The 72,089-nt window shown below is 38.5% G+C and overlaps 2 long non-coding RNA genes across 3 annotated transcripts; both read left to right on the top strand.

Moving 5' to 3' along the window:
- The first annotated feature begins 23,654 nt into the window (after positions 1–23,654).
- On the top strand, positions 23,655–25,755 carry LOC146141061 (uncharacterized). Of its 2 annotated transcripts, none has more exons than XR_014501344.1 (4): positions 23,655–23,819; positions 24,238–24,301; positions 24,685–24,749; positions 25,141–25,755. It is a non-coding gene; the product is annotated as an uncharacterized LOC146141061 (long non-coding RNA). The 2 variants fall into 2 exon arrangements; XR_014501345.1 differs by having other exon boundaries at positions 25,144–25,755.
- A 2,010-nt stretch (positions 25,756–27,765) lies between these two features.
- Positions 27,766–29,817, top strand: LOC146141062 (uncharacterized). Its single transcript, XR_014501374.1, has 4 exons — positions 27,766–27,873; positions 28,294–28,357; positions 29,010–29,071; positions 29,487–29,817. It is a non-coding gene; the product is annotated as an uncharacterized LOC146141062 (long non-coding RNA).
- The last annotated feature ends 42,272 nt before the right edge of the window (positions 29,818–72,089 follow it).

A 72,089-nucleotide genomic window follows, 5' to 3' on the forward strand; every position in this document is an offset into this window, starting at 1 on the left:
GATCCGTTGTCCAATAGTAATCAAGCCAGGTCAAACCTTGTCAAAGATTCAGCCATTGCTAGCGACGAGCGTCGATCTTCGAATATTTTTGAGCTTTTAAATTCCAGTTTCCTCCCTGAGCCACAAGCAGAGCAAGGTTCAAACAATTCAGCCGTTTTTAGAGTGGAAACGCCTCCTACACGCCCAGCTCCTGTCAATCAACAGCAAAAGAGTCCAACGCATGAGGAAACGGAAGGACAAGGCTCAAATGTGAGTATTTCCAGCGGTGAAACGCCTCCTCTACGCCCGTCGCCCACAAAACATCAGATGAACAACTCTATACAAGAGAAAACTGCAGAGCAAAGTAAAGACCAAGCTCCCTTGTCTTCCTCTGTCAATCAAACTCGGCCGCAATCGTGTTCTATCGAGAGCGAAGAAGAGAAGATGACGCGGATCCGCAAAGAGGTCGAGGCGCTGCTCAACGCCGGCAAACCGGATTTGCGGAAAGCGGCGGCGAAGCGATCGCGTGGCGACCACGAGCTGCTCACCCTGGACCGCTTCCGGCGAAAGCGGAAGTCGCGCGGAATCGACGTCGACTCGAGAAGCACTGTAAGCGACGTCACAATTCGGGACATATCGTCGCCAAACGCGAAACTTCAAGATTGTGTTGTGGATCGTATTCCTTCCTCCGTAACTAACAAAATTCAGATGAGTTCCCCAACCAAAAATAATGACGTCATATCCGAACACAATGACGTCGCAGTCGACAACGTCATTATCAAAGTGGAACGAGATGAAATTGACTACGACCTTTACCGTGAAAATAAAGCTAATCGCTATGACGTCATATCTGGACACGATGTTACCGAGCATAGTGACGCCAAAATCCAGCAAGATGATGTCAGAATAAACTACGATGACGTCAGTGCTGAGCAAAATGGAATGAGAAGTGAACACGAAGACTTTGAAGCTAGTTACAATGAAGTCGGAGTTGAACAAGATGACGTCATTTCTGAGCACGATGACGTAGTATCTGATCACGATGACGTCGAAACGGATTGCGATGACATTGGTGCTGATCAAGATGACGTCAGATCTCAGGAAGATGTTGTGATTAGACGCGATGACGAAATCGTCGCTTTAGCAAAACGGAGTCCCGAAAAGGTCGCACTCAATTGCGGAAAAGTGGCGAAACGGAGCAAAGACGCGGTAAACTCGAACTTACGGAAACGGAAAAGGGCGTCGATGAGGGCCGGTTCTTGCCGCGCGCCACGCCTCGACCTCGTCTACAGGAGCTACCTCGACTCGTTGCAGCCGTCGCCAATTGTTTCTCGACAATGCGCGCCTCGTGACGTAACAATCATTCCGTGTTCTGTTCGTATTTCCGACGTTTTTTCGTTGAATGTCGCTTAATTCGCCGAATCGAGAACAATTTATACACCATTATTTTTTCGCCACACGATCTTCATTCGCTTTTCTGTTTTTTTTTTTTTTTAGTCGAATTCGTATTAAAAATATTTTTTTCATAAAAAGTTTTTGTTCTCTGAAGGTCGTAGATAGCTTTGGAAAATCACTAAATCGAACGCATAGCGCATACCTGTTAACTGTACGATTATAGTACACAATAGGCACAGTAACCTTACTTTTATGTTTTCATTGCTTGGGGTCGAATTTGGCAAAGTCACATTTGTTAGATTCAGTGCAGTGTTCATTAAAGTAGACTTGGTTCAGATAGCCAGTTTATATCACGAAGAAATAGTTAAATTACAAAATACAATAGATGTGCGACTACAGGTGCTTGGATCATTACATATATATACATATTTGCCCAAAGTGTAAAAAGTGTCACAAACTAAAACCAGTTTAAAGTCCAAGCTAACAAATCGCTAGGAATGCCTTGTTTCTTTAACTTACTGAACAAATGAATGGTGTTGGGTGACGTATCTCGACTGTCTCTGGCGGAAACCATTTCTACTCGACGTAACAGATGAACGAATGATATTGCATTAGGCGTCTACTGCCCTGTATGGTTTCCTTTAAAACTTCAACATTTGCCGTTAAATAGGGCACGCTAAAATTCTACAGTGGTTAGCCTGTAAATGTGACTTTTTGGAAGCTAAAATGACTTAGCTCAGACGGAAGATATGACAAGGAAAACAAATTTGAAAGGTAACTTTTATGACAGTTTTCGTTACAGCAGTTAGCCCGCCCTTTGACGAGACCTATTCCACGAAATATTTTCTGTGCATGTGTTTTGCTGAAAGAAGGCAAAGTTTTACAAAAAGCGAAAAAAGCACGAGTTTCGCATTAATTGTTTGTAATTTGAATAAATCGTTGAAAAAAACATCATTAAAAACATAACGACAGGCTCCAGTTTAGGAAAATTAACGCTTGTGTAATATCATTGCAGTTGCAAGTAATTATGTTCCATCTTCGGCACACTAAGTAGAAATAATCACGCCGCTGATTATAGTATGTGATATAAAATTAAATTAACGCCTTATTAAACATAAGTAAGCAAAAAAAATGTAGATCCAGCTGGTACGCAGAACATTGAAAGGCCAATAGGTAAAGCGCGACCAGAAAAATAAGGCACCACTGCAGTACAAGATATACAGCGGCAAAGACCTTGCGAACTGCTTGAGTGGTCGTTTAAGCAAGCGTATTTTTTTTCTTGGCCTCTGTGGAGAAATGCATCGACGCGACTATTTGCCTCGTGGTGAACTTCCAAATGTTTACAGCAGTGCAATGTGACGTTCGTCTGCCGCCACTTAAGCCTATAGCTTCGTTTTCTGGCGTACCATAATTCGCAACGATGTGCTAATGAAGTTCTTGCACAAGGGTGTTGTTTAACTGTTGTAGTTGGACACCGCTGTTGTCATATAAGCGATGTACACGTTGTAAAGCAGTCAGGCCCCTTGCAGTTTGTGTACAGTTGTTGAACACCGGTATTTGGAAAGGTATTGAAATCAAAAATTTAGTCTGCGCTTTGATGCACGTGCATACAAAAAAAACTTATCAAGGCCATGGAAAAATAATCTTTAAATTTTGATATATAAGGTGTATTTTGTTTACTCTGAAATCCGTTTCTTCTCTGTTGTTTTTGACGTCAAATCTTTATAAGTAAATACTTGTAGTTTGTGTACAATGAAACAAGCACACACACAAATGAGGCGAGTCTGCAATGGCTTTCGCTGTACTGTAGTTTGTGAACATTGCTAGCTCTGTTTGAACAGACAACAACTGGCTTCATTCCTTTACTTACGTAAACGACTCAGTTTTGCTTACAAGCTGTATCACACCAGGAAGTAAACCGTGCTGTGCTGTGTACAGTTTTTCGAACAGCTAGACCAGTGATTTTCGCCGCGGCGCACCGGTTGAGAAACGCTGAGCTAGACAAACGATTGACGTTCCAACAGTTTTTGCCTAGGAATGTGCGTGTCTTGTAACGGGCGACTGAAAGGCGATAAGCAAGAACCCAGAAGTGGTGTTTCAAAGCCCCCGTCTTTTCGGGCCTTTAAGCCTGTTTGTTTTGCCGCGAGTGCGCGCAGCGAAAATAGGGCTCTAATTTCTGTTCATCCCTCTTTTGCCGACGGCGCCCGTTTGATTTTTAAGTAGGTCAGAAAGAAAAAGGGGCCCAGTACTAAATGCACGTGTACCCTTTGAGGCGTGCTGATTCAACAGGTTAGCGTTTAGACAGCGTGCTCTAGTTCAGCAGTGCGCCAAGCTTTGTGAGATTTTTGTTGTTTATGCACAGTTAATATAATTTACACTTGTTAGATGCTGACACTTGTTAGATGCGTTCATAGACAAGTATTTGTTTATGTTACATCTTTCAACAGTGAAGTTTTATCAATACGCAAAGATAAACAGTGTTGTTTAATTGAATGTTATTCAGGGAACCCCACATTTATATGACAAGTTAGATCTGGAACGCGTAGCGATGTGTGGTTATTGTGTGTCTTTATAGTGAAGTGATTCTCAAACTGCGTGTAACTCTAGTCCAGTGGTTCTCAACCTTTTATGCTTCGTGGCCCCCTTTGAAAGGCTCTCGACCCTCGTGGCCCCCTGCTTATAAAAATACCAAGCATTATGTTTAACGTATTTTACTTGTTTTACTTTTTCACGTTAATAACAAATACTGCAATTAATCAACAAATAAATGCACTTACTTTTAAAAATTGTACAAATAAGTCATTTTAATTTTAATTAACTTAGTTAGTCATTACAAATCATGTTCTTCGACGCCGCCAAGGTATTTTTTATATTCGGCTCTGTTTTGTACTGAACCAAGCGATGTCACTACATTCGTCGAGATAATTTTTCGATTTTCGTTTTATTTATGCGTTACTATTAGCCTACTTGACAAATAAGCTGTGCATGAACCGTTGAATGTTGGCCTAAAAATGACCTTGAATATTTGAATAACCCTGGGTACTTTATGCTTTTTACGATGGAATGTTTCTTTTGCAACTGAACGCCCGAAATTGCAAACCATTTTACCTGGCATTGCACATTAGTTGCTCGCCTAACAGCATTTTTCGGACGCTTAATGATTAGGCAAGTGTATCGGCAGGAAATAATTTGCATGGCTACGTTACAAAATTTAGGTTAACAGTCATAATGAAAAACACGAAATTAAGTTACCTGATAAATTTTGAAATAGTGAAACTTTGTTTTTCGCAATATCTAGATAGATAGTTATGCCCGTTTCCCCCCAATGACCCCTCCGTGGCCCCCCAGAGGGCCGAGGGCCACGGTTGATAAACCCTGCTCTAGTCACTAGTGTGACTCTTGATAAGTGTGCGGTAAATCCTTTGGTAATTTTGAAAAACGAGGTATTTTTATTACATATAGGCATACACGCAAGCATTTCAAATTAAAATATTAACTATAAGCATACAAAATGGACACGATTAAGTCTACCTTTAGTTTGTTGTGTCACTGTGTGTAAAGTTTTATTGTAAAGTTACTAAATTATTGTTCTGTTAAAAGTTTGCCGCGAAATAACTATTTTTTAATTTGCCGTAAGCTAAAACAAGTTTGACAACCACTGCTTTAGAGCAAGTTATGGATATAATAAACACCGACAATTATTCAAGGCCAGTTGGAAAAATATCCACGAGTCCTCAGTTAGCCTCAGTCTTTAGACATATTTCACTTTTTTTACGGATTAAAACGTTCATCGGACCTATGTTGCCGTTGGATATACAATGTTTAACGCTTGGTTGTAGTTTGAGCCCCGGGGCTATTGTATCATCGTAAAATAAAAGACGGCTTGCTAAATGAAGACATATTAAATACAGTTGGTTTAAAAGAAAAAAAATATAGTCCACACGATTATTTTGAACTTTTTTCAACTTGTATTGCAAAATTTTATGTTAATAGAATATCAAGCAGCTAAAATATGGTGCTGGTTACGCGATTTTGGATGTGTTAAGTCAATGTGCTAATTGGCAAAACAATAATTAAGTGGTTACAGCGAATTTTTAAAAAATAATAATTTAAAAAATAATTTACTCTTTTTCGCCCAATCCGCTGGTTATTATTGCATAGTTAAGTACCCGTTAATTATACGGTTGAACAGTGTTACACATGTTGTCTTCACGTACGAACTATAAAAAGTTGTCACAAGGTTTTGTTGCAAGTGCTGTAAACAAATAGCGCTTGTATCGCTAGAAACAAGTTCCTGCAAAATCGCAAAGCCTTCTCGTGTTACGCCGCTGTAAATTTATGTCGAGAACCACTAATCCTTTGCGCGGCTATTTGTTTAAACCAGTGTTTCTCTGGCGAGAACCCGAAGCTAAAGCGTGGACATAACAGCGAATCTTTGGCGACCTATCATCTTCACTTAACTTTTATAAGCGAACTAAACATATTAAATTTGTATAATTAATTTTCCAAATTATTAAATATGAGACATGTCTTGCTGTTTTGCCTTCGCAATTTTAGTATTGGAGAAATCATACTTAGAACCAATCTCAATACATCTAACTGTGTGAACTACTGCAGTCGGCGACCCAACCATATAAAACGATGATACAAATTTAGGTCGCGACTCATAGGTTAAGAAACACTGCTATAATGGTCTTCCACAGTATTGTGGTTTGCCTTTATATGCGCACGAGTCTTAACGTGTCGTGTTGATAACCTTTCCAGTATGCCCCAAGGCAACGTCGTTGGTTGTTATTGTGTTTGTAACTCGATTGTGAAGTAAGGAGGGAAAAACAGAAGTGGTTCTACAACTTTCTGCAGCCTGCGGCAGAACAGAAAAAATAATAACAACTTCGCGACACACTATCTAAAGTCCTAGAATAACAACGTGACAATCAGCTGAACTAGACTGCAAGGCATTGTATACAAGCCGTAGTCAGTACAGTTGCAATGCCATTTAAGTCTAGCACGTCCGACGGCCTATTAATAAAATTTGGTTATTTTCAATATTACAATAAACGTAGAGGAACTACAAGGCAATAAGGTTTAGAATCGCTGCAAAACAGGCTCAAGAAGTTAATGCCAGAACGAAGGGAAAACTGTTTTACAAAAATGTTGTTTCAACGTCAATTTCGTTTTGCTTCGTTGAAACTTGCTATTGCACTTTTTCGTGTTTTATAAGTTTTTTACCGAATTTGGACGGTTGTTTTAGTTGTTGTAATTACCTTTCAGTTAGTAATATTACTGCAATTCTTTGTCAAAACAACATTTTTTAGTTATCATGTATTGCATTTTTTGCGATATCTTTGCTAGTATCTTCTAGTCGGTAAATATTTTTCAATGTATAGTAGGTGAATGTTATCAGTATTTAAAGGATTCAAATCTCTAATACATGCTTGTTGTCATATTTGTAATAACGATAGCTTATTTTCCGAGATTACCAAAAATTTGACGTCACGCATGAGCCCCTCGAGTCAAACATGTTGAGAAATTCAAATCAAACATCAACGATTCTGTTATTATTTCAGGTCTTTGATTAGACAAACAGGCCAACGTACTGTGACCAGCAAGCATTCAAAACAAAAGTCGTTAAAATGGACCGCAGCGCATTACATCAGTGGCAGCAAACCAGCATCAACACCAACAATAACAATTGCGGCAGTGAAGCTCGTGCAGATCGCGGCGTTCAAAACGGCCAGACCATCGTCTTTTCTCAGAACGTCGGATTCTCACGGAGTTCAACTGGCTCGTATCAACATCCAAGATCACACAACTCCAGCAAAGCACACTACACCAGCGCTAGAACGTCAAAGAGCGCTCCACCACATTACAAGAAGCAGCAGGCGACCGCTGGTGCCTATCACTATCAAATACGGAACAACCAAGGTCAGACTTTCGCCGACCAAACCCAAGTAAACCAGCAGACAGGCTGCAACGTCAACCATCAGGTGATCCAGTACAACATCAACGTGGGCAACTTGCCCGAGAATCGTACGCACGTGAACCAAGTGGTATGCTTACAACAACAACAACAAGAACAGGAACAACAACATGGAAAGCAGAGTATTACGCCACTGCAGCTGCAGCAGAGTAGAATGCTGAAAGGACAGCATCCGTCTAGCGCCTACAACCCAAAGCTGGCGCCCGAAAACACTCATCAGTACTTCGGCGGATTGCGGCGAACATTGGTCGATCTGCAGCACGAATCTCTCAGCGCCCAGCAGTACTTTCGCAGCAACAGCGCGGAATTGTCTCTGGAAACCCAACCGAACAAGAACCAGTATATGAAACCCGGTGCGTACAAAAGCAGGACTCAGATCCATTCCGAGTCCGATAAATACCTTAACTTGCCATCCACGACTCCTGGACCGTTTGTGAATATCGCTAAAGGACAAACTACCGCCAAACATAAAGTGCAGCGTCAACGCTCGTCGCCACCAAATCAACAATACGGCCATTTCTACTATTCACCAGCGGTTACAACACAATACCAACAAACTCCCCACCAACACGCAGCAATACCAACACAGGATCAACAACTGCCACCTGCTTATTCAACGATATTAACACCGTTCGAACAGCAACCCCATCTGTATTCAACGGTACCAACTCAAAGCCAGCAACTTTCTCCTCAGCTTCCATTACAGTGCGCAAGGCAGCAGCCGTTCATAGAACTGCAACGCCAACAAAACAAACCTTGTTCTACTCTGCAGCAACCACAACAAACTGAAAGAGTCTCCCCCCAACAAAACCAACGATCATCCCCTTCAAATCAACGTGAGTCCCTTCAGACTCAGCAAGTATCTCCCCAAGCTCCCAATCCACCTCCACAATCATCCCCTCAACTTCAACAGCCATCACTTGGAGAGCAGCTGACACGTGTGGTGACCTCTGGTGAGTTTATATGTATTTGAAAAACACAATGTATGTATATTTGATATTTAATAATATTATATGATATTTACAGTTTATTTTAAACACATTTGACTAAAATAACATCCGAACTTGCCACTTAAAAGTTAATTTCAGTTACATTAATTTAAAAATGAATTGCCCCAATCCTTAAATCATTTTTTTAAATTTAAGTCCTAAAGATATTAAGCCGGAAATTCCAAACTTTGGTTAATAATGATAATAATTGAAACAGCGGCAGAGAACTTTCAGGTCAATTCAAATTAAACTTTTCCAAGAAAAGAAGTTCAGTGTTTTATACTAAAGTTCGCAATTTAACGTTTGCATAATTTACGAAACGTTATGTTACTCCGTGATATGCTTCGAATGCAAAACCCAATTAGGAAGAATCCCAAATATTTATACTTGTGTATTGAGGGATTACGACACGGAATTGCATTGTAACTTTATCGTATTTTTAAGACAGCAACATGCGCAGTACAACAACGGGCGGCGACCATCCTTACGATTTGACTCTTGATGATCTCCTTAATGAAGTGGAGGGCCTAAACAAGACCAGGATAAACCTGGAAGACAGGTCTTCATCTCAGCAGACAACCAGCAACTGGTTGTCGCCTTTCAATCAAAGAAAGTCGCAAAACAACGAGATCTGCGACGACATCCAGATCGTCAACTGCTTCTCGCTGCAAGGCAAGGTCGATTCGAACAGCGGCAAGAGATTAACGTCGCAGGAAGTCGCCGCAAAGACAGCAAGGAACCACAAGGTGCTGCAGTCACATTCGCCGGCTTTAGAACCCGGATACTCCGACGACGCGAATTCCCTCCTTTTATTCTCAACAAATTCTACAAAGGAGAAAGGTAGTGACGACCGCTTGCTGCCGCGAATCGTCGCCCGGTTCCTAGGCAAGGACGTCAGTGACGTGAGGTCACGCGATTACGTCATGTACGCGCTGTCAGACGACCCGCGCGTCGCCGAGGCCACCATAGCTGCGCATTCCCAAGAATCGACCGAGATGTTCGTGTGCCTAGAATTCCCGCCCAGAAGTCGTTGGAGCGGCGGCGCCCGTGAAGCTAAAAAGGCTTTCTGTCCTGTAAAGAACGTGGGCGACGTTTCTTGCATTGTCAACTTGTACTCATGCACCAGTGTACGGATGGTACTGGTTGTTGTTAGGATGAGTCAACGCGCCGAGAGAATGGTTCAGCATACTAGACCAATCCCTCAAGTGGATTTAACAACCTCTAGAAGCGATGATGGCAAAACCCTGATGCAGTCAGAAATTCCACAGCCCAGCTCTGTCCCACAGCCACCAGCAGAGCAATCGTTGAACGTCCAGGCGGTTTCAAACCCCAAAACGCCCCTTACACGCCCCTCTACTATCGATCCGTTGTCCAATAGTAATCAAGCCAGGCTAGACCTTGACGCGGATTCAACCATTGCTAGCGACGAACGTCTATCTTCGAATATTTTTGAGCTTCTAATGCCCAATTCTATTCCAGAGCCACCAGTAGAGCAAACTTTAAACACCCCAGCTATTTTTAGAGTGGAAACGCCCCCTACACGCCCAGCTCCTGTCAATGAACAGCAAAAGAGTCCAACGCCTAAAGAAACCGAAGAACAGGGTTCAAAGATGGAGGTTTCCAGCAGTGAAACACCTTCTGTACGCCCATCGCCCGTCGAACACCAGTTGAACCACTTTATACAAGCGAAGACATCAGATCAGCATTCCCAGCCGCCACCTGTCAATCAAACAATACAAGAAAGAGCAGCCGAGCAAAGTGAAGACAAATCTCAGTTGGCCTCGCCTGTCGATCAATCTGCGCCGCCATCTTGTTCTATCGAGAGCGAAGAAGAGAAGATGACGCGGATCCGCAAAGAGGTCGAGGCGCTGCTCAACGCCGGCAAACCGGATTTGCGGAAAGCGGCGGCGAAGCGATCGCGTGGCGACCCCGAGCTGCTCACCCTGGACCGCTTCCGGCGAAAGTGGAAGTCGCGCGGAATCGACCTCTACTCGAGAAGCGCCGTAAGTGACGTCACAATTCGGGAAAAATCGTCAACTGTGAAACATCGGGTTGATGAACGTATTCTCTCAGTAACTGATAAAGGCCACTCGAGTTCCCCAACCAAGAATGATGTCGTCATATCCCAACACACTGGCGTCACAGCCCAAAACGTCATCGTTAAAGTGGAACGAGATGAAATAGACTACGACCTTTACCGCGGCACTACAGCCAATCGTTATGACATCACATCGACACACTATGATACCGAACATGGTGACGCGATAGCCCTGCAAGATGACGACAGAATAGAGTTCTTTGACGTCAGGGATGGGCACAATGACATCAGAACTGAGCACGAAGACTTCGGAGCTAATTACAATGAAGTCCGAGTTGAGCAAAATGACGTCATTTCTGAGCACGATGACGTCATTTCTGATCGCGATGACTTCGAAACGGATTGTGATGACATTGGTGCTGAAAAAGATGACGTCAGATCTCAGCACGATGGTGTGATCAGGTGCGATGACGAAATGGTCTCTTTAGCAAAACAGACTCCCGGTAACGCCTCACTAAATTGCGGAAAAGCGGCAAAACGGAGCGAAAACGCGGTAAACGCGAACTTGCGGAAACGGAAAAGGGCGTCGATGCGGGCCGGTTCTTGCCGCGCGCCACGCCTCGACCTCGTCTACAGGAGCTACCTCGACTCGTTGCAGCCTTCGCCCATTGTTCCTCGACAATGCGCGCCTCATGACGTAACAATCATTCCGTGTTCTGTTCGTATTTCCGACATTTTTTCGTTGAACACTGTCGCTTAATTCGCCGAATCGCGAACAATTTAGACGCCATATTTTTTTCGCCACACGCTCTTCATTTGTTTTTCTGTTATTTTCCTTTTGCTCGAATTCCTATTAAAATCTTTTTTATTTAAATCTTTGTTTTCTGAAGGTCGTATATAGCTTTGGAAATCACCAAATGGACCAAATAGAAGATGACTAAAGTTAGGACTATTTCACTTCCTATAAAACAGACAATAAACTTTTAGGTTTAAATTGCTTAGGGATGGAAGTAGCCTGTCTAAATGACCTTTGATCGATTTACAGCCGTGATCATTAAAGAACACCAGATTGCATCTTGAAGAAATAGTAAAAATATAAAGACTATACAGATTGACCATAAAGCTCAACGTCTGTATGACCATAGGATCAATTAAGATGTATTTATGCGGATTAGGGTATTTTACAACTTCATGCACCATAACTTAAACATCGATTACGCTAGTAAAAATAAATAAAGTAAAACAAGCATAACAATTTGTGAATTAAGTCTTAAATCACTTATAAAATCGCCAATATATTTAGCTGTGATCAAGTGGCACATTACTTGATGCTACAAAGTATAGGGTTGGCTCTAGGCTATAGTCAGCTTTCAGAAACCGTTATTATTAAACGGTTAACCATATCCGCCATTCCAAGTGCAAACTATACGAATTGTTTGGTCTTTTTTTGGTTTGTAGCCATTTTTTTGGTTTTGTAGCGATTCGCTTTGAATCAAAATTACTGAAATCATAGCGTCATTAATAGACCGGCATATTGTTATGAAACATTATGCGACGAATCAATCTGTTAAATTTGAAAGGCATCATGCGAAGTTTATGGTGAAACAAAAGCCTATATTCTGCATTGCCTAGACGAAAATCCCTGAGGTCGTGAGTTCAAACCTTACCGAAGAGACTATAGTTGTTTATCTAACCTGGCCATTCTTGCAAAAATTCCCTAAGGCTTCCATTGTACTGTGACCCGTTGTCGTTGGTCAGTACGACCTCCGAAATGCTACGTCGCAAGTTCGTAACTTTTAGAGAACTCCGCTAACTCACCGTTTAAATATTTATGCTCACCAAACTAGCAAAACTTTTTTTTTGAACAATACAACGGTTAAAAGAAAACTAGTATAGCTTTTATTTTTTCGTTCTTTAATGTTGTTTATTTTACTGTTTAGGTCACTTAAAATTACTTAGAACTGCTTGAGTGACATTTTCAACAGGCGCAATTCTATCTCCGCCTTGGGTAAATGCTTCGGCGCGCAACGGCGACTATAATTGCCTTTTCGTGTTCTGCCCAATATTGCTACGAGTTCACTGGGAAGTTCACTAGTCATCCCTTACTTCGTTTCATTTCCTAAAGACCTGCTGAGTGCTCAGCACAAGTACAGCTTATCCAGCCAGGCGATTTACGTGTTAGCCGTCTTTTCCCTCCTGGAATTCTTGGCACATGGAGGGGCAAGTTATCAGGCTGACTGGGTTTGCCCCAGGATTGTTTACATACAACAGTGTTCCGCAACCTATTGCTCACTCCCAAAATTTGGGTCGCCGACTACAGTACTTCAAAATGTGAGATTGGTTCAGAGCAAGATTCTTCACAACTCTTTCACAAAATCGCGGATCGAATACGAATAAATGGCCCTTAAATACTAAATTTGAACTGATCAATGCTGTTGTCTTATTTGTTTTTAGTTCATGTTAAGCTCGCAAATATTAAGTGAAGATAATTAGGTCGCCAAAGCTTGACCGTTATAATTACGTTTAGTATTAAAGTGGCCGCGAACAAAAGGCTGAGAAACACGGGCTTACAATAAAAGGCGCCAGAAAGAGCAAAAACGAGAATCCAGAGGGTATCTTTTAAGCCCTTGCTTTTCTTATTTTCCGAAAGCCTAACATGTTTTGCCAAGAAATGTGGCTCTTATAGTTTTACTTTTTTCCACCTTGCCTCTTGTCCTGGTTCTAATTAAGTCCACAGAAAAAAGGCGACCATTGCAAAACTCCCGTGCGCTGTTTGGTTCGGCTTAATCGACAGGTTTGAATTTCGTACAGCGTTCCAGCATTTAAACCAGATTGAGCAAGAAAGGTTCTAATTCGTAATGCTGCTGCTTCAAGTTGTATGTGCTTGCACTTGTGCTGATGTGTTTCAGAAACATTTGTTTTGTTCAGCAGTTTTTTTACAAGTAAAGCTTTTATCTAAACTTGTCGAGTAAACGGAAACATGTAAGTGTTATTTTATTTTAAAAATTATTATAATTGAATGCTTATTAAACGCGGTAACCCAAGTCGACCATTTCATTTATTTTAGTAATATAAATGTGGTGTCTCACACTGTACGCCTAGACGTTGGATATTCAACGCATGGAAAATGGTGGACGGTGGGTCACAGGGAAACCGGAAAGCAAGACTGTTAATAAACAACAGACAACTTAAAGCTAGTTAAACTTACAGTCAATTTCTTTTTTCATATCCAACTTTAATTCAACTGGATTGAAAGGCATTCACGTTATCAGACCTGACTTTATCGTGGGCTGTTTAACTAACGCTTGAAAAATTTGACAACTTTGAGCCTCGAGGCGAAAGGATCAGCGGTAATAGGTGTCGGTCTTGTTATGAGGACATAATTACTGTTTTGTTAACAAATATGCTGCTTATGTTTTGTACCTATTACAATTTCATAACTACTATTTTATAACAACTAGAACTTTAAACGGTAACTTTGATCCTAAACATATATAACCGTTTTTTTTATAGTAAAATCATGAAAGTAAATTATGAAGCTAGTTAATCCGTGGCAGTCGTTTGGTCTGAAGCTGTTTTTAGGTGAAATATCAGTTTTTAGGTTAAGTATTTACAAAAAATTTTAACAAAGTAATAAAATGTAATTAAAAAAATTTACTCTATAACGCCGAGGTCCTGTAGTTAAAACCAGTTAGTAAACTGTTTGTAACGCGCGCCCTAACTTTTTCTTGTTTTCGTGCACGCTCGGTATGAAATTTTGGAGATGACGTCATACATAGACGATGAAAAACAAATTGACTGGTGAGACCCGTAATTTTTGGTATGACAAACATGAAAATTGAATAAGGCATTCATGGACCCCCTAAAAGGTTCGTAACCCAAAGGGTTTCATTTTTATTAACCCTCGATTTTTATCAACAATCTTTGTTGGTGGCGGTATTTGTCTATTTCAAAATTTAGAAACCAGGGTTGGCAAGCTTTTGCACACACGCACTTGATCAGATTAAAGTAGAAATGCAATAATGACGTAGAAATACAATGCAGTTCATATTTTTTACGAAACGTATCCGATCCGATACCAATTGACGTCATAGCTAAAATCAAACATGTAAAAGTGATGAAATTAAAATTTGTTGAAGCGCACTTTTCAGTTTATCGGACCAGGATCTTTCTTTAGCGAGAAAGTTAGTTACTTCCAATTGTTAACGTACTATATTTCAAATATATTTATCTTTCAAGATGGGAACCACTGTGTTGGATCGTGAATGAAGGTTGACATTTTTACGTTATTTTTATTAACGGTTGGCACTGATCCCGCCCTAGTATCGGACGAGTACCGATACTAGTGTTACGTGATTACTAACACATTAAACAACTAATTAATTAATTGCCATAGGCCAAATCAAGTTTGTGTTATCATCAAGTTATATTACAAAATGATAAATAGGGTTTTAGCTTAGTGCGTTCCAGCCTTCGTTTTCCAAGCATTTTCTTTAGTTGCATAATATCATATTTGATGATGTAATGTTTTCTATATTGTTGTGCCGGTAAATTAGTTTGTCGATTTAATTGCAAAAATCCTGAGTTTTCGTGCGTCCGCTCGCCTCGTTTCAAACTTGACATATAACCAATTGTTTCTTATCTATAAACAGTCCTTGCGGGCGGTGATAAACACAGTCTGCCAAACAAGCCATTTATTTCGCTGGTGCCTTACTCCCGCTGCAAATTGGCCTTAGAATGGCCGCCGTAATCTTAAAAGAGTGCCTAGCCATGTTTTTAAAGTGCCGACCAGTCTTATTGGCCAAATATGACGTAACTTTCGTGTTCCTCTCTTTCTACGTGCATGCCTTATCTTAGCGGTTTTTCGCGCAGTGTTTAGCCGACAATGGCTGCGATAGGCGGTGGCTGTCACACAATAACTTTGGAAACAAATATACGTTCGTTAATGCTATTTGACAGCCTTTTACTTCACATTGTTAACAATATACTTTTGATTGGTATTTTAGTTGTGGTTATGACAGGTAGCATATCTAGCCAGAAACCTTCGCCAACCAACAGAACTCACGTCGCTGCTCCCTTCCGGGCAGCTGTATGGGGTTAGGCGTCAGACCCTATGCAAGTCGCGGTGGGGGCAAAAACTAGTACTTCGCATCAAGTAGTGACTCTGATACGAAATAATCATACCTCAATATATTATGGTATGCCCGCAATAATCATACCTCAATATATTATGGTATGCCCGCAATAATCATACCTCAATATATTATGGTATGCCCGCAATAATCATACCTCAATATATTATGGTATGCCCGCAATAATCATACCTCAATATATTATGGTATGCCCGCAATAATCATACCTCAATATATTATGGTATGCCCGCAATAATCATACCTCAATATATTATGGTATGCCCGCAATAATCATACCTCAATATATTATGGTATGCCCGCAATAATCATACCTCAATATATTATGGTATGCCCGCAATAATCATACCTCAATATATTATGGTATGCCCGCAATAATCATACCTCAATATATTATGGTATGCCCGCAATAATCATACCTCAATATATTATGGTATGCCCGCAATAATCATACCTCAATATATTATGGTATGCCCGCAATAATCATACCTCAATATATTATGGTATGCCCGCAATAATCATACCTCAATATATTATGGTATGCCCGCATACATGCACGAAACGCTGTTAAACATCTTGCTTTCACCTTATAAAGCGACTGAAAATTGTGTTTGTAAATCAAGAGCTAACTGTCCGAAGCCATGCTTATTTGCAATACTTGTTGGTTATTTAACAAAAATAAAAAAATGTTGAGAATCTCTCGAGGCGTACACTTTAAATATGTGCGTGTTGTTGATTTATTTGGTGTTTAAGTTTTTCTGTTGAATTTACTGAAGTTTGTATGGTTGCTACAAGCCATATTTGTCAGTTAGTATTAACATTTAATTGTGATTAAATTGTATTAATAGCAACAGGTTTTATTATCATTGTTTAGTATTTGCTAGCTAAGGCAGCTTTTTAGTAAAACCTTCTTGTTGCATTAATGTCTCAACTGAGCTAGAAAGTTATATTAAGTTTTTGTTGGTTTGCATTAATTAATTTTTACTCAATTTTCTAAAGTCGTGAAACGTCGACGTTACTGTTATAATTACAGGTCGTCATTAGGCGAACACAAAACATTCGGATTCCGACACCGAATTCTATAATACACAGTCGTTAAGATGGACATTAACTCGGTAAATCAGTGGCAACATTCGGCCAACAACAGCAACAACAACAGTCACATCATCAGTGAAAGTCAAGCACATCGCGGCGCACAAAGCAACCCGGCCATCTTTTCGCAGAACGTGGGCTTTTCTAGGAGCTATACACGTCCCTTTCAACCTCCCGCCCATTTCAACAACTCTAGCAGAAACCACGATTTTTGCACGTGGAACAACGCAGAATACAACCGGCAGCAGGCCAATTGTAGTCGGCAGTGGCAGAACAACAATGGCCAAACCTTCGCCGACCAAACCCAACTAAACCAGCAGACAGGCTACAACGCCAACCAGCAGGTGATCCAGTACAACATCAACGTGGGCAACTTGTCCGACCCGCAAACCCACGTGAACCAGTTGGTATGCTTACAAAAACAGCAGCAGCAACAACAACAACATGAACCGCACAGTACTACCCCACTGCAGCTCCAGCACAAAATGATGAATGGCCAGCTTTATGAAGTCTACAATCAAAACCCGGTGTCTCTAAACACTCATCAGTTCGTCGGCGGTGTGCGGCACACTATAGCTGATGTACATCATGGAACCCTCAGCACCCAGCCGTATTTTCGCAGCAACAACGCGGATTTGTCGCTGAAAAACCACCCGAAAAGTAACCAACACATGAAACCGGTTAAGTATGGAAGCAATGTCTGTTATGAGGACAATAAACACATTAACTTGTCGTCCACGAAGCCCTCACCGGTTGTGAAAATCTGCGAACGACAATGTGCTTCTCATAGAGGGCAGCGTCATCGCTCGTTGCCATCAAATCAACAGCACAGTACTTTTCACTATCGAGCAGCGGTTCCAACACAATACCAACCATCACCCTATCAACACGCAGCAATACCAACGCAGAATCAACAACTGCCATCTGCTTATTCAACGATAGCAACTCCGTTCGAACAGCAACCCCGACAGTATTCAACGATACCAACTCAAAGTCAGCAACTTCCATTGCAGTCTCCATTAAAGCAGCAGTTGTTTAGAGAGCTTCAACAAAAACAAAATCAACCGCGCTATACTCTACAGCAATCACAACAAACTGAAGAAATCTCCCCCCAACAAAACCAACGATTCTCCCATACAAATCAACAGGAATCCTTTATAAACCAGCGAGTATCTCCCCAAGTTCCAAATCCACCTCCACAATCATCCCCTCGACTTCAACAGGCACGACTTGGTGAGCAGTTGACACTTGTGTTGTCTTCCGGTAATTTATCTTAAGTGCTTAAAACTAAAAATAAATAGATATTCGACATTAACTATTATTTGCTTGATTAATCTGATGATGGCATAAGAAATTGCCGAAACGTTTGAAAATAAAGCATGTCGCTTTTAACGTCTATTTGGGCCGTTATTTTCACCATTAAACTTATATCCTATTTATTTGTTAAATTAAAAGTCACTATTTAAAAAAATATGACTTAAATTAATGATATATTTTCTTCGATTAAAGGAAGGAATCCCGAAACTACATTTAAACTCTAACACAATTAAATGGATTTGCTAATACCCCTGCTCAGTTGGTAGAGCGACGGTCCCGACTTGACCGGAGGTCGTGAGTTCGAACCTCACTGCAGGCTACTTGTTTTCCTAGCCTGCCCTGCTTGCATCATTGATCGACAGATTTGACGAAGAGTCTGCAATGGCTTTCGGTATACTATTGTTAATACATTGTAAGCATAACTGAACAATATCACGATATACCCTAAACTTTAAACAAATATTAGCGAATTTAAATTAAGGTCGTTAGGTTAAGGCGGTTTCCAGGTTAAGGCGGTTTCCAAGTTTTTGTGTGTTTGGGGGGATGGACTTTTGTGTTCAGAGCTCGGTACTGTTGTTTTCTTAACTTCATGTGTTACTCTTTCAGACAGCGACGTGCACAGCACAACAACACGTGCTGACTTTCCTCGCGATTTGACTCTAGACAACCTAATAGAGGAAGTGGAAAACTTAAGCAAGCCACAAATAAATCCGAAGGACAAGTCTCAGCATCAGAAGAAGTCGCCGAACAACGAGAACTGCGACGACATCCAGAACGCCAGCTACATCGCGTTGCAAGGCAAGGTCGATTTGAACAGGTGCAATAGATTAACGTCGCATGAAGCCGCCGCAAAGACTGCAAGAAACAAAACGTTGCGACAGTCACATTCGCTGGATTTAGAGCCCCAAGACACGATCAACACAACTTTCATGCGATCATGCTCGACAAATACAACAAAGGAGCGAGGTTGCGACGACCTCGTGCTGCCGCCAACCGTCTGTCGGTTCCTGGGAAACGACGTCAGACACGTGAGGTCACGCGATTACGTCATGTACTTGTTGTCAAACGACCCGCGGGTCGCCGAGGCCGCCATAGCTGCGCATCTCCAAGAACGCTTCAAGATGTTCGTGTGCGTCGAATTTCCGCCTAGGAGTCCTTTAAGCGACGGTAGAGAAACTAAGAAGGCTTTCTGCCTTGTAAAGAACGCGGGCGACGTTTCTTTTATCGTCAACTTGTACTCATGCACCAGTGTACGGATGGTGCTGGTAGTTCGTAGGATGAACCAGTCCGCCAAAAGAACAGTTCAAAATAATAGACCAATCCCTGAATTGGTTTTAACCACAACAGCAAGGGACAAACGCGAATCACCGATTCCATCAGGTTATTTACTGCCCAGTTATTTCCCAGATCTACCAACTGAGCTAGCTATAAATGTCCAGGCGGTTCCAAACCAGGAAACGCCCCCAACACGCCCCTCGCCCACCAAAGAGCAGCTGAATAATTCCATAAATGAAATTAAAGCGGGGCAAACTGAACCACAAGCTCCGCAGAACTCGTCCATCGTCCACTTCCTGGGCAATGACTTCAGCGAAGTGAGGTCACGCGATTACGTCATGTACGCACTGTCAGACGACCCGCGCGTCGCTGAGGCCGCCATAGCTGCGCATCTCCACGAAAGCACCAAGATGTTCGTGTGCGTCGAATTCCCGCCCAGGAGTCCGTGGAGCGCCGGCGCCCGTGAAGTACCGAAGAGCTACTTCCTTGTAAAGAACGTTCGCGATGTCTTGCGTATCGTCAACTTCTACCCATGCACTAGTGTACGGACAGTGCTGGTCGTTTGTAGGATGAGCCAGAACACCGAGATAAAAGTACAACAGACCAGGTCATTCCCTGAACTGGATTTAACAGACGAGGGCAAATCACCGATTCTGTCAGATCTTGTAAGGCACATCCCGGCCTCTGGTCCACCGGCTGAGCAAGTTACAAGCGTATCCGGGGATGCGCCCCACACAAGCCCCTCTTCCAGCAATCAACAAACCAAGAGTTCAGCCCGGGAAAACACATCACAACGAGTAAGCCAAAGTTCAAAGGTCGTCGTTTACAGCGCAGAACCGCCCCCTACATGCCCAGGTCCTGTTAATCAACAGCAAAGCAGTCCAAACCCTGAGGAAATAAAACGACAAGATTCAAATGTGAATGTTTCAAGCGCAGAACAGCCCACTACTCGCCTCTCACCAACAAAATTGCCGCTAATTAACTCTATACAAGAAACTACAGTGGAGCAAAGTGAAGACCAAGTTCACTTGTCCTCATCTGTCAATCAAACTCGGCCGCCATCTTGTTCTATTGAAAGCGAAGAAGAGAAGATGACGCGGATCCGCAAAGAGGTCGAGGCGCTGCTCAACGCTGGCAAACCGGATTTGCGGAAAGCGGCGGCGAAGCGATCGCGTGGCGACCACGAGCCTCCCACCCTGGACCGCTTCTGGCGAAAGTGGAAATCGCGCGAAATCGACGTCGACTCGAGAAGCACCATAAGTGACGTCACAATCCGGGACGAAACTCCGCCAACCGCAAAACTACAAGATTGTGTTCAGAAACGCGTCCTTTCCGCTCCAGCAAAAGAAAAAGCCCAGTCGAGTTCCCCCAAAATAAATGATGACGTCACATCTGAACGCGATGACGTCAAGATCGAAAGCGTGATCATCAGGGTGGATCCCAATGATCTCGACTATGACCTTCACCGCTACCTCAATGACAATCCAGTTGACGTTAAATCTGGTCTTAATGACGTCATAGGCGGGCAAGATGACGCGGGAGCCGATCAAGATGACGTCACAGCAAGACGCGATGACGAAACTAAGCGGTTAAATCCCGAAATGGCCGCGCTCAATTACGGAAAATCAGCGAATCAAAGCAAAGACGCCGAAATTGTTAACTTACGGAAACGGAAAAGGGCGTCGATGAGAGCCGGTTCTTGCCGCGCGCCACGCCTCGACCTCGTCTACAGGAGCTACCTCGACTCGTTGCAGCCGTCGCCCATTGTTCCTCGACAATGCGTGCCTCGTGACGTAACAATCATTCCATGCTCCGTTCGCATTTCCGACATTTTTTCGTTAAATAATATCGCTTAATTCGCCGCATTGTGCGCAAAAGATTTGTTGAAAAAATGTGTTTGTCTGGAGGTTGTTAAAAATTTTATTTAGATAGTTTAATCAAAAAGCTTTTTATTCACACTATAATAACAAAAATGACTACTGTAGGAACAGACATCTGGACAAGACCATTCTGTGACTATTGAAAAAGACAACGATACATTCTTCAGAAATTTGATGTCTATAATAACAGCGCCTGTATTGATCTTTGCGGTATTAAGCCTCAGGCAGTGGATAATTAGTAAATACGGCGTTTAGTGTTACTGGTCTAACTATTATTAACCTGACTAGCCCATGATAGAGGTTATCACGCGGGCTTAAGCCGTAATAAAACGAGTTATCCTAAGTTCGTATAAGTACAAAAACAATCAAATTCTGCCCTGTATAAATAGTTTTATAATTTGCTAAGCTGGCCAATTAACTAATCTGGTAGCTTCCCTAAATGTACCAAAATACTAAAGATACAATAATATCAAATACAGTGACTTCGGTGCACAATCTACCCAGCAGAGACAGAAAGAAGATGAGTAGCCAGAGCAATTATATTAGTTCCCAAGTCGCTATCGCCATTATAACCCGTTCTCAAAAAGCCTATGGGCTGACCGTACTTTGCTTTTCACCTATACTTATCAAACACGCTTACTGTAACTTCACCGTGCGTGCGGCATGTCCCGCTAAGGTTCGTGCAGTTAAAACGTGGCTTTGGGCATGTTGAATCATTCATCGTTTACCAATAAGAGCTGCTGGGGGCTCTTAAGCTAGCTTAAAAAATGTCCTGTTATTTACATTCGAAAAATTGCAAAAAAGAGCTCCGCTTTTAGTAAGTCTGGTTGCGACAAAAACTTGATCGCGTACCTGCTGCATTTAAATAGTGTTTTCCACAGCGAGTCATAAGTGTTAAAAGCAAAAGCGACTGCCTTACAATCAAGGCTGCGGAGTAGGACTAGGAACGACACCGCAGCCTTGCTTACAATATGCTGTTTTTGGCGACTGTAATAGCCGGTCTAATGACGCAGGGCTACGGAGTCGGTAAAATATAACCTGTGAATAAACCTAAGTTTGACTCCCATCAAATGTGCGATGTTTTACGTCCCGCATAGGTCGTCAACAATATAGCAGGTGTATATACTATAATTATACAGCAATCCACTCATAGAGGTTGTACTTAAGTTTAACCCACAATACAGTGGCTGGAAAGTATGCCACAATACACAGTTGCACCTTACAGTTTACAGTTTGCCGAAATGGTATCATGCGCACGTCGGACTCGAGACTCGATTAGTCTTACTCAAGTCCGACTCCGCATCCCTAACAGCAATAAAAAGGAAATCAAAGCAATTGATATTGAAAGATATCAGCAAGCAAATACGATTCCACCTTTATAATTCACACTTTGCTTATCAGTTTCGAAATTCGGTACTGCGCATGCGCACGTCGTATTAGGGACTCGGGTGGTCTTATACTCTCGAGTCCCCAGTCCCAAATCTCGAGGCCTGACTCCGACTCCACAGCCCTTCCAGGAAGGAAAATGGAATCGAAGTGATATATTTTACACTTTAGCAGCAAGCGGATACGTTAAAATGAAATGTACAGAAATCAATCGTCCGTTTTAAAACCTTTAAACGGCGACGAATAGAAAGATGATTGAACACGCTTTAACGATGATAGACGTGGTACACGTAAAGATGCTTTATTGACAATGGGACGTAAACCTGCTGTTGAAAACACGTTTAAATTAACACCACGTCAAATTAATATTTGCTGTGGCACTTTGCTGTACTTTGCCTAATTTAAAACATTTAGCTTTTTGATTCAATACTGAATTCCTGGCAATTACATGTTAAAGATATATATAGCTGTATATTATTTAAATAGCCCAATGCGTCACAAGACTAACTTACAAGAAAGTTAGTCACATCACGGCATGGTATTTCCTTCTTTGCAAAAAGCTGCCAGACACGTTTAAGCGTCATTCAATATTCAAGTGTTTTAATAAACAGGAAATCAGCTAGTGAGAAGGGTGTAGGGACAAACTGCGATTTCAATTCAGTCTGCAGTTGTGTTTTTCCTGTGAACAGAATATTACTTAAATTAAGAATTTTCGAGAGATTGCCCAGTTCATAATTTGACACAAATGATTTGACTTGACTTGAGTTTTATAAATAAATAACTGGTGTCTAAAGAAAGGTTTCCTTAAAACAAAAGTGTTTTTAAAAAAATTTTGTTATAAAATTGACTTATTCGTCTCAACTTTGTACCAAAAACAATTTGCTTGCTGCACATTGCGTTTGGTTATTTTTAGTTAAGTAATTGTTCACAGTCGGACGAGTTTATCAGTTTTATTAGTTTAACGTTTTATTTCAATTCTTTTTATGTCAATGACTGGACTTTAAATAAACTTCTTTAATAATAAGTTGCCTGGGACTTGTTGTGTTTTGCACATGACTTGACTTGGACTAAATTCGTCTCAAAAGAAGTTGTATACAACGTTGGTCCTACCACATGCGTTATGCTAAAACGAGTTAAATACTATGATGACGTTGCTTGTATCTTTCAGTGATAAATCATAACTTCAAACAACCATCCGACTTTAAGCAAATTAAGCTCTTTCTGTTGACTTACAACGTTATAAGTAGGCCACAGCGAAATGAACAAGCTGTTTTTTGTTGCTGTTGTGTTTGCTGTACTCTTGATGCTGGTAGAAATAGCGATGTCTCAAAATCGCGGGTGGGTAAGTTGGGCATTTACATAAAGATTGTAATCGCATTGCTTTATTTTGACCCTATGAACGGACATAAGGCTTACGTGATCGCGCTTCTTATTGAAGAAAGTATAAAGATGCGAGAAAACAAGTATAAGGTTCACAAACACGGAATACACGCTAGAATTTTACTGGCGCTGCGATATCTTTATTTTGACTACCCAATGTTTTCTCGGAACTCTTGGTACAAAGTTGACTTGGCTATGTTGCCTTATACCTTTATGTGATAAATTACCTCACCGTTTTCAAAAGGTTGCAAATTACTATTAAAGTCAAAATGACATGACTTTGGCTAAAGCCATTTAAATTAACCCTGGCCCAAAGTACCGCACTTTAATCATTGCCCTCTCATAATGTAAACAAAATTGTCTTACAAACTTTCAGCGGCCAATACGGTAAATTCAATAGACTCGGCGAACCAGTAGACGATGACGACAAAGGTTTCATGGTAAGTTAAAGCTAATGCGAATACTATTGGAGGCTATTGCTCTGCTTAATAAACTAGGTCTTAAGAGGCACATTTATGTAGTTCCTTGAAAATAAATTATCAAAACGTATTTATTCAGATATGTCGATTTACTAGACCTTTTGAATTTGCCGTTAATTTTCAAGCTACATTACATTATTGGTGCATACTGTACACATTTAAGACATCATTTTCATAATTATAACTGACGGATAAAGTTTATTGTATAACAATATACACGTGTTTTCTATCCGAATTTGACTTGTCTTTTGTACCACCTAAGCTGTTTAATGTTTTCTGCTATCGGGAATTACAAAACTCAATCTTTCAAAGGTTAAAAATTAAAACATTGCCGATTTTTACAGGCAAATCTTGGATTCGGAAATGATTTTAATTTGGGAGATTAATAATCATCAAACCATCAAACTGTGTAAGTCAAACTTCTGTTTTATTCACCTATAATTTCAACATATATGAATTTTGCTTAAATTGAACTAACTCAACTCAATATTATGAGCTAAGTGATTAATCACGTGATGTGGCTTAAATGAAGTTTAGCATATTTGTAACACAAACTAAATAAAGTAGAAATGGAACGCCTAAAGTATTGTCAATTCTGCATGAATTTTGATAAGATAAGCAAAACTAATAGAAACAGTATTGAGTCATCTATATCTTTAGCATGTAACTAAATCAATCAAACAAAAAAACAAATGTATTTTATCGAAAAGCTCAATGCTTTTGTTTAGGCAAAGCACAAGTGCCACAACCCATTAAAAGTCATATTTGTCGTGGTGTTAATTTAAACGTGTTTTCAACAGCAGGTTTACGTCCCATTGTCAATAAAGCATCTCTACGTCTACCGCGTCGTCGCTAAAGCGTGTTCAACCATATTTTTCTACATCGCCGTTCAAAGGTTTTAAAACGGACGATTGATTTCTGTACATTTCATTTTAACGTATTCGCTTGCTGCTAAAGTGTAAAATATATCACTTCGATTCCATTTTCCTTCCTGGAAGGGCTGTGGAGTCGGAGTCAGGCCTCGAGATTTGGGACTGGGGACTCGAGAGTATAAGACCACCCGAGTCCCTAATACGACGTGCGCATGCGCAGTACCGAATTTCGAAACTGATGAGCAAAGTGTAAATTGTAAAGGTTGTATTGCCTATAGTGAAATATTTTCCAACCAGGAAATTTGGTGATGAGCATATTTGCATCGGACTCCAGACTCGGGTAGTTTTACGCAGTATTACTAAAGTCCCAAGTACCGACTCCCAATCCGCAGCCCTGACTGTAAGGTAGCAGTTTTTGCATTTTATCACTTATGACTTGCTGTGTAAAACATAATTATTTAAATGTGATTGTTTTACGATCATGTTTGTTTCGCAGCCCAACTTCCTAAAAGAGAAGCTATTCTCTATGTTTTGACTGTAAATAAAATCTCGACCTGGAAATATTTACGTTGAAATTTCGAGACAGTCTGAACGGTGATTATTATCTTCCTTGTTATTATCACCAGTTCACAAAACTGAAGTAATGGCCAAATTAATTTCTTTGTTATCCTTGACATTATACCGTTGTACACGTATTAGGGCGAAATACTTTATAATCAAAATACTAAAGGAAACAATGATAGTAAATACAGTGACTGTTACATTTAATAATTGGATTAAATAACTAAACACATTCGAGTCACAAAGACATGAAATTTGTCTAAATGACTTAAGTTAGGCCAAGTAAGTTCATTTACAAGACTTATATCAAGTCAAGTCTTAAGAAAACAGTGGCTTAAGTGCACCATAAGTCAAGCTTTTGGCATACCCATTATAGCACTATTACCAAGCCATATTACGTAACAGGAGGCAATCAATGTTAAAGCAAATATAATTTAGTTTTATCCCAAAACACTTAATCCAGTTTTTGCTATACATTTTTCCTAATACCGATATAAAATAGATTTTCGAAACTATTAAGTAGCCTATACTCCTGTGATTTTAGGGAACACCTTGAGGTCGGCGGTCCCATTAAAAATCATGATTTATGCTGCATAGCAGTCTATAGGCCTATAACACTGAAAGTTCGGCTTTCATAATATGACTGCCACATAAATAGTCGTTCACGTTTATCGTCTTGTGCGTGGTTCAGAAAACTTCAAATAGCCCAACGCGTCATTACAAGAAAGTGAGTAGCAGCACGGAATGGTCGTTATTTCTTAGAAAAAAGTTGCCAGACACGTTTAAACATCGTTCATCATACAAGTTTCAAACAGGAAATCAGCTTGAATGAGTGTTGCTAGTGGAGGAATAAGGGTTAACAGCGATTTCAATGCAGTTGACAAGAAATGGGGTAGAGAAATGTCAAAAGGCTTAGGTAGAGAAATGTAAAAAGATGCCTTACCCAGTGCAGTCATGACTTAGATCAGGGGTGTGCAACCTTTCACACTGCCGGGCCAAATATGTGTATTCGTATTAGACCACGGGCCACTTCCATATATTTCGACTACCTGTTAGTGACTATCACGAAAAGAAAACCATTTCGTTTTTAGTTTACTGCGAATCAACGGAAAAGATTTTAAAATCATTTTTTTTAATTTTAAAGTTGGCTTGCTTTCCCAACCACGATATCCAGGTTTACTTGAATTAAGTTTTGGCAACCCGGAGTCCATTTTTAAAGTGTACATTAGTCAGTTCTGGCCGATGAGGGGATTTGATAAGCCCGAGTTCAGAAAAACTTTTTCACACACGTACATTGAACCGAACAATGCCATCTTTAAAGCGACAAAATTTCTCAACTGTGGAAACTTATTGAGATAACTTATTCTTTATTGAGACCAATTTTTATTATACTATTGTTATATGGACCACAGGTAGCTATTCAAAAGCATTTCAAGAACAAAAAATTTGCAGCGCTTAGTGCAATCAGGTTGCACGCACCTGACTTAGATCAATGACTTGAAATAAGTTCATTTAAAGACACCAATTTCAATGACTTGAATCGATACAAATATTTGGACTAAAATGAATTGACTTGACCCAAGTCATTTTGACGACAACTATAGGTTTAAAATAAAATCTAATTATTTTTTTTGTATTTTTTTTTATGTTTTTTTTTTTTCTAATTATTTTTTTTGTAATATAATAGACTTGTTTGTCTCAAATGTTGTACGTAAAACAAAATTTAACTACGATTTGTCTGTTTTTTTAGCTCAGTTATTGCTTATATAGTCGGCCGCATTTATTACTTTTATTAGTTTACAAGAGGACTTCTTCAATAATGACTTGACTTGGACTAAATTAATTTCAAAATAACTTGTGTACAACACTGATCCTATCACATGCGGTATGGTAAAACTAGTTAAATACTATGATAGCGCTGCTTGTGTACTTCAGTGATAACTCATATTTTTAACCAAACATCCCATTTTAAGCTGGGTAAGCTCTTTTTATTGAGTTACAACGCAATAAGTACGTCGAAATGAACAAGCTGGTTATTGTTGCTGTTGTGTTTGCTGTAGTCTTGATGTTGGCAGAAATAGCAATGTCGCAAAAACGGGGGTAAGTTGAGTTTTTGCATCGCTATATTTTATCCTTTGTACGTACAGAAGGCTACGTGATATTAGCGCGCTTTCTAACTGAATAAAGTATAAAGATGCACGAAAATCAGTTTAAGGTCCACCAATATGGAATACACGGTAGCATTTTACTTGTGCTGCGATATCTCTATTTCGACTACCCTAGGTTTTCTTGATACTCTATAGCTACAATGTAGACTTGGCTATGTTGACTTATACCTTTACCGTATGTGCTATATCACCTCACTGTTTTCAAATAAGTTCAAATGATTATTAAAGGCAAAATGACATGAATTTAGCTAAAGCCATTTGAACTTAATCCCGGACCAAATGCACCGTTTGTTGATAATTGCCTTCTCATAATGCAACCTATGTTATTTTACAAACTTTGTTTAACCTTTAGCGGCCATTACGGGAAATTTGACAGATTCGGCAAACAAGGAGATGGTTATCACAAGGACTTCATGGTAAATTGATAAATGCAAATGCTATAAAATCCATCGCTGTATTTGTAGTTAAACCAGGAGGAACTGCCGGTTGGAAGTAATAACGTCGTCTTACGAGACACACTTATATAGCCGGAAAATGATTGTCAAAGCTAAATAAAGACGTTGAGATGCGGACTGGTATCATCATCATTAGTCGTATCATTACCGCTGTACCTGCTTTAACACGTGAATGTGCTAGTTAATGCTCTCCGAATGATTAGAAACTTTAAAAGAAAATAATTGCGGTTCACATTTTATAACGGAGGTTGAAAAGATTTCAGTCACAATAACTGATGATGATACAAGCTCGTATCGAAACGTCTTTTTCAGATGATGTCGATTTACTCGACCTTTTTGGATTTGGCATTAATTTTTAAGCTACATTACATTAATAGTTCATATTATACTTCTACAAATAAATTTTTATATGTTTATTAACTCACCGATTAAGTGTTAAGTTTATTGTATAACAATATAAACGTGTTTGCCATCCGAATTTTTCTCTTCCTTTGCACCACATAATCGGTTTAATGTTTTCTTTGACGAAAGTGGTATCGGAAATTCTAAATATCGCATCGACGACACTCAATTTTTCAAATGTTGAAAATTAAAAAATTGCCGATTTTTACAGGAAAATCTTGGATTCGGAAATAATTTTAATTTGGAAGATTAATCAGCAAACCATCAAACTTCGTGAGTTAAACATCTGTTTTAGTGACTTATGTTACAACATGCACTTTTGCATTTATTAAAGCTAACTAACTCAACTCAATATTATGGGTTGCGGAATTAAGTGATTATTAACGTAATATGGCTCAAATGGAGCAAATGGAGTTATTTGTAACACAAACTAAATAAAGTAGAAATGAAACACCTAAGAGTGTCAATTCTGCATACCTTGCATTAGGATAAGATAAGTAAAACTAATAGAAACAGTATTGAGCCATCTATATCTTTAGCATGTAACTAAATCAATCAAATAAAAAACAAGTTTCAGGATTTCAGTATTTAATCGAAAAGCTCAATGCTTTGGGTTAAGAAAAGCTCAAGTGCCACAATTTATTTAGTCATATTTGTCGTGGTGTTAATTTAAATGTGTTTTTAACAGGTTTACTTTCCATTGTCAATAAAGCATCTTTCCGTGTACCACGTCTATCATCGTTAAAGCGTGTTCAATCATCTTTCTATTCGTCGCCGTTTAAAGGTTTTGCAACGGAAGGTTCATTTCTGTAAATTTCAATACAGCTTACTCGCTTGCTGCTAAAGTTTAAAATCGATCACTCCAATTTCTATTTCCTTGCTGGCAGGGTTGCGAAGTGGGGACATGGAAAATGAGTAAGGCATCTTAAGAGTACCAGAGTTCCGAGTTCGACGCGCGCGTGCGCAGTACCAAATTTCAAAACTAACAAGCAGACTGTAAATTGTAAACAGACTGTAAATTGTAAGAGAAAATGCATTAAAACGCAATTAGTACACCGAAAGCCATTGCAGACCCACCGAATCTGTTGATATATTCGGTGAAGCCGCAGTGGCTTTCGGTGTACTAATTATACGTAAGCCGTAATCGTTGGTCAAAAAGCAGCTTCAGAAGGGCTAGACCTCAGTGGTTAATGTGTGTTCATGTGTCATTGAATCATGTATTGTTGGTATTAAATTCATATGACACCTCTATGAGTGGATTGCTGTATATCCACCATGACGCAAAACATCGCACATTTGGTGTGAGTCTTACTTGGTTTTTATTTTTATGGCCGTAGTCAAACTCCGGAATTGTACGCAGGTTATATTTAACCGACTCCGCAGCCCAGCGTTGTTAGGCCGGCCATTTCGTTTTATTACTTATGGCTCGCTGTGGAAAACACTTCTATTTAAATGCAATACTTGTCACAGCCGAACTTACTAAACGCGGAGCTATTCTCAATATTTCCAACGTGAAAAAAATCTCGTAATCTAACAATACGCACAGTTCGTTTAATATCGATTTAATTCAGTCAACTAAGTTCAAGTGAAGTCTTTTTTAATAAATAATAAGTCAAATTATAATTACGGGAATCAACTACAAGTCAAGTCCTTGTCATGAAAAGTCAAGTCATCCAAAAACAGTTACTTAAATACACTAAAGTCATGTCAATAAGCGATTTGCAGCGACGTGAATTACCAGAGGATGTTCGTGTGGAAAATGTTTGCGTGTACAGGAAATAGCTTGCATGTTTTGGAATGAATCCAACATCGTTTTCGTCTTCGTTAGTAAAATAGCATTACAGTAACGCGCAAAGAACAAAACTCATGTAACATGGCTTTTAACTGTTTTGTGTTCGAAACAGTTTCAAGCGCACACAAAGTATTATATTTGTTGGTGAATATAATAGAAGTTTATCAAGCAGCACAACGGCTTTTTACGGCTGTAAAAAAGCTGACTAGTTCAATTTAAGTTAACCTTGGATTTTCTTACTTGTGAAATGTGTTTATGCAGTTGACAAATAGTTTGTGTGTTAAACTTCGCACATAACGGCCTAACATTTGTAAATAAAAGATAGTTTAGACCTGGCTTATGCGGGTTCTCCAATGCCTATTGCAGTTGAACTTTGCACATAAGCAAAAAAGACTATTCCCTGGTATACAGTGTATAATTTAGAGTTATAATTTAAATTTCCGAATTAAATGCATAAAGTTGTAAGTGCACTACTATACGTTAATAAACGTTACTTCATGACATTCAACTTGCATTGGTGTCTTGTTTGTTTGAGACAGACATATTTCTTTAGCGAAATAAATTGTTAAATGAGATTTGCAATTTATTACTCGGAAAATATGAAAAAATAAATCTAAGCTATCACTTGCATAATTTGAATAAAACACGCGTTTTAACACACACAGTAGTAAATTTTTTTCGGCGATTTGCGCGAATCGTATTTATAGTTTTCGGGGAGTGTTTAGATATATGCTGTCCTTTATATAAGAACAGAATAAAGGGCCTTGTTCAAATTGTTATTTTTTTCAACCTATAACTAGATGTAAAAAGCATTATATGGCTCTCATGGACATACAACCAAGAACATTTGGCTTTTATGGCTCCCTTGGCTAAAGAGGTTCCTGACCCCTGTCTTAGAGAAACACTGGGGTATGGGAACAGAATTGCGTTTTTCTCTGTAAAAATCACCGTGACACGTTTAAACTTTTACTCCGAATTCTAACAGCAGGAAGCCATTGTGAGCTTCGAAGGATGTCGGTCTGTAGCACAAGTTACTCGCGTTAATAGCGAATAAACCAACACAATTTGCAGTTACGCATTAGTTATGAAGAACGAGTTTAAGTCGCTCCAGGAGAACATTTCGCGGAAATACGAGTTTCAAGAAAAGAATTATCACATGCGTTAATACAGTGCTTCTCAACCTATGGGTGGCTGTTTTATTTGGTTGGGTCGCCGACCGCAGTATAGTCACATGTTTATACTAATTGAGGTTGGTTCTGAGAACATTTTTTCTTAAGAAAATTAAGGAAGCAATACAAATAATGTCTTGTAATAATTATTAAAATTATAAATTATTTTTGCTAGTGCGTATTTTTTGTTCACTTACAAGAAGCTAGTTTTTATTTCGCTTACAAGAAAACAAAAAAAAAAATTGGGTCGCCAAAGCTTAGTCGTCATACTTCCGGTTAATATTTGGGTCGCCGCGAAATAAGGTTGAAAAGCACTGCGTTAACATATAACAAGATTATTATTTTCGTGGTAATTGATTGGTCATTTTAGTAATAATTATTCAATCAGATGATTTTTTTATCTAGGTAAACAAATCTATTTAGCTTACAAGCTACCCACATCGAAATGAACAAACTGGTATTTGTTGCTGTTGTGTTTGCCGCCCTTTTGATGCTGGCAGAAATAGCAATGTCGCAAGGAGAGTAAGTTCTGCATGGAATTAAATGCTAGAATTAAATCAACTGGCAAGCTTATACCTTTCTGTTAGATTTGAATACCTGTATGGTAGTAGTGCGCTTTTTAACCAACTTCGTAAAATAAAATATGCAAAAAATGTAAGGCCGCCCAATATTGAACACCTTAACATGGTGGCTAGTTCAAAACCTCCAATCAATTGACGCCAAGGCTACTTAAACATAAACGCACCCACATCTTGATTTAAACATGGTCGACTTGAGTGTTGAATCAAAAATGCATGACTATGTCTTAAGTCATTTCGGACCATAATTAACCCTTTTCGAAATGCAGTGTGGAATACTTAACAAACTTGCTGTTTTACCTTTTAGAGGTGGTTTCGGTTTGATGGACAGACTAAGCAGACCAAATGATTACTACAGAGGCTTCATGGTGAGTTACTATACTTACACTACTGTACTGTACTTCAAACAAGGAAAAACTGTCAGTACAAAAGCGATGAAGATATCGTATAAGTTTAGATCATTAAAACCTCCTATCTCACTTATTGTTAGGTATGTTTCAAACAATGCAAGACATGCTTGATGCTTGTTGTTTTTTAAATCACAAACATATTTTTTTACAGGAAGAAAATGAGTTCGAAGATAATATTATTCTCGGTGATTAATTACCGAACCATATAACGTCGTAAGTATGTATCATTTAAATTACATCATACTTCTTAAAAAACATAAACTAATTGAATTTTCTATTATGAGTTGATGGATTAAGTGATAAAGATTAAAATTAAGTTTGATATATGTTTGTTGGTTGTATATAAGCTGCATTAAATCAAGTAATAGCGAAAAGTGATATTCTACTGACTTGAGTAATTTTCGGTTTACTAATTTCTGTACTTAGTATTATTAATATTTGTCATTGATGTAAAAAGAAAATGGTTTGTTTTTCACCATTCGTATTCAGGCAAATTTTTTTACTTGAAATAAAATGGTGACTTTGTACAAACACGAAATTTAAACACGAAAAACAAAAGTTAAAAAACTAACATCTCTTTAATTTATAAAATGCCGTGTATTTAAAAAGAATCTCAACGCATGATGCAACCTTTGTAAATCAACCACAAGTTCACTGTTTAATCAAAGAGTTGAGTGTTGTAATGCCAGCAATGAACGGCATACGCCACAATCTATATAATGACTCGCGTTTTCTATGCATATTTGTTTAAACAGGTTCACCATTCATCGCCAATAAATCATGTTCATGAGTTCCCTTTGGTCGTCGTTAAAAAGCTTGTTCAACCATTCATTTAGCACTGATTCACGCTTAAACGCTGTAACGAACGAATAACGTCTATGATCTGGATGAAGCGTATTCGATTGATAAAGTAGTAAATCATTTCCATTTATTTCCTTTTTTTATTTTTATTTTCCTTGACCTAGCTGCCTAAACCAGTCACAACAGAACTTTTAACACCCGAATGTTAACACAGTTGTCTTATTTTGTATCCTTTTATGCTATCTGTACTCTGTAGAATCATACTTGTTTGTATTAGCTTGGCGCTGTAGGCTAATCAATGATAGAGGAGCTGTGTTGAATTTTCGAATTTAATTTGGATTCCTCAATCTGGCAATACGCACGTTGAAATGTCGAGATAGCCTATTTAATTCTAAGTGGATGAAGTCAGATAGATAACTTGCTTTAATATTCAGTCAACAGCGCTTTATAACTGGCTAAATTCATTTCGACGTCATCAATAATGTATTTAACATTGGAAATTTGCACCCCCGATGTATATATCATATCTCTTTGTACATCAAGAAAGACAGAAGAACATCAAAATGTTTAAACTTAAATCTCCTATAAGCTTAAGTAGACGAAACCACAATAGTAAAATATATTGAATCTGATAACGCCTGAAATATAAGTGACCGGTCAAACAGATGTAAGTCTGTTGTTTGTAACTCCCTGTCGCAATTTAAAATAGTTAAAAATATTTTCGTGATAAAATTGAGCGTTAACCATTTACCGCAACCCGCTGCTTTCTTCCTTTGCTTAAATGTTGTTTTCGTTTGGCTTTTTTAAAAGTAAGCTATTCCATTCTGCTAAGTATGGTTTTTGGTTGCAAGACCCATAAGCTTCCAATCTTGTCGTGTTTTGTAAAATACCGACTTATTGAGACGTGAATTACCAATTGGTGTTCGTGTAAAGCAAATTGTGTCGACAGGAAATAGTTTGCACGTTTTGGCATGAATTCAACATTGCTTACGTCTGCATTAATAACTAGCATTAAACAGTAAAGCACAAAGTAAAAAAACAAACATGTAACGTGGCTTTTTATTTTGCGATTAAGTTATCACTAAGTTGTACTTTGTGATAGAAACTAATGCAATTTACCTTTGCACATGCGACCCCTGCCATTGCGTTATTGTGTCTCATTAAAAGTTATTTTTCAAGATTGCTGCATTGAATACATACAATAGATTGTAAAACTGCCTTACTGTGTTTAGCTACGTTAATAAAGTCATTTCCAGTCGTTCAACATGTACTGGTGTCTCGTTTGTTAGAGACAGGCGAACTGTTTAATTAGGTTGAAACGCCTTGATACCTTGCAATGCTCAGTAAAATCACCAAGGGGTTAAAATAAATGTATGTAGAACGGCTTTTTAAAAACAGTAATGACCAATAAAAACACTTTAAATGTGTAAGTACATAGAGGATCAAAACACGTTGGTTGAAAGGCAAACTTGTATAAAGTTTGTTGGAGCCCACTCTTAAGACTTTGTTAATTTCAACTTTAGCAATTGGCATGGAAATTAGCAAACTGATATTTATTGATTTCTCCGGCTCCGATGTTGCTAGAAAAAACGAATAAGTTGCTTCACGTATAAGTACTACATTATATTGGGGCTCATGGTTGGCAAAAGTCCTACACGCCTAGTTATAAATTCTTTATTTACTTGTCTTTTACGTATATCCTGTAATCCAAAAACCTAATGCATTAGGCGAGTAAACATTCCCTTAAACGTCTCCTCGCATTTTAGTTGTAAACTTCGTCCCTTGGGGGTCCGTAAACTACTTTTTATAGGGGGTCCATGAAGGTCTAATTGAAATATTAGTGTTTATTTAAGAAGTAATCAATTTATTAAAGAAATCAATTTAATTAAAAATAAAACGGTTTTGCGCTGAATGTATTTAGACGCCATTTCACTTTCACAATTTTGGACCAAAATCAGCAAATTTATGAAGTCTATTTGTACTGTGACGTCAATTTATGCCGTAATTTTTTAATTTTTTTTTGCCTACAGTGGTCCACGCGAGATGAAAGAAAATTTTAGGGGTCCGCGGTAAAAAAATGTATTTATTTAACTTTATGCGATTCTACTTGTAACAGCTTTCATAGCGGTTTGAATCACCGTGTTACGTTATCGTGTGTACCTTGATTTGCAAATATATACTCAACGAGCAATATCAACTGAGTGAATGACTCTGTCCAGAGTCCAAGAAGTTAAGGACAGGTATTTTAGCGGCCTGTTCTTTGGAGTGAGATATATACATTAAGGAACGTGGAAGAAATTTAGGTAGCCGTGGCCTCGCCTTACGGGCCAGCGCCTTACTTGCAACCCGCAAAGCTAAAAGGACTAACACTACATTACACCATTCATCCTTTATATATATAACAACACCAACAGATAGAGTTAACTGACCAACCCTGCATAAAACCGTTCATTCTACACCAAAGCGTATAAATAACACTGACATCTACCACAATACCAATAATAACTAGACGGGGGTGCGGTTGTTGTGTATTTTGTCATGGGGTATACTTTTAGGGCTTAGTGTTTTATTTCAATTAAATTTATTTTATTTTATTTTTCAGGAAGTATTAGTGGGCCTTTATACAAAGGATTATTTACCAGGGTTACTTTAAACTAATTATTAATTTCACTTTGGTTCGTGGTTTGGTATATGCGTCGCATGTCTATATAGTTTCCTAAAAAAAGCAAAAACAGATATGGGCCGAAATTTTGCAAGGTTATTAAATCTGATACCTTAAGTACCCCATTTTTACTTCGCTTTTTTTTCAGAGCTTCGTCAAAAAGCAATGTTGTGTGTTGTGTTCTAAATGGATAGACTGAATGATCAGCTGGAATTTATGTCATTATAAACAGTAAATATGCGAAGGCGAAATCTCATTTTATTGAAATAGGTCAACGTAAGAAAAATCCGTAATTTGTTTATTAGTGAAAATGGCATACCTTTAAAACCGTTGCAATACGCGCGATATTTACCTTAAGCATTTGGCGGTTAAACCGCGCAAAAATTGACTAAGTCTGCCATACAAACTACCAAGCAAAATCGCGTCTCAAGTGAGCACAATTATTTATGTATTGTCGTGACAATAAATTCAAATATGCAAGACATTTGGGGAATGATCGCAATATATATTTAATAAATACAATTTACGTAAATAATGCGCACCGCCATGCTATTTGGCCAGATAACATGTTTAAAAAACAAATCTATTTTAATTGAAATGGTTAACACCCCTGGCTTGCTATACTTTTGCCAATAAATTACTAAGACGAGCCGCTTCGCACAATGAAAGTTGCACTGCTGGACAATAAAGCGCAGCAGGCGTCGCTTCGCGAGCTGAACGAAACAAGCCAATATGACCGAATTCTGTATTAAAGTTGTACTACCGCTAGATAGGAGAAGATAGCTACGGAGAGCTGAAACGATGACGTCACAAAATTTTGGGTTTTTTGTAGGTTTTAATCGATAGTCCCTAGGGGTGCAGACTATACCTTTTATACACACCTAAAAAACACTCTACGGCATGTTTGAAAATTTGAGAATTATAGGATGTATACTTTTTTTATAAAGCTTCGGACAAAAATCGGTCGGAAACATTTAACGGCAAAAACAAGATATGTCCCGAAAATAAATTTTCGGCCCATATAATAATCAACGATAGACATTTCCTACTACAAACCCAGAAAGCATTTTCATGGTAATTTTCTTTCAAGTGTAACTTACTTACAAATGACAAAATTCTCAATAACAAAATGCCTTTTATTGCAAATAGCAAACCAAACTAAACTGAAAAACAAAACGAAAGCAGACCCATTGATTAATCAAACAACAAGTAAAGCAAACAAAACTTGTAGGCTACATCAACAAAGCCGAAAACTAACTAATTGCTACTTTTCGCGAACGGGATAACCGCAAATTTACGAACAAAACAATAACAATATAATGTTTTATTATTAAATCTAGGAGTAGCCCACCAATTACAATAACAAAAACTGAAAGCCTATATAGTGGCACTGTTTACAAATATCTAAGTTCTAACTAACCTCATGAAGCTTGATTGTGCGTAAGCTTGTCAACAGTGAAATGCAGCTTCTCAACATTGCCACTTGTTTTCAGTCTTGGTATAAGACAAATATCAAGAATTATAATATATGCCCATAAAATCATGCAGGTTACGAATATGGACCTAAAGATGAAAACAAGGCAATATTAGTTTTTTTTAATTAAGCTTGGATCATAGTAGGAATAGCATACAAATGTGAAAATTTCCTGCCAAATAATAAAGGTAAACAGGTTAACAATGAAACAGCACTTACCAGGTCGGCTCGGTAGTGCAATTCAAATTTCCCTCTTAAGCTTTGCAAACTACAGCCGAACACGCCTGTTTGATTGGAATTATATTTACACCAAGCAGGTTTTAGCAAAAGTCGACAAAAAGGTGCAGAAATACAGTAATAATTACTTAATTGCTTAAAGCGTTCGCTTGGTTGTCGCTAGCCTAGAGCATTTTTACGAATACTGAATTCGCTTAATGCTTGTACAACACACTAGAAGAGCTGGACACATATCACATAGGTAATCACTTTTCCTGTTCAAAGAATTAGATTTAAAAACTATTCATCCCAAGGAAACCATGCATATTATGGCAAGTTACGCCGTGTGACTTCAACTCTACAAAGTGAGAGTTTTGTTAACTTAAACTATAAATGCTATTATTTCGAGCAATTATGCGAAATCTCTTTTTATGTACTTAATGCGTCACGTATACCCGTTTCAATCAAAAGTTTTCATTCAAAACAAATTAAATAAAATTTGGCGCGATTAGACTAAATTCAGTTAGAATTTGCGCACGAGTTCGCTCGAGAACTACAAGCGTTTTTAAGATAAATTGCTTTATGACGTCATGCCATGACAATACTTTGTGACGTCATCCCCAACAAAATTTCGTGACCCATAACAAAATCGTAAATACACCTCTACTGTAATTAACAACCAAATATTGTTAGGTGGTTTGTAAAATAATTGAACCTAAATCCGACCGATTTTTTTAATTGCTTCCTGCCTTTAATCAGCAAAAAACGCAGGTGTGAGCAAACAGTTGAAAGGTTTACGCCGGTTGTCATTTGGCTTGGCAATTCTATATCAGCTAATACCGCATGCAGACTGTTGAATCATAAATACCAAGCGTGCATTGTGTGGCTACATCCGAATTGGCAGGCCTACAGTTGTAGCAGGTTAGTATACAGTACAGTAATTGTTATCAACTGAGGATGTATGTTTAGTTTAATTCAGTTGCTGCAAATAAACAGTGAGATTGATTAGATTTAAAGGAAAAAAACGAATTTCTATGTTACAATGACTGCGCTATTTATTTATTGTAGACAAGTCCTACTTCAATTTCATACCAGTCATTTATGGTTTCGGTAAATGACTACATTTGTTGTGTACTGTAAGTGATTAAAAAGCGTAGGCTATGTGCCTTTTTAACACTTGTCAAACAAAATAGTTATTACCGGCACCTTAGTTTTAACAAGAAATGCTACTTGTATATTATATTAATTACTTGATGCGCAATAACTGCAGTGATAGCAATAGTAAGGTAGCTTTAGATCAATTAAAGCTTTTAAAACAAAATATATAAATGTTTAAGTAAGACCAATGCTAAAACCGCGATCCCTGTCGTATTTAAATCAGGTAAAACAATGACCGCATACATTTTTTATTAGAGCTTAGTTTGCCAAACAGTGACTATAAGTATGTTGAGTGCTTTGATTGTTGCTTATCTACTGAATAGCGTCCAAGCCGATCTGGACTTCAAACAAATCGGCAGAACTTCCAATGGCCGACCACAGATTTCGAAGCGGGACCCTCAAATGGTGAATATACAGAAACGTTGTTTGAGTGAAAAATTTATCCAATCTTGTATGTATGTGTACTGTGTTATCACGACCTTCTGGAGTCGTACTTAGCTAACGATAACGGCACACCGGATGCCTTCGGAAAGGTTTATCGAAATCAGACGGCTGGGGCAGGATTATAAGGCAAGAAAAGTCAGGCTTTAAAAACAACTAGCCTGCGGTGCGGTTCGAACTCACGACCTCCGTTCGTAGCTGTACCGTCTCTCTATAAACTGAGCTACACAGGCTCTGAGGAAAACACGTCGAGAAACGACCATAGCACCATTGTCTACTGCATCCACTATAATGTAGTACAATTGCGGGTTATATATAATAAGGTTATGATGAAGATATCAATCTGAAGAATTGTACTTTGATCTTCCTAGTTCTGAACTAGGCACGTACGTTATGTGTGAACTGGACGACGCTAGCGTTTTGCGCCAGACGCTAACGCTAAACAAAACGCGTCTAGAGTGAACCAAACAAAACGCGTCTAGTGTGAACCAACCTCAAGGGGTCGCGGAACGTAAACGTTTCAACATGGTTTCATCGATTCCTATTTTTCTCTAAAAACACACTGGTTTATAGAACAAAAAGAAGGACTAACTGACTGTTTCAAATTTCCTTCCAACCTTTGGGGGTCGCGAAACCAGACGCTAACACTAACGCCAAAGAAAACGCGTCTAGTGTGCACCAACCTTAAGGTGTCGCATAACTATTTAGTTAATTTAGTTAGCTAGGTTATACTGTGCGTTAAAGTAAGTCTGCATCCATATTTAAAAAGGTTAATTTTCTAAAAATACAAAATTTACCGGCACACTTGACAATATCTATAGAGGTACACAGTATGCCACGACAAACAATTAGAGATTAGCTGCTTTGTGGACTTTACACCTTTTAAACTCTACAACAAGATACATTGAGTGACCGTTGGGTTTTCTTGGCCGCCTATTACAGGTATTCACATGGTTAGGATTCATTGAGAATGGCTCTGAACAAGTTTCGCCAATACTCTAGTAAATTGTAGAAGCAATGCAAAGACATGACGCATATTTATTAAATTTAAAATTATTTATTATAATGTATTATATTTTGTTCGCTTACAAAAAGTTCAGCGAAGAGAATTATGTCACCAAAGCTTCGCACTTGTGGGACGCGTACCACAGGTTGGATGTTTGGAACCACTGCTCTAAGGTTACGGGTTTTTTTGGCAACCGCTTGATAATTACTCTTGTCATTCGTATTACAAGAAACCATTTTTTTTAAACCAACCTGGCCTAGATATTTCGAACAACAAATAGTACACCAGTAGTACAAAATGGTTCGAGTGACGTTATGGTTGATCAAAACTGACGACTTCAAGGTGGCTAGATCACAGTCGATCTCTTATGCATGAATGTTTTTTTTATTATTTTCAAACAGGTTAGATCAGCATCAGTGGCCATCCCACCTACACAGAACTCTTTTGCGAGCGTGTATTACAATGTCGGCTTCCAGATATCCTGCTACCAGGGATGGTATTACAACATCGACACCATCACCAACATAATACTCTGGTATGGCAAGTATGGTTGCTGGTGCGGACTTGGCGGAAGCGGTTCCACAGTGGATGAAATTGACAGGTTTGTTACCATGCAAAATGCCTGGAATTGGGTAGCTTAAAATGTCAAATTGTATCAGAATGGAAAAATGTTGGATTTCGAAAACATATACGTATGTATTTATTTGAAAACCTTTTTACGGACGACAAAATATTTTATTAAAATATACACGGACAACTATAGGGATGTTCCTTAATTCCAAATCGTGTATCGGTATTTTTGCAAGTTTTGGTCTAATAACCGGGAAAAAATTACCTAACAATTATTACTAGCATTTCAATTTTATATTTATTTTGCCTTTTTTACTACAATATTAATATGTGGTATCGTGTCGGACGGACTTATTTCTTCTAGAATCTCGGCAATCGCATCAGAATGAAACGTATTGGACAATTTTTCTTATTTTTTTTTTATTTTTTTTTCTTAAAATATAATTCCTGGTATAGAATGCAAAATATACCAAGATTTTTAAACAAAGCAGACTAAAGATCATACAGCTGTTTGTATTATTTACCTTAACTTTGCCTTCCGGCAAAGGAAGATTTTTTGCACGTTTATTTTACAGTACTTAAATCTCCCAATCATACCCCTTCCCATATATATATTTCAAGAAAGCTTTAAATAAAAATAACTTGAACCCTACCATATAGACAGAGACTAAAGATACGACAAGGAAATTAGATATCAAAGAATATGGATTTGAAATTGCTTGGTGATCCATCAATCACTTTATTGGTTTATTATTATCTTTCCTAGAAAAGCTTGATTAAAATATTTCATTTTAGTTGCTGCAAAGTCCACGACCAGTGCTACGGAAATAGATCTGCTGAATATCTCAAAGGCAGTTGGTCTGTGTTTAATGGAGTGAACGTTCAGTATAGCGTTACGTGTCAAGGCAAAATGAGCAGTTGCCGAAGTATTGAACATCCGGTTAAGTAACAAACCGAAAATACTGACTCAAGTAGCACGCCCAAACATTACAATTACGACCATGTGGTGGACGTTTTGGTTTAAAGTTGATAAAATACGCCAAACTTTTGTTTTAGATTCCCTTGCAATAAAAACACGTGCTAGTTGCTGTATTGTTTTGCACGTCAATTATTATAAAAAAAACTGTTTTTTTATTCGCCCATATATACATGAACTTTTTCGAGGTGTACTTTTATTGTGTGTCCTCTACAACACCTTTGTAATACCACCCGCGATGTAATAACACTTTTTCGGTTTACTAATTCGATTTTAAAGATGTGCGAAGTTGATCATTTAACTTAACAATATTTCGATAGTAAGTTTCTTTGAAGATAACCTGAAATATTAGTTGAAGTTCGCTCGGTAATAATCATATTATACTATATCGCATTGAAAACACGTTACACTGGATTCATTAACGTTGGTATACGGCCAGATGAAAGACATATTTTCGTGTTGTATCCCTTCTCCCACAACCTTTTTCAGTTCGCGGACCACTTTTAATGCAAGTTTCATTGTGCGACCCACAATAAGAAATGACCAAACAAATAAAGTTACATCAAACCTGCGTATGTACTACTGGCGTATGTACTAAAATAGTTGATTCGACACAACACATCTTATTGTTACGTATTTGTGATATTATTGTATAAATGTTACGTAATGGTAATGCAATAATTTCCCGATCTAATAGAAAACTTTAACATTTAGAAATACTTCGACCCACCTGAAATAGCATCGCCACCCACCAATTGGTCGCGACCCACTGGTTGGGAAGCACTGCCTTATACTACTTTGAGTCGTACATGCCTGTCTTACTTGTATCAATTTTTATCTAAAAAACTCTTTGTTGAAAAGCTTAAGAGACCAAAAGAGACATGCACACATATGTGTGTTAACAACTGAGATCTATCCCTTCGAAGCTCCTTTTTGACCAACGACTACGGCTTACGTATGATTAGTACAACGAAAGAGTTTTAGTATTTGCCTTCCGAACAAGTATGAAGCTTCGAAAAGAAGAAAAAAGTTAAAAAAGATCTAAAACAACTTTGTTGAAAGACAGAATACTGACTTTAACTATAAAGCTTGATGCCAATTTTGTTTTGTTTATTTTCAGATGGCGAAGGAGCGGGTCGTGCCATTTGCGAGTGCGACAAACAGTTGGCGAGCTGCATTAATCTGAACAAAGACGTGTGGTATTTCTGGTACTCCTGGCCCTACCAGAGATGGTACTATTGTTGAACATTAACCAAAGTGATTTTACTTTTTCCGATTTATAAATCCTACTGGTAAATAATAGCCAGTTTGTTTGTACCGCCGCTGAATTTTTATACTGTGCAAAACATCAACCAAAGAGTTGGTACTATTAGTATAGACTTTACCAGATTGATGCGATTTCTATTTACCAAAATACGAGAAATGAAACAATCTGTTGAAACAATACAATGTTGGTTCCTATGATAAATATAACCAGGCATTCCTGTTTAATTCATTAAATAAAGTGGAATTTCTAATGGTTATTTAAGTACTTTAAAAAAATACTCAACTATTGGATATTCACAGAGATATGGTGCATTTTAATACACATTGTTGGAACTGGTAGTTTGTCATTCTGTTTGTTGCTAGAGAGAAGGTAGCATCATGTCAAGAGTTAAAAAGTACCTACTGTTATCTAGACTAAACGTCCAGAAGAAGGCGATCTACTTTCCACGTTTGACCTGCTTCACTAAAACTTCCTTTAAGAGTTTGTGTTAGCCTACTGATTGACTGTTCATATAACCCGTTACCACGTACCTAGTAAAGCGTAACGTCAAATCTATTAAACCCAAAGCGAATTTAGCAACTTACTGTTTGTTTTTGTTGATGTATAGTCCTAAAAAGTGCTATTTAAAATTTATTTACAAATAACAAAGCGTTAAACAACTATAATTGATTGTTTATATAAACTGTGGCTACCTGACATTGTATTAATCACAAAGCTCTTCTGGTAATTGTAGTTAATAAACTGGCTGCTTTTTATTACTCTTAGAAATAGTTTTCCCTGCACGATAAGTCTCAAATAAATCACCTTTTTCAATTATGGCCAGCAAATGATATGAATTTATAATAATAATATGGCACGAAATCTATAATCTAAAATAAACAAAACAGGTATTGAACAAGTAAATTGTCTGAATTTCTGCGGACAATTTTATAATGCGTTTAAAGTTTCCCACACTGTCAAACATGATGTTTTCCTAAATGAAAATAAAGCAATGTTTTGATTCATTGGTGGCACCCGAGACATTTCCTTGGGGTGAAGAGTAATATCTGTGTACATTCAATAACCTATGACAAATAAGTAAGTTTTATTTGCCATGCATAAGGATAAAAACAAATAAGCAAGTGTCGAACGAAAAAAATTAAATTGCATCCTTAACATCGCCGAAACATCGAGGACCCAGACCTTTAGTCAACCGTACAGTTTAGTTGTTTGGTCGACCTAACGAACTCCTCCGCCACTTTAAAGAGAAGCTGGTGCATTGAGGCCACAAAACTGATCAATTTCATATGGATATCAATAAACTCATTTGACTTGGAATATCAAGTTTAGTATTCGTATTCTAATATATCGAAATACCGCAAGAGCAGTATCATGACCCAATGCCAAGTGGTAGAACTGGTACTAGTCCGATACTAGGGTATGCGTGCCGATTCAATAACAAATTCATCACAATATCAGGTTTTAACTTCTGGAATAGCAAGACAACAGTATTGCCAATTGCATGAAACATTGACAAATGTATTGTGATCCAATCCCTTTCACGTAATCCCTGTAAATACTGGTAGTGTGACCACCTGGAGTAAAAACTCATGGTATGTAGAAGTAAACCTCTCCTAATCATGTCCAATGCACTATGTTAGTGACCTGTATGTTAGCAACCCTACGTAAGTTGGCGGTATATCTTACAGACTGCATATGTCGCCCACATTGTCTGTGTAGCAGGAGCGGTGAAACCGGACACTTGTTCAGGATTGTGTTAAGGGTAGTTAAGGGCTGCCGCAACTGTAGTTAAGGGCTGCCGCTAATCTATGTTCTGTGGTTGTTTCTTCTAAACTGTAGGTATTCGCTTCTATAGATTACAAAGAACAGTGATTTTTAATTCGTAGGTTGTAATTTTATAAGTCAATGTTTAAGCTATAGTTTGGATAGGCTTTGTATAAAGGCACGCTAAAATACGAAAATTCTCTTCTTAAACAAACGACTGCAACATTTCTGTCACTTAAAGGCAAATGTAATTGAAGCAAAGTAGCGGTTTTTAACCGGAGGTCCACGGAAAGTCGAGAAGACCGCAAAATAAATCATTAAGTCCCAGGGAGGAAATAATTAACGAGAAATTTAGGTGGGGTCCTGGGAAACAATGATTTAAAGCGATCAAAACTCGGTTGGCCAATAGACAAACTGCACGAAACGGCGCAAAAAGAAAGTATACCTTATGCGCAGCGCCGTGTAGATCAGGGGTGGTGTACAACCTGCGGCCATTGGTTATAATTTTTACGCCGTGCAAGTATTAAGGAAAATACAAGCGTTGGCGGCCGCTCGTTGATACAAACTTGTGTTTACCTTATTTTCGAAATTTGATTTTAAGTATAAAATGAGGCAGAGTTTTTATGTTATACGCGTGGCAGACATCAGTCTAAACTTGCCGGTCATTAGATTGACTAAGAGCATTGTGACCGTGTTTGATACAGTGCTTGTAATACTTCTTGAAATTGCTTTTCGTTGTTTTCGATTAGATAAACTTTCGAACATAAAATGTATTGCATTTCTTATATAATGGTTGTATTGACGGCTGGCTGTGCTGCCAGTGACCAAGTTTCCCAAATATCTCAAAATACCAAGGTAAGTTATTGTGTTTATATTCACAACCGCTAGCGTTAATCCAAGGTTAAAAATAAATGGTAAATAGATTCGAACATGGCCATTAACAAAACAATTGTTGGCATTTTACCACCTAAATTTTATTGGTGTGTATATGGTGGACCATCATAGTTTCCTAATTTATATGAAGCATTTTTAGGTAACTAGTGTAAGTGACGTGATTGATATAATGTTTACCTGCATTTTCTAGCGCGGAAGTAAATTTAGTACACAACTTATCAAAGCAATTTGATCGAAAAACAAAAAGGCGCAAAAACTTGGATGAAAAAACGTAACTTTCTCACCTAATGTTGATTTTAGAACGGAACGGTTCAACAAAAAAATACCGGAGAATGCGGTGCTAACTGGAATGGCTTATTTGGGAGGCTAAGTGCTTCATCATACGACAGAGTTGTATCTAACCTGGCCTATCAACTCGCTTGCTGGCAGGGCACGGGAACCAGTATTGTCGCAATCTACGTCTACTATGGATGTTGGTGCGGATTCGAATGTTCTGGAAGAACGATGGATAGAATCGATCAGTAAGAAGTCCTTAAGTCAGGGTTGCCAGTTAGGATTTTTTACAGCCAAATTTAAAAATTTAGGCTTTTTTTAAACCTCTTTTGATTTTATTTTATCTGAAAAAAATTTTTCATGAGTGTTATGTTAAACAGAGATCAAACTAACACAAAGAGAGAAAAATTGACAAAAAAAATCACAAAAAGGGAAAAATTGCCGAAAAAAAATTTCCAAAAGAGAAAAAATTGCCAAGAAAATTTTACTAAACGCGACAAAAAATTGAGAAAAATTGCCTCAAAAAGAGAAATTCAATGTACAAGCATGAGTATTTATTGCATTTTTTATTAATACAAGGAAAAACATACGCTTGTTAGAGTTGGTAGTACATTTGGCTGTTTTGGCTTTTTTAGGTAAGTTTGGTTTTTTTATTTTTGCCATCTGGCAACCCTACCTTGAATCAGTGGTGAAAGCTAATTTGGTATAACTTCCTTTAGCCCTTTCAAGGGATTTAGTTAGCGCAAAGATCCAGTACGCACCAAATGGTAATAAGAAAAAATTGCATAATTAGCAAATATTTTTTTAAGACTAATACTTCTGTTTTTATATATCAACAAAACAATCGGCCTAGATATTGACTAAAATGTTCATTGTAGATGCTGCCAAGCTCACGACTTGTGCTACAGGAGAATTGCGAAGAGTTACAAAGGACTACATAAATGGACCAAGCAATTGAGTTTTTTCACCAAATACAAAGTGTCTTGCTCCAACAGGATAAGCTTTTGTCGTAAGTGTCTAATAGTTCACAATTAGGGATGTCCGATAATATCGGATCGGAGCCGATACTCAATGCTAAGTGGTAGTGTTGGTGTTTGTAAAATACCAAGGTGGTATCGGTAACAATTCGATATCAAATTTACGTGGAAAATTCAGATATGATTAAAAATCGAACGCGGCAATTTTTGAAAGCTGAAAAATCGCAGGGGTTAGCGTGATTTAACTTAACTTCTCATCGCTAAACTAAAGTTTGAACTTTTGAAGTTGACTTTTTTTTTTGAGCTTAGTAATGACGTCATTTGATATCGGATACTTTTTGTCGAGTAAATTGTGCATCGGTACCGGAATGAAACAAACAGTATCGGGCACTTTTATTCGCAATTTGTTTGCAATAAAATTGTCGAGTGACATCCACCTATAAATTATGCCCTAAAGCAATTCGGTTATTATTTGTAGCTTGAAACGTGAAATATACATATACTGCCGACAAATCATTACTGCCTAAAATAAACTATTCTTACTCTTTTCCATTTTTATTAATAACGAATAAACATATACGACACAATAAAGCATTGCAAATTAGCTAAATAAAAACATTTTTTGGCAATAATTTATTTATTTAAGTCTGGAAACCGGTGTTCTACGACTTGCAGGAGGCTAGCGTGCTGCTGTGAATCATCAGTGATGTTTGCTGAGTAATCGGTGTTTAACTTGAACATTCTCTTAGCAGCATCATTAGCAACTTGACAGTATTTACATAGTTTTCCGCAACTTGGAAATCTTTATCCTGCGGTCAGTCACCAACTAGAAGCCTCAGGAAGTTACAATAAACGCCCGGAGATAAAAAAAAAAAAAAGAAAACAGGACTCCTAGCCGGCTCAATTTTCAATTCTGGTGCGTCCTGTTTCTGTTGAACACATCACTGGCAACCCCAGGCGTAATTTACTTAGCTTGGGTGTATCCAAAGTTTTTCTTGCCAATGCCGCTTTCTTATCTTCGTCCATAGTAGGGTGTGAACTAAACATAGAAAACAATACAGTTTCTTCATTTATGTACCAATGATGACTGCAGGAGCTTGTGGTAGGCAACCTACGCCAGCTGGTTGTCATATTTTGAACACTTTTCATGGTTTGCAAATTATCAGGTATTTATTGGAGCACCGGAACCAATACCTATTTTTACCCAAGTTGAAGCAAACCTGGTGCAGTGCTCGATGGATAAGCCAGGTCCTATACTGCCAAAAGGTGTGGATGGAACAGATAAGCTATAAACAAGATTTTGTAAACCAACTGCAGCGCATCAACCAGCCTATTGCCTTGTTTATGTTTCAACTTGGGTAAAAATAGATATTGGTTCCGGTGCTCCAATAAATGATCGACGTTTTGGCAAACCATGAAATAGTATTCAATAGGTTGCCTACAACAAGCTGCAGAAGTTGATAATTGGTACACAAATAAAGAAACTGTATTGTTTTCTATGCTCAGTTCACACCCTACTATGGACGAAGATAAGAAGACGGCATTGGCAAGAAAAACTTTGGATACACCCAAAAGCCAAGTAGATTTTGCCTAGGGTTTCCAGCGATCCGTTCAAAAGAAACAAAACGCACCAGAATTGAAAATTTAGTCGGCTAGGAGTCCTGTTTTTTCCTTTCTAGGCGTATATTGCAACTTGTTGAGGCTTTCAGTTTGTGACTGGCCGCAAGAGAAAGATTACCAATACCTACAATTGTTAATGATGCTACTGAGATAATGTTCAAGTTAAACACTGATTACTCAGCAAACATCACTGATGATTCACAGCAGCACGCTAGCCTTCTGCAAGTCGTAGAAGAACACCGGCGATAGTTTTCAGACTTTAACAAAAAATATTTTTAGCTAATTTTTAATGTTTTTTTGTATTGAATATATGTATTTGTTGTCCATGTAGTACAAATAAAATTTTTTCGTACTAATTGTCATCGTTTGGTTACAATAGAGCCAATTTAGCAAGTTTTCAAAAAAGGGGAATTCCCATATTTTGATGATTTAAGTGGTAAACTTTGGGGACTTTGAGGAGGGCGAAATCATGACCCAAATATAATTTTTTTTGTGTCAATTCTATTTTTAACTTTCAAACCATGGGAAAAACTTCGATAAGCTGAACTTTTCAATTTTTTTCAAAATCTGAACAACCCTAATCCACAGGGTAGGTCCAGTTTTAACATTTTATTCTCAGACGATAATGGGTTTCCAAGAGCTACTTGCGATTGCGACCGAACTTTTGCTTCCTGCGTCAACACGTACAAGAGTGACTGGAAATGGCGGAACGTTTACACAGCAAGAAAAAACTGCTGAAGTCTACACCAAACGAACAACAGCAGATATATCTAAAGCCGGATGACACAAATAAGACCAAAAATCATCGGAAATAACCTTAAGTTGTCGAAATAAGTCTTTAAAAACAAACAATAAGATTTAAATGGCTTAAATACCACCTGAAACATTAAAGAGTGGTTATTGCATGATCGGGGTCATTCTGAGTCAGCCGTTACAGGATGGACGTATAGCGTTATAAGTTGGATTATGGTTGTATTTAATGTGGGAGCTGGTAATTAGGTAAAGGATGGGGTATTGGGATTAACAAGTGGTTGCTTAAATCTTGTTCTGGCCATTCGGGTCTCAGGTATTAATTAGTCTTAAGGCTAGTTTTGACACTACCTAGTAATTTCAAATAAAAACTCTTTTCGTACTCCCTCTTTTTTCGTATGTAAAGCAATTGAAATCTTCGGGTTTCAATGGATCTGTAAATGTATCATGCTACAAACAATTTTTCACTGTTTTTCGAAACTGAAATTGACTTTTTATGGTTTGCTTTGAGGAGCTCCCGTCTTGTCAAACATGATGTTTTACCAAAAGGAAACAAACACCTTTCGATTCGCTGGGTGGCGCCCGAGATTCTTCCTTAAGGCGAAAAGCAAAGTAATGGTGGGCAGATACGTTAATCAATTTAACTAACCATCTTAGCACTTTAGAAAATGTTTTCTAAGCACGGGAACTTTTGTTGCACAAAGGATAATAAGTAGATAATATACAGTTTTGTTTAATTTAGTTGTTTTTAATTAGATTTCAATCACTGCAAGATTTACATTAACTAAACTCAAATGTAATAATATCAATAATAACCAACGGAAAGATGTGCTCCTCTAGCATAATTAGTAAGTCAGTCAATGTATTAAAAGAATGACACGTGATCCCTTTAAAATTTTCTTTGCAATTTGAAACAAACTTTGTTCCGCGGAACAAAATCGGGAACAATAATTGTAACACAATACAAATTCCTATAAAAGGCCAGCCTATAAGGCCATACCCTTTAAGGACTATCAAACGCGGGCCGGATAACTTATATAGGTTTCGACTTGATCGGAATATGGTTAAACGAAGGAAATGAAAACTATATTTAATAAAACATATAGTGAGTTTAATGAAATCGTTAATCAACGCTGAGCATGTCCGGTGACCGTGGCGTTCGCGAGTTCGAACCTCACCGCATTCTATAGCTGATTTTTTTTCTTTCTAGCCTGGCTTGAATAAAACGGCTTATTTGATCGACGGATTCGGTAAGCCTGGTGGAGACTTACGGTGTACTATGATATTTAAGCCTCGTTGAAATAAAAACGACTTCTCAAACAACAAGGGCCAGATACTGTTGTTGTACACCTATGATGTGTATTCACCTTTAATTATACCAAACGCATGACATTTATTCATAACATAATACAATGCAAGGTCGTCTACTCAATTTTTTTCTCTGGTCTTTACGTGCTTAATCAGTAAGGTGGAAAATGTTATTTTTACTTATCGCCAACTTCTAAAGATAGAAATGATTAATTTCATAAGTCACCAGTCGTCCTGACAAAAAATCCGCGCCTTAAACACCCAGAATTTGAAACTGGAGTCATATATCAATATTTCAAATCTATTGGATTTTCGCTTTGAAGATAACGTTGACAGCATAATTGATGTTGTCATGTAAAGCCAACTTTGGAAGTAAGTAAGAGATTTTTTCTACGATTTCTCAATCCCTGACTTTGCGAAATCCCCCCAATGGCGTTGTACTGATGGCCGTGTGTATATACTTTAATATTGGTTTAACTTCAGAAGAATGGCTATACATCAGACAATATGAAAAAAGATTGGCATATGGGGGAGGTACATTACGACAGATAGATCAAGGAGAGTAATTTGTTTTCAACCGAAATAACATGGGATCAACTGTAATTTCTGCATGAAAGCGAAACATTCAGCTAATACTTTATACAGGCGTTTTTCTACACTTTCAGTTTAGGTTTTATCCCAGATAAGATTCGTCTTGAATTGAAATGATTTTTCACATTTCCTATGCATTACCACAAACAAATACAGGAAAGTGACTGTTCATAACAAAAACTGGTGACGGCATCTTAATCGCCAAAATATTTGTATTGCATATTTGCTACAGTTGCATTTCATAAAATTGAAAAAAAAAATGTATATATTTGAGTTCCATCTTTAAGTTAAAGTCAAAGGACAATGTTGACTTGTTGGACTTCACTTTCTAACTTTTTTCCGGTTTAGATTCGTTTGGAATTTAAAGGATTTTTTCTCAGTGCAAGTTTTAGGTCGAAGAAACTCAAAATATAAATATCTAAAATATCTAATGCAACTCCGTCTCGATAAACAATTTGGCCTAATCGATTCGTTAAGTTCTGTTACGGAGCTGATAGAAGTATATGGCAAAGTCACCATGCCGCCATTTTAGTGTTTAGTGCGTATTAGGTCACATTGCCTTATACATACCTTGCTGATTTGACTAAATAGGTCGTAAAGGCCACTCTGTAAGATTTTAGCATCCTGAAACTTTATCAAACAGACTGCAAGTTTTAACTGGATTAAAAAGCGTTTGAACGGTTCGAGTTCTGTTTAAATATAATGATAAGCCAAGTATTCGGGAAAAACCTGGTTGGACTTTTCAATATCTTGCAAATCACCAGTCGATCACGTTCAGCTGAGGCTTGGGCAAACTTACACAATCCCGATTTATGAAAATCCCGTTGGGTCCGGTTCGACTTCGCGTTGTTCTTTTGTTTGCTCGGTTTGCTCTATGTAGTTGCATCTTATGCTATGAATATCACAAAAGCTGGGCTTAAAAAAACATTCAAACCAGTTTTTGGCTTAAATCAGAAGTTCTATTCGACTTTCGCTTTAGAAAAAATGGCGTTTATAGCTCAGCATAATGTCTGTAATAACCCGACCAAGGTGTTAGGTATAAGAGATTTTACACCATGACTTTCCATTCCTGGACTTTATTGGGTATATGACCAGTGGTTTGTGTGTTGACACAGTGGCTTTACTTGATCAAAGAAAAGTCAATACATCAAAAAATATTAAGGTCGGGAAAATTGCAGTATTGAAAACATGTTGTTGTTAGCAAATCAAAAGCTATCCCTTCATAAAGCAATAAGATGTAAAGCGATTCTAAACAAGGATGTCCGTTAATATCGGATCCAAGCGGTAGAATCAGTTCTCGTCCGGTACTCGGGTGGTATCCGTGCCGATGCGATGGTAAATAAAAAATAAATTTCAATCACGATTTTTGAATAACGTAGTAATTCTACGTAACAGGGGTTTTAAAGTAGTGCTAGCCTGTTTTCGGTGCTTTAACATTATGACACTTTTTATAGTTTTTTTTAATAAATGTTAATGTTTAAAAGGAGGTGCTTTTCATCGATAAATTTTGTTCACTGTGAAAACTAAGTAGAATGTGAAACTGTTGTTCAACTTGGTGTAAATAAATAAATGATAAAAACAGGGTTAACAGCTACTTAAACTGGATAGTTGTTTTTCTGACCTGCCTTTCTTGAATCATTGATCGATAGATTTGATGTGTCCGCGACGGCTTTCGGTGTACTATTGATAAAAAGCCGTAATCGTTGGTCAAACAGCAGCTTCAGATGGATAGATCACAGTTTTTGAACACATAAGCGTGTGTATCTTTCATCAACTCAAACTTTGTTCGAAGAAATACAAACTTTTGTCGTTGTCACGCGAAGAGCAGCGATGGATTTGCCAAAATAAGAAAAAAAGGAAACGATCGTTATAATGGAAGATTTGTGCCGTTCGAGGGTATTTGTTAAAGTTTCGTGGCGCCATTATGTATATTAATGTTTTGGTAGAGCGTACATATCACGTGATGATTACTAGTAATTATAATAAAAAAATATGGAATATTGCTGGCTTCAAGTAGAGTTTTGTATTGTTTTTATCACTAGAAATTGTCCTCCAATAAATGATTTTGAGATTAATTTTTCTAATTATTTCTAAACAGATAAAATTGGAAACAAAATGTATTGCATCGCTTTTATTACGATTGTATTGGCGGCAAGCTGTGCTGCTTCTGACCAAGATTTTGAAGTCGGTCAAAAGATTGAGGTAGGCTGCTTCGTTTACATTCAAAACTGTTAGAATTAATCTAATGTTAAAATAAACCAGAACTACATTTGAGCTTGGTCCGTGAAAATCAACATAAAAAATCGTAGTATTTTTCCTGCATTACAAAGTAAGGCCGTTTAAGTCATCAGTATAGGTGATGTATTACCGTTTAAATGCTTTACAATCCCGAAGGAACTTTATTCGAAATATGATTATATGCACGTTGTTTACACACGATATTGTTTTAAGCTATACGAATGAAAAAAATGAAGAATTCCCGTACTTTAAAAACAAACCTTTGAGTCAAGCCTTTTCACAAAATATACTTTTGTAGTTTTAGAATAAGCATAGTTGATAAACACCAAGCATGTTTATATACAAATAGGTAATAATCGATTGCTCGCAATTTTCACAAATAAGCCATCTAAACCATTTGAGATGTTGATTACAGGATGGAATGTTTTCCGAACAAAATGTAAGCGAGAGCAATGGTGACTCAAGTCGCCTGTTTGGAAGAGTGAAGGCTTCGTCATACAACAGGGCAGTGTACAACTTGGCCTACCAACTCGCCTGCTGGCAAGGAAAGGGAACCATAATTGCGGCAAAGTACGCTTGGTACGGATGCTGGTGCGGGTTTGGAGGCTCAGGAAGGACAGTGGACAGAATTGACAAGTAAGTGGGGTTTAAAGGTCAAGGCTGAATTACTAGTGTTGTAAATGAGTCATTTTAAAATGGCTTAAGTCCCAGTCAATTCATTTGTGAAGTAACTTAAGTGCAAGTCAAGTTATTATTTTATGAGCTATATAGGGTAACTAAAAATATCTAAAAAAAAACAATATGTAGCAATCTATTGGTTTTATGTGGAAAAAAAGCTCAATTCTATAATACGATGTTATATGAAAACAGAATTGCAACCAAAGTTAAAGGTTGCCTATGACATATTGCGCCGTGTGACTTACAAACTCTATGGGGTTCTTAAACTTATTTTAGCGCGGACCCTAAAAATTTTATCTGGCCTCGCGTGGACCACGGTAGTCAAAAAAAGTAAAAAATGACGTCATAAATTTACGTGACAATACAAATAGACTTCATAAATCTGCTGATTTCGGTCAGAAAATGTAAAAGTGAAATTGACTTTAAATACATTCAATGCAAAACCGTTTTATTTTTAATCAAACTGTTTTCTGTAACAAAAATAATTACTTGTGTTTATACACTATTATTTCAAGTAGGTCTTCATGGACCCACGAAATCTAGTTCACGGACCCCAAAGGGGTCCATGGACCCCAGTTTAAGAACCCCTGCGCTATAATATTTGAGCCAATAAATGTCGTTATTTTGAGAAATACGCGAATCTCTGTTATGTAACCAAGGCGTCAATTGACAATTTTGCAAATTTAAACCAAGTGGCCTAAACATAGTCTAAGCTTGTAGAAAACAACAGATGTTTTAGTTTAATTGTTTTATACAATCACGTTATGTTTTTTGAGAACCATTGGCCTGGGCTCTGCCCAAACTGGATTATTTTGCCTATTTTATCTGCGCTAATGCAAAATCATTTTTCTATCTATGTTTGTAGTATGCCTAATCCTATTCATTCAAAACAGCTTAAGACCAAGGCGTCGTGGGTCTCATCGCATCTTAAAAAAATGGGGGGCAAATTAAATGATTGAAAGGATTTTTGCGCTTTGCGCGAATCACAAACACCTTTATAAGGTAGCTCCATATTGAAAGTAACATCTCTCCAACCTTAAACTTAACAACATTAACAAACTGTGTGGGTTTTTTAAGGAACTTTTTTTATAACTTCACGTTAAGTTGTAACATTTTGACGTCACGTTTTAACGTAACTTTGTGAGGCACGTCTAAACAAAATTTCATGGCCACCCCAACGTAAAATTATAGAACCGTGCCTGGTGACAGATATAATCTTTAGTTGTGACCGAGTTTCCCTAATATCTATTGTTGAAAGTGTTCTATATGTGATGTTAAAAATGAATAAAGAGTAATTCGAAACGTTCAAAATGATACCTACTTCTGTATGGGCTTTGATATTCTTAAATGAATAAAGAGTTATTCGAAACGTTCAAAATGATACCTACTTCTGTATGGGCTTTGATATTCTTAAATGAATAAAGAGTTATTCGAAACGTTCAAAAAGATACCTTCTTCTGAATGGGCTTAGATATTCCTACTACGTCTTACTACAACCTCCAACCATTATGCTCCAAAGTTTACATGTGTTTTTAAATCCTTTGCATTGAAGATGCTGCCAAACTCACGACTTGTGCTACACGCGAATCGCGCGTCGCTACAAAGGACTGTGGAAATGGACAAAGCAACTGAGTTTCTCAACCAAATACACGGCGTCTTGCTCTAACAGAAAAAGCTTCTGCCGTAAGTGTTTATTACCATGAACATATTTTCCTAACCTCGCATTAGGAAGGTATAGTGGTCAATAGGCCGCCCAGTACTGCCAAAAGTTGTAACGATTAAAAGAGTTATATGAAAATTTTGCGGCGTTTACCTTAAATCTTATCAAACAAGGTTCGATGATTTCGGATTTATTTTACACTACTGATTCGTTATAGGATGTGTAAAAAAGTACCTGTTTGGATACCAAATGACGTCATAAACCGATACTACTACTTGGCATTGGCTATATATTTTAGCCTAGCCTCGTCATAAAGCATTTCAAACTCTTTTGAGGGACGCTTACGACGGCCCAATAGCTTGAAGAATTAATCAACTTAAAAACGACTAACATATAAAAAAACTACTAGCCGCATTTGTATTTTCGATCTGTTAACGTTCCCTGTATTACATTCATTGACGTATATTGCTAAAATGAGAACAAGGGGGCACAAAGGACCAAAAGCCTATGGAGGGGGCGCAAGTTACTAAAGGGCAAAAACCACTTGCTTTTTCACGTCTTGGCGGAGTGTTAGAACAATAAAGATTTTAAAATTTTATTGCAGGCGATAGAGGATTTCCAAGAGCTACTTGTGATTGCGATCGAAGTTTTGCTTACTGCGTCAACAGGTACAAGAACGACTTTAAATGGCGGTATGTTTACTCCGCAAGAAGAAACTGCTGAAGTCTTCACTTAGCAAGAAACAAAAGAAGAAAATAGACTTTTATTTCTAGATACAACACTTGGTTTAATTTGTGTAGTGCGTACCATGTGTTTAGCTTTGTAGCAAAGCGACATTAGTTTACCTTACAAGGGCAAATAAAAACGAAAAAAAGGCCTATAAACCAACAATATTTAATGCTGAACCACCAATAATACCATATTATTAGGTCAAACGACACAATGAAGCCGAGCAACTTAAGTTGCTTGTAAAACAACTTAAGTCCAAGTCAAGTCTTTTTGAATAAATAGTCAGTCAAGTCAATTCCAAGTCAAGTATTTGTCATTAAAGTTGAACGTTAAACAAGTCAATTCATTTGTCCAAAATAACTAAGTCAATTCAAGTCATTTAGTCGAAAATACTTAAATCAAGTCAAAGTTATAAAACAGTGACTTAAGTGTCCTTAAGACAAGTAACTGAGTCATTACAACACTGAATAATAAATAATAGCCTGCATAAAATTATACGAACCTACATGTTGGACTAAGTCTTAATCTCATCGAAAAATTATTTAAGTTGCCAAAATAACACCTAAAAGGAGGGGGTATGGAACGATTTGGTAGTGTTAAAAACAATCATTTTGAGATGACTTAAGTTCTAGTCAAATCATTTCCTAAAATACCCTTGTAATTTCCTAAAATACCAAGTCCACATCTAGTCGAATTAATAACAAGTCAAGTCCCAGGTCAAGTCATCAATTGCCCAAGTGAAATCCTAATTAAAGCGAGTCAACATCAAGTTAATATCTTCTCAAAAAAATATCTGATATATATTTGTCCGATTATTTTATTAAAAACGTAGTTTAGTGAGTTTTAATTCATTCGACGTTCCATCATAACGCTGTGGTTCCAAAGTAATTGACCCTTTGCTTACTATCGAGACAAAACAACAGCTGTCCTGGTTTTACGTGTGAGTAAGGTCAGGACAGGAAGCTTAGGAAATTTATAGGATGTCGTGCAAAAAGTAAGTAAGAATGTACAAACTTCTTGGTAAACCATTGAGAGTAAGCGGACAGCTTGTTATACTGCAGTCTAAAGTAGGCGAGGCTAGTTGTTTTTCTGGTCTGGCCTTGCTTCCTAACAAAAGCTGGCCAAACAGTGGGCCCTTGTGTCCCTTTTAGGGGCCACGGACTAGTTTTTATTATTTCACCTTTATTATTCTGTCGTGGGCCGCGTAATAACCGTACATTTATTGTACTGTATATCAAGAATGTGGTGGTTAAGAGTTTTCGTTTAGACTCATTTTTGCGAGCATTTAGGGTTTAATTAAATCTATTCGCTATGGCACCGTGTGACCTGTAAAACGTTGCGCCGTGTGACCTGTAAGCGCTACAATGTCCAGCTTCATTTCGCTCTAAAACAACAGTTTTATAGAATTAATGGTTCTGTGAAGTAATTTTGTGACGTCTTACTGAACATTTTTATGCTCTCGCCCCTCAAATTCTCGGTCCACTTTATTGTCGTAAAATGTTTAGGTAGAGTGGGCCAATAGAATTTGAAATCGAATTTTGGGCCGCGTCAAATAAAGCTTGCCGACTACTGGGCTAAGAGCATTGCAATGCATAGAAGGAGATTATTGTTAAACCGTCGGCACGTTATTTTGTACTGTGGTTTTATTGGTAGTTAGCCAAGAAAATAAAATCGAATTTACCTAGAATTTGAATAGACTTGTTCCTGTGTTGGCTGTAATATAGAGTTTACTTATATGTTTTACAAAATTCTACGTTTATTTTATTTTTACCTTAGTGGAACAACAACAAGTTTCTCTCCAAGTAAATAAGTGTAATAACATCAAATGTACCGCGTCGCGATACTGACTATTTTGTTGGCGGCGTCATGTGCCGCCTCGGATCAAGATTTTCAAATGTCTCAGAAAATTGAGGTATTTGGTTTGTTACACATTTAATATTATTTAATATATTAAGTTTTCCTGATGCTGAAAACAAGTCTATAATGTCATACAGGCTTATGTTAGAAATATCAGCTTCTTAGATTATTGTGTAAACGGATAAAACGGCAATAGTTTCAAACGATTGAAGGCATCGCTTGTTTTTTGTCTAATACTTCTTACGTTATTTCAGATAAGTGATGATTTAAAAAAAAAAAGCTTTTCAAACTCTCATTTAAACTGGTAAAACAGAAAGGCTGATTTTGTGAACGCTAAATTTCGCTACTTTGTTTAATAAACATTAATAAATCATCGGGAGAGAAGGCAAAAAGCCCTTAGTTAAAACGTAGCTCGGCCCTGTTCAGTGACTTAGGTCATTACAACGCAGCCACTTAGGGTATTTAAGACATATTTAACACAAATACACGCTCCACTAGCATAAGGTGTTTGTCGATAATAATATAAAGCATTGATCACATTTTGTATTGCTCGCCCGCATTAAAATAAATGTAGATATACAGAGTGAATGAACCGGAAGACGCAATTTAGTTAAAAATCATTACAATTTGCACTTAATGACTGGCGTGCAGCTCTAAATTTCCAAGTGTGTACACTGTCAGAATGTTTTTAAATTTAAACATAATGGCCTAAGCACGTAAGCACGTTTAAAATCAAGACAATCAAACACCTAAGTTAAACACGTTTGTTTTGAATTTTGATTTTGATGTTCAAGTTATAAACACCTGAAATATTTTCACGTGCTCAACAACGAATATACACCTGAAGTTCAGAATCCTACAACAACTGAACAAACTCGTCTTGTCCGTTCTGTACTCGCTACGGCCCAATCGAACAACGGATTTCGGCAAAATTACCGACCATTTTCGAGCAGTTAAAATTTTTTGTTTAGCTTTTGTCATGTATTAACTGCCGTAACAATCACAAATAACAATGCTAGGAAACCGTTTCGAGCAGTAACTGACTAAGTGTTAACGCAACACTCAAAAAACAGTCAAAGAGCAAAAACTGTCTAAAAGTAGTAAAACTACATTATTGTATAGCAGACGTCATATTAACTACATCGTTTGTGACGTAAACATGCATGACAATTGAAAGTGTGGCATCCTGTGATCCATTGTTGTGGTACTGCTCATAAATGCTACAAAACAAATTATTAAGAGTAAAATATTTATAAATTTGGGGGGCATAGCCCCTCCCCTGGCTACGCCTATGCTTTCGAGTGCCGAGTCAGTCTCTAATTAACGTGTAATTAAGAACTGGGCGAGCGACATTGTTTCACTACAACAGATTCGAAGCGACGAATTCGAGTCTTACCTGAGTCGTGAAGACGAGACCGTCGGTGATACGTCGTACAATATAGTGGCCTACAACCTGGCTTTCAACGTCGCCTGTTGGCAAGGTAAGAGGACCACTAACGTTGGACACGCAACTCTTCTCTCAGCCAAGTACGCCTGGTACGGATGTTGGTGTGGGCCTGGCGGTTCAGGAAGGACAGTGGACAGGATTGACAAGTAAGAGGCGTTTTTGTTTTTAAGGAAGTTTGCGTAAACAACCGTTTTTTGAGCTCCGATAGGAAAAATACTCTAAAGCAAAAAAAATATAGCAAAAGAGCACATAATCAAACAAGCTCAAATGAGTTTGCAAGGTATTCCAATAAAATTACGAGGGCAGTGGAACTCTATCTATATGGCTTGTGGATTTATGCCTCCCAGGCATTGACAAACGTTTCGTCTTTTTGTTGCACTAAGCACATTTCCGTGTTTTACAGTTGCTGCAAAACTCACGACAAATGTTACAGGGGACTAGCACAGAAGTACAAAGGCTTGCCGAGATGGACCTTGAGCTTGGCTTTTAACAATAAATACAAAGTTTCGTGTTCCAATAGACGAAGCACCTGTCGTAAGTATAAATTTGCTTATAAGAAAACTTAACCGACGCTAAGTGTTATTATCGCTAAATTATTTTGCAGGGGCTTCCGGTATAACATATTTAGTGCAATCATGATAAAACAACATTGCTATATTTAGAACAGCAATACATTTTTAAGTGTGAGAAAAATTGTATCAGTTTAACCCGTTTTTCATATAAGCACAGTCTTATAAGAAAATGCAAGGTAATAGAAAATCACAAACAAGCGTACACGTTGTCAAAACCCGCAGTAACGAACACCTGCTTTGTAGTTGTAGTATTTAAAAATCATATGTTATCACCGATAAGTTTTTAATGCTGTACTTAAAAGTAAAACAAATTTCGCAGGGGGGGGGGGGACTTTTTACCTATAGGAGGGCGAAAAAATCAGCATACACTGTAATGTATTTTCGTGAGATGCTTTGTTGATATTAAAGACAAAAAGTGTTAGACGATAAAAACTATTTGCCAAGTTGGCTGAAATTTTAATTCCATGGTACACACAGGCCACAATTCTCTCAAAAAGGACTAAAATAATTAGGGAAGTTCGTGAATATCGGCAAGGAGTCGATACTCGATGCAAAGTGGTAGTATCGGTACTCGTCCGATACTTTAGGGTGTATAGGATTCAATGCAACGATTTAAATTTGAACGTAAAGCGAATGTTGGCCTAATAACCGAAAAAAAAAACACCTTTAAATGTTATAACTTTACCTTTGGCTTAATTGTGCATCGTATCGCAAAAATTTTGTTCAATAATTATGCTGGGTATCAGGATCAGAATAAAAAAATCAAGCATCTAAACTTACCTAATCTCTAGATCAATGGTTCTTGAACTGTAGGGCGCGCCACTCTTGGGTGGCGTGTGAGGTTCACAAGGGGGGCGCAAAAAATTGACAAACTCTGTATGAATTATGACTTAATATTAAGGCGAAGTGATATTTCTTTCGCATTAATGCAACTTGCCTGAAAATAAACTGCTGTTCTGCTTTTTTTTTGTTTTTTTTGTTTTTTTGATTTTGAAACAAGGTGGGGCGCGAGTTTTGTTAGAATTGTCTCCAAAAGTTTAAGAACCACTGCTCTAGATGAATGTTCCCAATGTGTTATATTTGAAATCGCCTTGACCTTCACAAGATGAATGTCAACCTAAATTCCTTATCAGTAACTGCGGAAAAGTCTAGCAAATCTCAAGACACTATTTATAAATGCTGAAATATATAAATATGTTTCGCTGGCAAAGGCATTGTCAGTGTATATAAATATCTTTAAAATAGTGCCTGACCTAATCTAGCTTTGCTGGACTATTCCGCTGTTAATGATCAGTAATTTAGGTGGACATTTATATTGCGAGGGTCAAGGTGATTTCAAATATCACACATTGAGTGAAACATATTCGAAGTCCGAGTCATGTTGGCTCAACTGTTTTACCGAACCTTGTCTACAGACGGCAGCGGGTTTCCAAAAGCTGTTTGCGAGTGCGACCGGAACTATGCTTACTGCATTAACAAGTACAAGAGCGACTGGAAATGGTGGAACACTCTGCTCTTTGCAAGGAGGGACTGCTAAACAATTAACTGCTCAGCAATGTTACACATCAATTTGTTTATATCCGTTTTGTCGTTTTAATATGCGTTGTGTTGAGCGTGATATAATTTAGTATGACAGGGTTGGGCAACCTGCGGTCCGCAGGCCAGATTCGCCCCGCCAACCCAAGTCCACAACCTATTTTTACAAACTATAGGCACGAGGCTTGTTCTTATTTTTTTGGCTATTTTAACTACCTAAAAGCAAAATTTATTTGCGCTTTGCGCCAAGTGAGTATAAAACGCAAAATAACCTAGTTTAATCCCTGATCATCACGTGTTGCAGTAGTTATAAGAAGCGTAAAGTGTTTACAGTTAAATTTAACGGCCCGCAGAGACAGTTCTGAGTTTGTTTTACGCCCGAGACTAGAAAATGTTGCCCACCCGTGCTGTATAAGTATAGCCTAAACATTGGACAAAATAAAAAGGAAACGACCGGAGGAAGTTGTACGTACTTAAACAGGATGCACTAAGCAATGGCGTCATACAGCATTCAGCTGTTTATGATGTGCTCCCCTCTGAACCTTTGTCTAATTGTTTTGCTAGCTACATTGCTTACATCCTAATCGACTAATTTAATCAGCCGGCGTCTACGACATACGGTGTGAATGGTTTTTTAGTATACACGTTGAAGATTAACACTAAACAAGATTATTTCGCTATTGATGCCGGATTTACGGATGTAAACAAATAGTTACCACTCTAGCTGGATAATAAAGAAGATTAATGACATTAACTGAAGGTGATACAAGTTCGTATCATTTCCTTGAAAAAAGGGTTTTGGCGTTGAAATTCACTATCAAGCTACATTGTAGATAGTATACCCACATATACAATTTTCTAACTATAAACCAAACATGTTTTAAAAATTAATTATTCGAAGAACGAATACTACGGCAAAATGCAAACTATTGGCTAATGTCTACTGATAGATATTGAAGTAAATTACAACAAAAGGTGACTCACGATAAAAAAACAGTAATAAACAAAACAGAAAGCGAACTTTGACAACTTTTTTACACTAACTTTTGCAATGTAATTTGCAAAATAAAAGAAGTTTCTAATTAAAATGAGTACAGGATTTTAGCATTGCTACCGGCAAATACAGAAGCTATAAATTTCTCTTTAAAACAGCTTAAACAAAACAGATCACATAAACCAAACACTTTTAACTTTATAGTTCGATGACAAATTTCGCGACACGCTTTTTACGAATACAGGTTCTTTTTCGTGGTATTCGGCAAATATTATCACAAACTACACAAATTTTTTTTTGGTTATATGAATCGATGTGCATTCGTTTAAACCTGGCATGACTATTCCATGAAATCTCGGACTCGGTAAGTCTCGAGGCCGACGTGCGCATGAGCAGTCCCAGAACTTTAAATTGATGAGGCCAAAAAATGTAAGTTGTATAGATGGGATAGGCGTAGCCAGTGGGGTGGAACAGGGACCATGCAGTACCACAGTAGTCGATCACAGGTATGACACACCTTTAATTGTCATGCACTGTTACGTCACAAACGCTGTAGTTAATATTCCGTTTGTTATGCATTAATGTAGTTTTACTACTTTTAGTCAGTTGCTGCTCCAAACGGTTTGCTAGCATTGTTATTTATGTTCGTTGCGGCAGTTAATACAATGGCAAAAACTAAACAAAGAAGTTCAAACTTTCTCAAAACCAAAGAAACACACAAGCTCAAAGCAAACATGAAAAAGCTATTACTCTGGCTGGTCACGTGACCAACTCCGTTTAACTTCGAGTTTATGTTGAACCAAGCTTCGCCATACCGATAGAAAACAAACAAGCAGCGATGTCTTCCTTCGCGCCGGGGTCGTCATCCATTCGAAAGAACTCGATGGCTCGCTCAAAACTGCGAACTGCTCGCTCGTTTTGCTTCAGCTCCAAACAGCAAGTTCCCAAATGCGTAAAACGGTAGGCAAGAGTAAAATTAAACCCATTCGCGCTGGTTTCCGTCCGATTGGGTGACTCCATTTTCCGTTCGAGATACTCCAGGCATTTCTTGTATTGGCCAAGTACTATGTACGAGGCGCCGACGTAGAATGAAACGTTAGTATCCACTTTCTCCCTTTCAACAAAAGCCTGGTATTTGTTGAAGATATCGATTACCTTGTCTGGTTTCAGCAAACGGTGACAGCAGATCATAAGCTGCTTGGCACTCTGTCCGATAAACTCATTACGCTCGTCAGATTCGTACTGGGCCTCTAGACTTTTAATATTACTTTGCAGAACGAGAAAGGCTTCCAAGCAACGCCCGACATAAATCAGAGAGCATCCTATGTTGCATTGAACGAGATAGCGTTTCATAACATTCCTGTATTTGCGTTCACGCTCGGACGCGTACTCTGCAACACGAAAACACGACAATGCCAGTTCGTAGTTGTCGATCAGAAACAGCGCCATGCCTCTGCATTGAGAAATGTTCGCCTTTTGGTCTTCTATGTATTTGCTAAACTTTGTTTCGGGAGGAAAGAGCTTGGAAGCCTCTGTATACAAATGAGCAGCTTGCCCGAAATCGCTTTTATTAAACTCGATTTCGGCTTCTAGTTCTTTACATTCTGCCGCTAGACAACGGTCGACGTCTTTTGAAACGTAAGACTTACTTCGCAAAATACTCTCAATTGTTGCTATTCGTTTCGGTGCTTCGGAGAAGTTCTTCAACTGGGTATAACAGTGAGCAATGTGAAGCAAAACCTTTGCAGACTCGTGATCTGAAGTTTCATTGAAGGCATTTTTTCGGCAGAATGTCAGAATCTTTTCCCAGAACTTTATACTTTCTTCGTAGTTGCCGGTGTACAAGAAGTAGTAACCCAAAGCTTTAAGAAGTTCGTTGGACATTTCAAACGAAAGCACTAGAGGAAGCATCTTTTCTGCGTCTTTGAGCCTGTGGTCTTTTATGTAACAATTAAATAAAAGTGTCAAAATGCTGTGATGCATTTCGTCAGCTTCATCGTTAAATTTCAAAGATTTTTGCAAACACTTAATAGCTTTGGAATTACGGTTCAGCTTCATATAACCGTAACTTAAGCAATATCGCAGTGACGGAGATAAGCTTTCATGTTTTTGACTTTGTATATCGTTAAGGTATCTCAGTGCCTTGGTGGACATTTCTAACCGAATAAAGCACAAAGCCTGCAAGAATTTCAAGTAAATTAAGCTAGACGTGTCATCCTTATTTTCATCGCTAGTAGTTCTCATAAAATTGGCCACTGCTAGTGCTTTCTTGTACATGTGTAGTGAGCACAGGTTAAGTACGACGCTTAACCGATTAGTAGTACTTCCCACGTTTAAGTTCGAGATTAGTGCTTTTAACTTGGAAAGGCAAAAGAGGAACTCCACAACTTGTGTCTCCCCTAATACGCTCAGTAGAAGTTTACTGAAAGGTATCTCTTCACTTCGAGAATCGGTGTAATCAAATTGGCTTGAGTGTTTTAAGTCGATCCTCAATCTAACCTCATAAGAAACAGCAAGTGTAAGCCTGAAATCATCCAACTGTTGAACTGATATATAACTTCCTCGTAATTCCCGAAGAATGTCAAATAGACTGGACGACCTACAGTTGTTCAACCTACCAAGCGCTGAAATAAACACAGCTGTGCTTTGGAAAATGTCAAGTTTAACATTGGCTGTTTCTCTCAGTGCAAGCTTAAACAAGTTTTTTTCAATGTCAAAGTTTTTAAGATATTGAATTACTTGACAATGCAGCTTTACCCTCTCGAAGATCGAAACATTTTCGGGGGGCACTTCTGTATTACGTTTAATTTGCTCATAAAGTATTGGATCCCCACAAACAAAACCTATATTATAGCTGAGATGATAATTTTTCGTGAGATCCTCACTTTCGTTAAGATATGTACGCAATTCATAAACCGGTGCGATTATTTCTTTTTCCCAGTGTTTTGTCATCCCGCCAACTTTGAACTTACAGGCATGTGGTGTTATGCCATAACACGCAAAACCGTGGGGTGTGTGCTCATCAAAGAACCAATCCTCACCGTTTAGCTTGTCGTTAATGAAAGGCAAAGTGACACTTGGTATCACCGTTTCACCAAAGTTTACAACCACAACTTGAAACAATACCGCTGTCCAATGGAAATATTCCCGTATTTCTTTATAATCTGGACGGCTTTGAATACCTTCTTCAAGCACATAGAAGTGCCCGAAATCGGAATATGGTGTGATGTCCTGTATAGCTAACGACCCTATTCCAATCAAGGCGTATTTACATGGAATCGGTGCTTTACCCTCGAGGCAAAATTCCATAATTTGATGTGCGAGAAGTTTGTAAACTTCGAAAACAATGTTCTGCAGTTGTTCCGTCAATTGTATTCTTCGCTCATTACTCTGTGACCGTCTCAGCGCTTCTAAAGCTGTATGTTTAACCCAGTATCTGTGCTCTCTAATTTTTGTAACGCACCTGCTAACGAATTGCCACAAATCTTCAACGGTTGTTCTGGACCCTGCAAGTTGAAGAACGCGCGAACACAGCTCATCGAGATCTTTCCGAACTTCAGCAACGTTGTCAGGTTTCCTCACAACGGCTGCATTCAGCAACACGGCGCTGCGAATGAGGGATATTTTCTGTTCCTGTCCGTCTGTAGTGTCTTTTGAAATTTGTCGATACGCAAGACCGAGCTTGTGGATAACTTTTGCGGATCGCTGTAAATTGCGTTCCTTTCCATTTGAGTAACAGAGGGATTGCAGCTGTTGAGATAATTCGCGAATTTTCGTAACGTAAACTTCGTTTTGCGTGCATCTAAACGCCGCCATTGCAAAGCTAATTCAAACTATAACTTTAATGTTATCTTAAAACGATTCCAATTTACAAAGTCAGAAGCAGTCTGTTTCAATTCTAAATGCTTAAGTCTTTAACAACCACACCACACATCCAACATCAGCTCTAAACTATATGGTTCCTCAAACTTGTGCCAAACGAAACTGAAATCACTACTACGTATTTTGAATAAGCGTCAGGTTTTAACGCGCTAATCACAGACAGTGTGGGCGACCTACACCTCCGGAAGCGTATAGCACCAACGCACAATTACACACACAGTATATGACTGCCTTGTGATTAGTGGTGGTTTTGTTCCATTCGTACGTCACTACTCGTGCCAGACGGGTCACAGTCTTAGCAATAACAGCCGTATTTAAATAGATAGAACAAAATTAGTACGAAAAACGTAAAAATAAATCTAGAAATAACTATTTGGTTAAGATTGCTCGGCATTTACCACCTCTGCAACAAACTTCCTGATGCGGTGTTGTTTCAAGTTGTGGTTGTTAACTTTGATGAAACGGTGATATCGAGTGTAACTTTGCGTTTTGTGAACGAAAAAGAAAACGGTGAGGATTGGTTCTTTGATGAGCACACACCGCACGGTTTTGCGTGTTATGGCATAACACCACTTAGTTGCAAGTTTTTGTTAAGTTGCCGGTGTGATAAAACACTGGGAAAAAGAAATAATCGCAGCGGTTTATGAATTGCGTACATATCTTAACGAAAGTGAGGATCTCACGAAAAATCATCATCTCGGCTATAATATAGGTTTTGTTTGTGGGGATCTAATGCTTTATGAGCAAATTAAACATAATACAGATGTGCCCTCCGTAATTTTATCGATCTTTTCCTGTTTACTGTACAACCTCAGTGGTCAGTTATGTTTCGTTGGCATACGCTCTGATATGAAAAACTACTTGTTTATGTTTTACCATGACTGGCACTACGAATGCGAGGCGCGCTACAGATGAATTTTAATCTTATATGCTCGTTCAATTATTTGTTTTTCTTTGTTAATGCCTATTTTTATGCAATTTTCGCTGTGAAGTTTTTTCTAGGTATTATGAGGGAAGGAAATAATTATTTGACATTAGCTTGAACAGTGTTTTCGGTATTGCTTATATTTTGTTTTATCGTGAATGGCTATTTTTGTGACTCTTTAATATTGTTTACCTAACGAAGCTTCATATTATGTATTGAACTTGTTTTATTAGTAAAACGACCTGTTTTATTTATTCAACTTTCTCAATTTTGGTATTATAATTGAAGGTCATCGTAAGGCAAACAAAACACACTGTAAATCAACTAGCAATTTTTTGATAAAATTCGTCCAAATGGACGTAAACTCGACTAATCATTGGCAACATTTGGCCAACAACAGCCACAGCAACGGTAAAGGTCAGGTGAATCACGGCGTACAAAGCAACCAGACCATCGTCTTTTCTCAGAACGTGGCCTTTCCAAGGAGCTCTGTTCGCTCGTATCAACATCCTGAACTCAACAGCTCTTCTTACAACACAAAAAGAGCAGATTACAAGAAGCAGCCGGCGACCGCTGGTGCTTATCAATGTCAGATGCAGAACAACCAAGGCCAGACCTTCGCCGAGCAAACCCAACTTAATCAGCAGGCAGGCTGCAACGTCAACCAGCAGGTAATCCAGTACAACATCAACGTGGGCAACTTGCCCGAACCGCAAACCCACGTGAACCAGTTGGTAGCTTTACAAAAACAACCATCACATGAACATACCAGTATCACTACTATGCAGTTGCAACAGAGTGCAATGATGAAAGGACAGAATTCTGAAGCCTGCTGCCCAAAGCTGACGTCTCAAAACACTCAGCAGTACGTCGTGAGGCGAACATTGGTCGATGAACAGCAGGGATCCCTCAGCGCCCAGCAGTACTTTCGCAGCAACAGCGCGGAGTTGTTGCTTGAAGACCACCTGAACCAGCATATGAAACGCGGTGCGTACAAAAGCAGGACTCAGATCCATTCCGAGACTGATAAATACCTTAACTTGCCGTCCACGACGCCTCGACCGTTTGTGAATATCGCCAAAGGACAAACGACCGCCAAATACCTTAACCTGCCGTCCACGACGCCTCGACCGTTTGTGAATATCGCCAAAGGACAATCGACCGCCAAAGAGCAGCGTCAACACTCGTCGCCACGAAATCAGCAATACAACAACACTTTCTACTATTCACCAGCTGTTGTAACACAAAACAAACAAACGCCCCACCAACACGCAGCAATATCAACGCAGAGTCAACAACTGCCACCTGCTTATCCAACAATAGCAACTTCGTTCGAACAGCAACCCAATCAGTATCTAACGATACCAACTCCAAGCCAACAAATTCCCTTCCAGGCTCAAATGCAGTCTTTAAATCAACGGCTGACTAAAGAGCTTGCACACCTAGAAAACCAGACGCAATGCACTCTGAAATCAAAACAAACGGAAAAAGTCTCTCTCCAACAAAACCAACGATTCTCACCTCCAAATTTACAGGAATGCCCTCAGATTCAGCTAGTATCTCCCCCAGTTCCCAATCCATCGCCTAAATCTTCCCCTCAACTTCAACAGCCGTCACTAGGAGAGCGGTTGACACGTGGGTTGTCTTCAAGTAAGTTAACATGATTGTTTAAAACCCATCATTGGCCGATATTTTGACATTTACTTTGATTTTATTTAATAATATTTGAACTTTCTTACAAGAATTACGAAATTGTAAAGAAACAACATTTGTCTGAAAATGCTTAATTTTGTGCATAAAACACTATATATATATATATATATACCGATGACTTATTTTTAAAAGCATGTACCGAATCATAGATTTTAAAATTCATTAAAAATTAATTGGCATTAGAATAAAAACACCGAATTTTTGACGCAATATATAAGTTAAATTTACCTGCTATATTGATTGGCTACTTTGTTTTTTTACTAACTGAAACGATTGTTTACAAACTAAACTCTAGCTTGATAATATATTAGCGCATCTAAATTAAAATCGACAGGTTTACAAAGCGCCTCCTTTTTTTAGTGAATTGAGTATGAACTTGCGTTGTAGAAATCGGCTGGATGTACCGCATCCTAACTTTTCTTGGATCGATTTTCAGACGGTGATATGCCCAGCACAACACCAAGCAGCGACAGTCCTTGCGACTTGACACTTGATAATCTCCTTTGGGAAGTGGAGAACCCTAGCAAGACCAGAAGAAACTTGGAGGAAAAGTTCCAGCATCAGCAGACAACCACCAACCGGTTGTTACCTTTTAACCAAAAGAAGACGCCGAACAACGAGAACTGCGACGACATACAAATCGTCAACTGCTTCTCTGCGCAACGCAAGTTCGATTCAAATAGAGGCGACAATTCCACGCCGCAAGAATCCATTACAATGAAGGCGAGGACCATAAAGCGGGGCCAGTTACAAGCACCGGTTTCGAAGACCGGAGATTCCGCCGCAAAGACGGTAAGGAACAACAAGCTGTGGCCGCCGCATTCGCGGGTCGTAGAGCCTCCAGACCCTGACGACGCGACTTTTCTGCTCTCGTGTTCGAAAACTACGCAAAGAAAGCCGATGCACCACGACTGCGTGCTGCCGCGAATCGTCGCCCGGTTCCTAGGCAAGGAAGTCAGCGAAGTGAGGTCACGCGATTACGTCATGTACGCGCTGTCAGACGACCCGCGCGTCGCCGAGGCCGCCATAGCTGCGCATCTCCACGAAAGCACCAAGATGTTCGTGTGCGTCGAATTACCGCCCATGAGTCCTTGGAGCGGCGGCGCCCTCAAAGCTAAGAAGAGCTACTTCCTTGTAAATAACGCTCGCGACATTTCACGCATTGTAGCCTATTTTCCGTGCACCAGTGTACGGGTGGTTCTGGTGGTATTCAGGCTGAACCAACACGCCGAGAGAAGAGTGCAACAGACCACAAAAGTCCTTGTAGTTGATATAACTACCTCAGCCACGAAAGAACGCATATCGCCAATTCCGGCACAACTTCTACAAAATAGCTCTGTCATACATCCACCAGCAAAGCAAATTATAAACGCCCCAGTCGTTTCAAACGCCAAAACGCCCCCTACACGCCCATCCACTGTCAATCCGTGGCACAACCATCAAGCCCAGGAAAACATAGTAGAACAGGGTTCACAGGTGATTTTCTCGGAAGCGCCCCCTACACTTTCGCCCACTAAAGAGCAGCTGAATAACTACGTACACGAAAAAACGGAAGAACAAAGTCAAGACAAACCTCAGTTGTCCTCACCTGTCAATCAAACTCGGTCGCCATCTTGTTCTATCGAGAGCGAAGAAGAGAAGATGACGCGGATCCGCAAAGAGGTCGAGGCACTGCTCAACGCCGGCAAACCGGATTTGCGGAAAGCAGCGGCGAAGCAATCGCGTGGCGACCCCGAGCTGCCCACCCTGAACCGACACTTCGACGTCATACAAGAGCAAGATGACGTCGGAACTGATCTAGATGACGTCAGATATGAACACGATGACGACATACCAGAGCACAATGACGTCAAGGCCGTGCATGATGACGAAACTGTAACTTCAGCGATACCTGCTTGCCCCGAAAAGATCGCGCTGAATTGCGGAAAAGCGGCGAATCAAAGCAAAGACGCCGAAATTGTTAACTTACGGAAACGGAAAAGGGCGTCGATGAGGGCCGGTTCTTGCCGCGCGCCACGCCTCGACCTCGTCTACAGGAGCTACCTTGACTCGTTGCAGCCGTCGCCCATTGTTCCTCCACAATGCGCGCCTTGTGACGTAACAATCACTCCATGATCCGTTCGCATCTCCGACGTTTTTCGTTAAGCAATGTCGCCTAATTCGAGCATTGCGCGCAATTTTTTAATTTTCTTCGTTTTTAATTTTTTTAGACGCCATCTTTGTTCCGCCCACTTCATTCGCTTTTGTTTTGTTTTCTTTTTGCTCGAATTCTTATTAGTATTGTTTTTTTCTAAAAATGTTTGTTTTCTAAAGTTCATATATAGGTTTGAAAATCACCAAATCGTTCAAATAGATCAGGGACG

The sequence above is a fragment of the Ascidiella aspersa genome, chromosome 6 (genome assembly GCF_963924565.1).
Source record: "Ascidiella aspersa chromosome 6, kaAscAspe10.2, whole genome shotgun sequence".
Classification (NCBI taxonomy): domain Eukaryota; kingdom Metazoa; phylum Chordata; class Ascidiacea; order Phlebobranchia; family Ascidiidae; genus Ascidiella; species Ascidiella aspersa.